General features: G+C 42.5%; 1 protein-coding gene across 3 annotated transcripts; it reads left to right on the forward strand.

Annotated features, from left to right (window-relative positions):
* Nucleotides 1-20,734: 20,734 nt before the first annotated feature.
* LOC311136701 (HMG box transcription factor BBX-like) lies at nt 20,735-58,362 on the forward strand. 3 transcript variants are annotated; one of them, XM_084170939.1, is made up of 17 exons: nt 20,735-20,894; nt 22,914-22,995; nt 39,042-39,213; nt 46,266-46,514; nt 46,973-47,174; nt 47,309-47,376; nt 51,620-51,700; nt 52,100-52,180; nt 52,589-52,669; nt 52,787-52,867; nt 53,039-53,870; nt 54,016-54,148; nt 54,987-55,141; nt 55,327-55,416; nt 55,824-56,030; nt 56,263-56,455; nt 56,890-58,362. In XM_084170939.1, exons 3-17 carry the CDS (start codon nt 39,055-39,057, stop codon nt 56,963-56,965), a joined length of 2,688 nt encoding a protein of 895 aa, XP_084027065.1. In that variant the 5' UTR covers nt 20,735-20,894; nt 22,914-22,995; nt 39,042-39,054; the 3' UTR covers nt 56,966-58,362. The 3 variants fall into 3 exon arrangements, with proteins under 3 accessions (XP_084027065.1, XP_084027067.1, XP_084027066.1); XM_084170941.1 differs by having other exon boundaries at nt 20,739-20,894; nt 52,790-52,867; XM_084170940.1 differs by lacking the exon at nt 20,735-20,894 and adding an exon at nt 21,244-21,515 and having other exon boundaries at nt 52,790-52,867.
* The last annotated feature ends 13,727 nt before the right edge of the window (nt 58,363-72,089 follow it).

Consider the following 72,089-nt stretch of genomic DNA (forward strand, 5'->3'; position numbering starts at 1 on the left):
TTTCATAACTCCAGTTCCATTGACATCCCTTCTGGGTGGGGCTGTGTAGAATTTCTTAAACATCAGTTTAGCTCCATTTCCAGTGTATGTGAATTGGAAATGTAAAGTTACAGAGGCTCCAATTCTAGCTCTGATATGTGCAGATTGATGCACAACAAATTTGTGCACAACATTTTAGAAAAATACGCTTTCTGTGCATTTGGAATATTTCTGGGATCTTTTATTTCATCTCATGAAACATGGGACCAACACTTTACATGTTCCATTTGTATTTTTGTTCAGTATATATTTCTGTTTTATTATTTCCATAGAAAATAGATATGAAAATGACATTAAAACATGCAGTTATCTTTCTTGTTTTTTGTTTGCATGTTGAAAATATTTTTGTCAAGATACAGTTGAAGTCGGAAGTTTACATACACCTTAGCCAAATACATTTAAACTCAGTTTTTCACAATTCCTGACATTTAATCCTAGTAAGAATTTCCTGTTTTAGGTCAGTTAGGATCACCACTTTATTTTAAGAATGTGAAATATCAGAATAATAGTAGAGAGAATGATTTATTTCAGCTTTTATTTCTTTCATCACATTCCCAGTGGGTCAGAAGTTTACACGCACTCAATTAGTATTTGGTAGCATTGCCTTAAAATTGTTTAACTTGGGTCAAACGTTTTGGCTAGCCTTCCACAAGCTTCCCACAATAAGTTGGGTGAATGTTGGCCCATTCCTCCTGACAGAGCTGGTGTAACTGAGTCAGGTTTGTAGGCCTCCTTACTTGAACACGCTTTTTCAGTTCTGCCCACACATTTTCTATAGGATTGAGGTCAGGGCTTTGTGATGGCCACTCCAATACCTTGACTTTGTTGTCCTTAAGCCATTTTGCCACAACTTTGGAAGTATGCTTGGGGTCATTGTCCATTTGGAAGAACCATTTGCTACCAAACTTTAACTTCCTGACTGATGTCTTGAGATGTTGCTTCAATATATCCACATAATTTTCCTTCCTCATGATGCCATCTATTTTGTGAAGTGCACCAGTCCCTTCTGCAGCAAAGCACCCCCACAGCATGATGCTGCCACCCCTGTGCATCACGGTTGGGATGGTGTTCTTCGGCTTGCAAGCATCCCCCTTTTTCCTCCAAACATAACGATGGTCATTATGGCCAAACAGTTCTATTTTTGTTTCATCAGACCAGAGGACATTTCTCCAAAAAGTATGATCTTCGTCCCCATGTGCAGTTGCAAACCATAGCCTGGCTTTTTTATGGCGGTTTTGGAGCAGTGGCTTCTTCCTTGCTGAGCGGACATTCAGGTTATGTCGATATAGGACTCGTTTTACTGTGAATATAGATACTTTTGTACCTGTTTTCTCCAGCATCTTCACAAGGTCCTTTGCTGTTGTTCTGGGATTGATGTGCACTTCTGGAATCTCCCAAGCTTTTTAAAGGCACAGGCAACTTAGTGTAAGTCAACTTCTGACCAACTGGAATTGTGATACAGTGAATTATAAGTGAAATAATCTGTCTGTAAATGATTGTTGGAAAGATTACTTGTGTCATGCACAAAGTAGATGTCCTAACCGACTTGCCAAAACTATAGTTTGTTAACCAGAAATTTGTGGAGTGGTTGAAAAACAAGTTTTAATGACTCCAACCTAAGTGTACGTACATTTCCGACTTCAACTGTAGGCCTAGATGTAAGTGACACTCGTCAGAAAGGATGTGAAGTGATGACACAGCCACAGACCACAGACTTTGCATAAAGAAATTGATGTGGAATGACTGAAATGTATGTGGATGTTAAATGATTCAGTAAACATTCATTGGGCATCATAGGTAAATGAGACTATATAGTTAAGCTATCATGGACAAGGTTTTCCTCACAACACATTTGTAATGTTAATAGGATATAAGACACCAATAATGGGTACATGCCTAATAAATCAGCTCCATGAAAAAGCTATCTTTTCTTCACCACACTGTTTCATTCTGATAAAAAGATACCTCACTTGGCTCACCTATTCTGACTTGAATTGATTCCACCCACACAGAAAACCAGACATTCAAGTCAGGGGGACCAAAGGGGTACACTACAACGCAGGATCAATGAGTTAGCCAGCTAACTTTCCTAAATATTCTGAAATAACTTTTTATTTTTACATTTACATTTTAGTCATTTAGCAGACGCTCTTATCCAGAGCGACTTACAGTTAGTGAATGCATAAATTTTTTCATACTGGTCCCCCGTGGGAATCGAACCCACAACCCTGGCGTTGCAAGCGCCATGCTCTACCAACTGAGCTACACGGGACTACATAACACGTCAGAGCAAAAACCAAGCCATGAGGTTGAAGGAATTGTCCGTAGACCTCCGAGACAGGATTGTGTTGAGGCACAGATCTGGGGAAGGGTACCAAAAAATGTCTGCAGCATTGAAGGTCCCCAAGAACATAGTGGCCTTCATCATTCTTAAATGGAAGAAGTTTGGAACCACCAAGACTCTTCCTAGAGCTGGCCGCCTGGCCAAACTGAGCAAGATCCCGATGGTCACTGACAGAGCTCCAGAGTTCCTATGTGGAGATGGGAGAACCTTCCAGAAGGACAACCATCTCTGCAGCACTCCACCAATCAGGCCTTTATGGTAGTGGCCAGACAGAAGCCACTCCTCAGTAAAAGGCACATGACAGCCCACTTGAAGTTTGCCAAAAGGCACCTAAAGGACTCTCAGACCATGAGAAACAAGATTCTCTGGTCTGATGAAACCAAGATTGAACTCTTTGGCCTGATTGCCAAGCGTCATGTCTGGAGGAAACTTGGCACCATCCCTACGGTGAAGCATGGTGGTGGCAGCATCATGCTGTGGGGATGTTTTTCAGTGGCAGGGACTGGGAGACTAGTCAGGATCGAGGGAAAGATGAACGGAGCAAAGTTCAGACAGATCCTTGATGAAAACCTGCAGCAGAGCGCTTAGGACCTCAGACTGGGGCGAAGGTTCACCTTCCAACAGGACAACGACCCTAAGCACACAGCCAAGACAACGCAGGAGTGGTTTCGGGACAAGTCTCTGTTATGTCCTTGAGTGACCCAGCCAGAGACCGGACTTGAACCCGATCTAACATCTCTGGAGAGACCTGAAAATAGCTGTGCAGCAACGCTCCCCATCCAACCTGACAGAGCTTGAGAGGATCTGCAGAGAAGAATGGGAGAAACTCCCCAAATACAAGTGTGCCAAGCTCGTAGCGTCATACCCAAGAAGACTCAAGGCTGTAATCGCTGCAATCGCTGCCAAAGGTGCTTCATCAAAGTACTGAGTAAAGGGTCTGAATACTTATGTAAATGTAATATAAAAAAATGTTTTATACATTTGTCAAAAAACCTGTTTTTGCTTCGTCACTATAGGGCATTGTGTGTAGATTGATGAGGAAAAAACACAATTTAATCCATTTTAGAACAAGGCTGTAATGCAACAAAATGTGGAAAAAGTCAAGGGGTCTGAATACCTTCCGAAAGCACTATGTGCACAAATAAAAAGGTAAAAGAGTGTCATTGTCACAGCAGTGTCACTACATACTTTGATTGGATTCAAAACTGAATCCTCCTGCTGGGCCTCCGAAGAAGGTCTTGAAGATGTTGTTGGCATTGAAATCTCCCATATTATTGCTGTCGTCCTCCAGGTCGTGGCCGCAGTCGTAGCGAGTCTTCTTCTTGGGGTCAGAGAGCACGGTGAAGGCCTCGCCTACCTCTTTAAACTTCTTCTCCTCCTCCTTCTGTACCTCTGGCATGGCCGCACTGTGACGATCTGGGTGGTGCATGAGGGCCCGTTTCCGATAGGCCTTCTTAATCTCATCTTCTGTGGCATTCTTTCCCACCCCCAAGTTAAGCTTGATATGGGTATGGTTTAATTGACTCAATAACCAAAAACACATACTTAAGTTAAGCTTTCTTAATGATCAAAGTTAGCTGGCTAACTCATTAATCTTCCTCTCTGATCAACTGCTTTATCAACACTCACTGGAGAGATCATTCACCTACAGTATCTCTCTTGCACTAAGTCCACATGTCTCATCCTTCTCTGTTTCACAACATTATTTATTCATGCCGTGATATCTACTATACTTGCCATGCATGTCGATTTTGGATTGGAAGGGGTATAATGTCAGTTATGGTGACATCTTGCAGAACATCTAATTCTGCTAGATGTTCTTGTCTATGTCTTAGCAGGACTGGTGGAGCACTGTTAATGTCCGCCCCGTCATAGGTGTGAAGGACACAGTGCATCCTACTTCAAAGAAAGACCAGGACCAAGACCAAGACCAGGAGTTTCTGCATACAGAAAGGGAAGACTCCCAAACTTCTGGAAGTCATCGTGTGATAACAGACCTAAAAGACCAAAAAGCCTCCATTTGCTATTTAAATCACATTAAATAGCTTGTCACGTTCCTAAATTCCCTATTTGGGGAGTGCAAAAAGTCAGATTGTCTGGCAAAGCCACCTTTTGAGGTGAGGCAAGAGGAAAACTGCAAATACCCTAACGTGGAACATGTCCTACTGACCATATCCAAGTGTCCCTCCAATCTCCAATACCTACTTTAGGTCCAGGAAATTCCTTATTTTTAATGTTTTGACAATAAACAAATGAAACCTTGTGATAATTTATACCTTGGCATTGTTGAATACTTGTTTCTGATTGGCTTGAAGGACATTCTAGAGCGTGCATTATTTAAGTGATAATGCCAGAGAAGCCGGTGCAGGTGTTGTTAGGCCAGAGACAAAGTTGAAGGGCATTATCACTTTTATACAACAGGTTAGCAACATATTCAAATAATGATTGACATATTTTCATTTAAAAAATGTTATTTTGATGAATTTATTCATATTATTTCATCCTTCCACAAGATATAGTCCCGACACAAATCTAGGGTTGCTACCCAAGCTGGCTGGTCGTTCATTCTATCGGTTTGGTTGCCAGAGACATGACCCAGTCCTTCAGTCTTTTTGTTCTGTATCTATGGACGTAACCCAGTTGTTTGTTCGAAATGTTCCATTCCAATACTGGCTGCCAATGTTCTTATCCCTTGCTTGCTAGCTAGCCAACTATGGCTAATTTACAGTCACGTCAAATAGTGCAGCCAGAATAACAGCAGTAGCTGCATTTGCATTTATTTAAGATGTTTTCTAGTGACATTTATTTGGATGCATCCATAACAATGAGCTAATGAGGCGCGATTTCGCCTGACAGAAAATGTGCTCTCTATAATTCCCTTTATACAACGTGTGGGTCTAATCCTGAATGCTGATTGGTTAAAAGCGCATTCCAACCGGTTTCTATTCCACAAATTACTACTGGCTAAATCTATGACTTTAAAATGCATATTTACTCTGTTCCATCTGACTGCGCAATCCACTGTCTCATCAACCCTGCCAGGCAAATTATAAACTTGATCTCCGCTATAAAAAGCATCTAGACATTATCTCACATTTATTTTAGACTAACATTTAGTTTTCAACAGCAGATATTTGTATAAACGTTGCTTTCTGTCTCTCCGACATTTGCAACATTGTTTCAATATTCAAATTCGATCTCCAGCTGTCCCATAGTCATGATCGAGTCGGGACGAGACAGGCAGGCATTGTTTCTCAGCCAGTCGAAATCATGAATCAGCTGGCATCATTTTTATGGATATATTCAAGTGTTAGCTGTGTTGTTGGCTAGCTCCTCTGAACAACAGTGTCCTGACGTCGTGCCAGGTGAAATCGCGCCTCATTAGCTCATTGTTATGGGTGCTTCCAAATAAATGTCACTCAAAAACAGCTTTAACAAATGCAAATGCTACTACTGTTGTTATTCTGGCTGCACTGTTTGACTTTACTGTAAATTTGAGTAGTTGGCTAGCTAGCAAGCAAGGGATAAGAACGTTGCCAGCCAGTATGGCAATGCAACATTTAGAACGAACGACTGGGTCGCATCCATAGATACAGAACAAAAAGACTGAACGACTGGGTCGGGTCTCTGGCAGCCGAACCGATAGAATGAATGACTAGCCGGTTTGGGTAGCAACCCTATATTTGTGTTGGGACTATATATTGTGGAAGGATGAAATAGTATGAATAAATTCATCAAAATAACGTTTTTAATGAAAATATGTCAATCATTATTTGAATATGTTGGTAACCCGTTGTATAAAAGTGATAATGCCCTCGAAGCCGGTGTTTGAAGGATATATTGGCACAGTTTGCCAGCCCGAGAAGATCCTCCAAACGCCAGATTCTCGGGCATTTTCACTTAAATAATGCACAGTATATTTGTATGGTAGAATTCAGTGTCTATAGTTCATTCTTACATGTTCTATGTTTGAGCTGCTTTTGAAAGCAAAAGTCGAATTGAAAACATTATTGGCATTGTTGAATTCGATTTTCATAATGGCAAGCTAGGACTGATAGTTTGGTTAGCTAAACTAGCAAATATGTTTGGTTACCACGGCAACTACTAGCTATCTAGTAAACTTGCTAGCTAATCAGTGGATGTTGAACAGATTTCTACAGGCAAATGAACTCATTTCTAGTGGCAAATGTGTTAAGTTATAGCCATGGTATGAAAGGGATAATCAACACGGGTCTCTATGCGTTCTCTGGAAAATAATGCAACTCTGTGGAAGGTCAGTTCCACCCCACTAGCGCATCATGGAACATACATTCCACGTCGTTCATTATTTTCCATAGAACGCATAGCCCCTCGTTGATTATTCCTTACGTAAGTGTTCTGCTTTGTAGACTTGATGGGGTTTTTAATGTGTGTATAATGCCTGTAAACATACCCATATGCTACACTACAGGGTGAGGCTTCTGTTGTGGGTTTAGAAAAATGTATGTGGATCAAGTAGGACACCTAGTGGCCTTTTAAATAAACTTCACACTTTCCCTTACAAAAAAAGATTGCATTTTTGAAACTGCATTAAAAATGCATGAACTGCAGTCGACTGTTCTATTTTGGACGCTGTTAAAAGGGTTAAGACTTACTTATACAGTATTTATTGAACTACCTATTGTTTTTCAGTCAATATATGTAATTATTTATTGACTGGAAAGCAGAGAATAGAGAATTAAAACACCAGCTGTATAGAAACAAGTCCTATGTTTTACTATGTTTACAGTCAACCGGAACTTACTTTGAAAATGGAGGGGGAGCCTTACAAAAAAATATTGCAGTTTTGAAACTGCAGTAACTGCAGTTGACTGTGGTATTTTGGAAGCTGTGATTGCAGAATAACTGCAGTTATACTGCACTGTAACTGCAGTGTTATTTTGGACGCAGTATTTTCAGCTATACTGCAATCTAACTACAGTTATACTGCACTCTTTTTTCATAAGGGGATATTTTTCCTCACCTAACCGACCACAGCCCCTCATGATTACAATATACAGTACTTAACCCATCACACATCTTTCAGTTATCCACAGCATAACCCTAATGCTGCAAAGGGGACTCACTTTCATACCCTCATGTCCCCATAGCCTGATCACCATTCTGTTGGAAATAGAATGGTGAAGGCAGTGATCAGGCTGGTTAAAACTTCTTCATGTCCCCAACGGTCGAGGCAATGTTATGATGGTACTGGTGTTATTAAGGGCTGTGTTAATGGCATGAGAAGGAGATTAAGGATTGTGGGTGCATATATTTTCATTCGTACTGGTCCCCTGTGGGAATCAAACCCACAGCCCTGGTGTTTCAAGTGCTATTCTCTACCAACTGAGCCACACAGCAGAAGAGTGGGCAAAATTGCCAGTAGAAAAGTGGGGCAAGCTCACTGATGGCTACAAGAAGCGTTTGTCCGCAGTTATCTTGGCTGTGCAACCAAGTACTAGCTCCAGGGTGCCAATAACTTTGTCAATGCCATTAGTTTTTATTTTCTAAATTAAAGGGGGGCTGAACTGGCTGATTTCACCTCAGTTTTCCTCATTAAGAAATGCGAATGAGAAGATGAGATTTGTGTCTTGGAGGTAGGGTTTGATGTGGGTGTTTCTTGGGTGTGTCGTTATCTCATGTCACTCAGAGTTTGATTAAGCTGAACCGGGGTGCACCGGGCCTGTTACCCCGCCTGTTACGTGGTCGGGCAAATGCGGTGAGGAAGGAGCGCCCTTCTCAAATCTAACAGTAATCTGCGCCGCAGGGTCGTATTGTCCACAAGGCAGTAGGGTGCATCGTTAAGAAACACACAACATGTATTTTCCATAAAGTATACACTGAGTGTAAAAAAACATTAGAAACACCTTCCCCTTTTGCCCTCAGAACAGCCTCAATTCGTCAGGGCATGGACTCTACAAGGTGTCGAAAGCTTTCCATAGGGATGCTGGCCCATGTTGACTCCAATGCTTCCCACAGTTATGTCACGTTGGGCGGTAGACCATTCTTGATATACGGGAAACTGTTGAGCATGAAAAACCCAGTAGCTTTGCAGTTCTTGATACAATCAAACCGGTGCACCTGGCACCTACTACCATACCCTGTTCAAAGGAAGGCACTTAAATATTTTGTCTTGTCCATTCATCCTCTGAATGGCACACATACAGAATTCATGTCTCAATTGTCTCAAGGCCTAAAAATCCTTCTTTAACCTGTCTCCTCCTCTTAATCAACACTGATTGAAGAGAATTTAACAAGTGACATCAATAAGGGATCATAGCTTTCACCAGGATTCAGCTGGTCAGTACATGTCATGGTAAGAGCCGGTGTTCCTAATGTTTTGTACACTCAGTGTATGTTTGAATTTTCAAACTAGTTTTCCTTGGAAAGGCACATAAATCACATGCATTTTTATTAGGAGAGTAAACCCTCATGTGAAAACTGGGAATCCTAAATCATTACTCCACGTGGTTGACATACTTCACTATGGTCGCGTTCCCCTGCTCAGACGTTGCCTCCATCAACCAATGGTTGCATGCCATGTCATTGACTGTGCCATCGGTCACTAGATTGCTATAACATATGATGTGGTTAGCTGATATGTAAAATACCTGGGCAGAGGAACGGGCCCCTTTGTTTTTAGCCGACTTTGCCATCGGCATTGAACGGGACACCTGGCTCACACCCGGGAGGCAACCCGGTTTCAAAAGGAATGCAATCACTTTTAACCCGGTGCAAACTCTGCCCTCCCGGTTAACCGGGCCAGCTTAATAAAATCCCCTCACTCAAACATGTCCTAGGCCAGGGGTGTCAAACTCATTCCATGGAGGGCCTATGTTTTGGTTTTCCCTTTCAATTAAGACCCAGACAACCAGGTGAGGGGAATTCTTTACTAATTAGTGACCATAATTCATCAATCAAGTACAAGGGAGGAGCGAAAACCCGCAGACACTCTGTCCTCTGTGGAATGAGTTTGACACATGCTCTAAATCAGTGTTTCCCCATCTCCGGTCCTCGAGTTCCCCCAACAGTACACATTTTTATTGTAGCCCTGGACATGCACACCTGATTCAACTTGTCAACTGATCATCAAGCCCTCGAAGAGTTGAATCAGGTATTTTTGTCCGAGGCTACAACAAAAATGTGTACTGTTGGGGGTACTCGAGGACCAGAGTTGGGAAACACTGCTCTAAATGACTCAATTGGGTAGTAATTGTCTGTAAAGAAATGGGCAGACTCTAGGTTGACCCTGCTGCTACGATTGGATAGAGCGCCGCTGTCTCTTCATTCACCCACTCCTTATTGCATGACAATTTCTCCGGTCAGTTCTCCTCACATGTTTTGCTCCAATCATTTAGGATTGTCGTTGTCAGCTGGTTATGATAAATCAGTTGTAGAGGACAATGTATAATAACTAACAGGTGGAACAAAAGTAAGAAAAAAAGATGGAACGCAGATACGCGTTCTGACTGAGTGACAGCAAACTCACATGCCTGCTTCAAGTTTTGAGAACACCCACACCTCGGCTGCTTCTGATCTGCAGCTTTCATGGTCTATAAATAGGCAAAGCATTTTAGTCATTTTAAAACACTTCTGTGTTTTTCCGATTACGAGTGTCATCCAATCCATCAACTGTCAATTAACGAATATGAGTATGGCCAGATCAAATACTGTGATGATGTTTCCCTTGAAACAAAGTGCCTGATTGCAGGCTACTTGAAGATGTTGGCTGGGGTAGCCGCGAGGTTGGTCAGGTTGGTCAGGGTAGCCGCTGGATTGACTGGGTTTGCATGGGTAACTGCTAGTTTGGCCAGGGTAGCCACTTGGAAGGTCACTTAGTAGGCCACTTGGTAGGCCGGTGTGGCCACTTGGTAGGCCGTTTTGGCGACTTGGTTTGCCATAGGAAAGCCAGTTGGCCGAAGTTCCCCTCCCCACCATTGCATTACCTTCCCAGGTTTCGGCACCATGAAAATAGCTCTAAACTGGGTGTAGGATTGGTGGGAGGTCACGCAATAGGTGTATCTGTAAGAATACAATGAGAGAGGAGGGTGTCCTTTGACCATTTAATAATTAAGGTTAGCTCTTTGGTCTTCCAGCCTTCAGTGATGGTTTTCAGGTGAAGATGGTTTTACGGAAGAAAAATAGAAACAATGTTAATAACAAGTATTTGGCACACGGGCAATAAACTAAATATACTTGAACATCAAACAAAGGTTCTACATGCTACACAATTTGCAATCCACACTATACATATGGGGCGTTCACGTGCTGTCAGAGTAATCGGATGTTCGGAGTTCCTACTGGGAAGTTTCACTTGAACGATTCTCCAAGTCATATTTACAAGTGGGAAACTTGGAGAAAATGTTGTTACCAGAGTTGCGACGTCTCACCACTGACCTTTCACATTTTCATCCAAATAATGACAACAAATCCGTTTTTGACAATTGTAAACTTATCAATGTGAATAATCTAGCTAGTTTGACCATATTATCAATGTTAAGCAAGCTAGCTAACTTTTATTAGCAACGTTAGCGAGTTTATCTTGGTTGAATAATTGTTCAGACTTCAAAGCAATTGAACACATACATGTCGGACTTACAACTTCCATATTGGGAAGTTTCCCACTACCGACGAGCACGTGAATAACACTGAGGTAGTAGCAGTATCAGCATACATTTCAAGCTGGTCCATGCTGGTCTGATGGTAGTTAAGCTGGTCTAGCTGGTTATGCTGGTTGACCAGCATGGTCTAGCTGGTCTGACCAGCATGGTCTTGTTAACCTGTATGGTCTAGCTGGTTTTGCTGGTGACCAGCCTTCGCTGTGTTTTGGACACTGGTGACCAGCCTTCGCTGTGTTTTGACCACATACCAATTTATGCTAGTATGCTGGTGACCAAGCTGGTTCCTGCTGTTCCAGCATGGCCTAGCTGGTCTGACCAGCATGGTCAAGCTGTTTTTTCCAGCATTCTCTGTTGTAGTTGATTTTTATAATTGTTTGTTCAATATATTTTTTGTTTGTTGTGTTTCTGATTGATTCATTAATCTTATGCTACACAAAGATAAATAACATAAACCTGTTAGTTGGACTTATTGCACCCATTACTGAAATTGTTGTTCCCGTTTAGATAGTCTAATTTATTCATCTTTCTAACCCTGGCAGACAAATTGTTGCATATCCCCACTCTGTCTGGATTCCAATTGGAATTAAACATCGCTTTGCAAGCCAGCATGATGTGACTTGATGCTGATTTTGCTGGTGACCAGTTTATGCTGGTCACCAGTGTCCAAAACACAGCGAAGGCTGGTCAACAGCAAAAACACAGCGAAGGCTGGTCACCAGGGTCCAAAACACAGCGAAGGCTGGTCACCAGCAAAAACACAGCGAATGCACGAGCAAAAACACAGCGAAGGCACCATGAAAACACAACGAAGGCACCAGCAAAAACACAGCGAAGGCTGGTCACCACGCAAACACAGCGAAGGCACCATAAAAACAAAGGGAAGGCACCAGCAAAAACACAGCGAAGGCTGGTCACCGGCAAAACCAGTACCTATGCAGGATACACACAGGAAAAGGTTGAAAGGTTATCCATTATCCAATTCTATTAAACACTCTTAGATACAGTACATACAAACTATATATCTACAGTGGCTTGCGAAAGTATTCACCCCCATTGGCATTTTTCCTATTTTGTTGCCTTACAACCTGGTTTTGGGGGTTTGTATCATTTGATTTACACAACATGCCTACCACTTTGAAGATGCAAAATATTTTTTATTGTGAAACAAACAAGAAATAAGACAAAAAAACTGAAAACTTGAGCGTGCATAACTATTCACCTCCCCAAAGTCAATACTTTGCAGAGCCACCTTTTGCAGCAATTACAGCTGCAAGTCTCTTGGGGTATGTCTCTATAAGCTTGGCACATCTAGCCACTGGGATTTCTGCCCATTCTTCAAGGCAAAACTGCTCCAGCTCCTTCAAGTTGGATGGGTTCCGCTGGTGTACAGCAATCTTTAAGTCATACAACAGATTCTCAATTGGATTGAGGTCTGGGCTTTGACTAGGCCATTCCAAGACATTGAAATGTTTCCCCTTAAACCACTCAAGTGTTGCTTTAGCAGTATGCTTAGGGTCATTGTCCTGCTGGAAGGTGAACCTCCGTCCCAGTCTCAAATCTCTGGAAGACTGAAACAGGTTTCCCTCAAGAATTTCCCTGTATTTAGCACCATCCATCATTCCTTCCATTCTGACCAGTTTCCAGTCCCTGTCGATGAAAAACATCCCCACAGCATGATGCTGCCACCACCATGCTTCACTCAAAATAAAAATCCATTTAAATTACAGGTTGTAATGCAACAAAATAGGAAACACGCCAAGGGGGATGAATACTTTTGCAAGGCACTGTATATACAATTACCACACAACAGGAATATACACTGAGTGTACAAAACATTGAGTTGCACCAACTTTTTACCCTAAGAACAGCCTCAATTCATCAGGGCATGGACCCTACAAGGTGTTGAAAATGTTTCACAGGGATGCTGGCCCATGTTGACTCCAATGCTTCCCACAGTTGAGTCAAGTTGGCTGGATGTCCTTTGGGTGATGGACCATTCTTGATACACACGGGAAACTGCGAGTGAAAAACCCAGCAGTGTTGCAGTTCTTGACACACACAAACCGGTGCGACTGGCACCTACTACCATACCCTGTACAAAGGCACTTAAATATTTTGTCTTACCCATTCACCCTCTGAATGGCATACATACACAATCCCTGTCTCAACTGTCTTGAGGCTTAAAAATCCTTCTTTAACCTGTCTCCTCCCCTTCATCTACACTGATTGAAGTGGATTTAACAAGTGACATCAATAAGGGATCATAGCTTTCACCTGGATTCACCTGGTCAGTCCATGTCATGGAAAGAGCAGGCGTTCCTAATGTTTTATACACTCACTGTAATTTGGCCGCCACACACCACATTCTTTCAATACTCACAGTCAATAAACACATCTGTTGGATTATGTTTCTGATTTGGGTTGGTGAGAAGAGAGCTAATGGGTGCAGGTGGGGGCATTTAACGGGAATAGACCCTTTTTTCAGTTGGTTGTGATTTAGTTGATTGAGTTAACTGAGGTGTGTGGCAACCAATGAGTGGCAGGCTGGTCCATGGTGGGGAGGAAGTGTGGATTTTCAACAGGCTGTTATAATTTTACAATCATTCAACTTGGCCGGCCTAGCTAGATTGCTAGCAGTAGCATAGCAGAGCAGTCCTAGTGGGAAAATAAAGATCACAGTGTGCATGAGAAATTGTTAGCTACAAAGTTATTTATAATAAACACAAAAAAATATGCCTATTTTAATGGCTGTCATATCCTCATTCCTGAGTGTGAAGGTCCATTGCACAGGCTTACAGTATACAGGTATGGCAGACTGACACAATGAACAGACTTAAATGTCCTATTTCTCAAATCCGTTTTACCACCAGAGAACCAATGGCCCCACGGACACAGACCCACCTTAATGTAAGAAAACATTTAGATCTAGACCAGGTACCAGACTGATGTTTTTGGCAATGAGAAAGAGCTCATCTGCTGTCTGTGAGTGTAGACTCATCTTGATTGTTCAGACAAGTCTCTTTCTCTCATTGTTGGACAACATGCTTCAGACGCTTCAGACACTTCAGATGCTTTTGGTTCGTAGTGCTGCACCTCTTTCAGCCAGGGTCCCTTTCAAACTGGTCACCTGTCGCTGCTTAGTCATTCACTCTCGCTCTGGTCATGCGTAACGCTGTCCCCTGGTTCATTGATTTTTGGATTAGCGATCATTCATCAAGGGCCCCGTGTAGCTCAGCTGGTAGAGCACGGCGCTTGTAATGCCAAGGTAGTGGGTTCGATCCCCGGGACCACCCATACGCAAAAATGTATGCACGCATGACTGTAAGTCGCTTTGGATAAAAGCGTCTGCTAAATGGCATATTATTATTATTATTGTGGGTTCGATTCCCACGGGGGGCCAGTATGAATAAATAAATAAATACATGTATGCACTAACTGTAAGTCGCTCTAGATAAGAGCGTCTGCTAAATGACTAAAATGTAAATTGCGCCAATCCCGGGCGAGCCCCCCAAAATCTGTTACAGGTCCCAGGCGTGGGACTCTGTAGACAGATAATAATTGTACCTGAAAACAGGATAAATGAAGACAATTTTGAATTAGCTGCTTTTAAACGGAAGAGGTCATGACCCTGTGGTAGTAACACTCCAATTGTCTTCTGCTTACACAAACCCTTCAGGATTTTGTGGCATGTTTTTCTGATAGTTGCGGGCCAAAATGCTTGATTTTACTGCAGCAATTCTGACATTTTGCATGGCAATTTGCGATTATTTTGTCCAATTTGTCACACAAAAATACGCTGAAGGGGGAAAAAGTTTGTTGACTTGTTGCTTGATTGAACCATTTTATGCAGTTAAGGTGCAGTGATTGGTTACAATTGCAAAAGCCCTCTTTTCATAGTGCGGTGATCGGACAGTTATTTGCAGTAATATTGCAATGATTTGACTGTTTTATGCGATTATAGTGCAGTGATTGGTCAAATTTGCATGACCATCAATATCATTTTAACTAAACAAATAGTTTTTCTAAATATTAGCTAGCTAACATTGATGAGGCCATGCAAACACTTTCCTCACGCTAGGACGTATGTCTTCAAACTTATGGAAAGGTGCCTCTCGCTCCCAAAACACAGGTTTTCTGGACACTTGTAGGCGGAATGGTGATGAGGTCACCCACTGTATATGCTTTCAATAGTAGCCACAAAATAGGCTATGTCATTTAAAAGCCAACTCTGTGCTCAGATGACTCAGCTCGTGTAACTGTCAAGTGTAGACAGGGTCTATGAATCTCAGTGGCAGTGTGGTTCAGTGGAGGCTGGTGGGAGGAGCAATAGGAGTACAGGCTCATTGTAGAGGCTAGAATGGAATCAATGGAACAGAGTCAAAAGTGGTTTTCATATGTTTGATCTGTTCGACACTGTTCCAATCATTCCTTTCCAGCCATTACAATGAGCATGTCCTCCTATTTCTCAACCTACCAGCCTCCACTGGTGTGGTTAGTGTCTGCCCTGAGATTAGAAGGTTGGGGGTTCAATCCCCGGTTGTGGATACCAAAGACTCTAAAAATGGGACCCAATGCCTCTCTGTTTGGCACTCAGCATTATATACTGAACAAATATATAAATGTAAAGTGTTGGTCCCATGTTTCATGAGCTGAAATAAAAGATCCCCAAAATTTTACATACGCACAAAAAGCGTATTTATCTCAAATGTTTTGCACAAATTTGTTTACATCTCTGTTAGTGAGCATGTCTCCTTTGCCAAGATAATCCATCCACCTGACAGGTGTGGCATACCAAGAAGTTGATTAAATAGCATGATCATTACACAGGTGCACCTTGTGCTGGGGACAATAAAAACCCACTATAAAATGTGCAGTTTTGTCACACAACACAATGCCACAGATGTCTCAAGTTTAGAGGGAGCGTGCAATTGGCATGCTGACTGCAGGAATGTCCACCAGAGCTGTTGCCAGAGATTTGAATGTCAATTTATTTACCATAAGCCGCCTCCAACATTGTTTTAGAGAATGTGGCAGTACGTCCAACCAGCCTCACAACCACAGACCACGTGTAACCACTCCAGCCCAGGACCTCCACATCCGGCTTCTTCACCTACGGGATCATCTGAGACCAGCCACCCGGACAGCTGACGAAATTGTGGGTTTGCACAACCGAAGAAACCGTGTCAGGGATGCTCATCTGCATGCTTGTCGTCCTCACCAGGGTCTTGACCTGACTGCAGTTCGGCGTCGTAACCGACTTCAGTGGGCAAATTGCTCACCTTCGTTGGCCACTGGCACGCTGGAAAAGTGTACTTTTCACGGATTAATCCCGGTTTCAACTGTACTGGGCAGATGGCAGACAGTGTGTATGGCATCGTGTGGGCGAGCGGTTTGCTGACGACCACATTGTGAACTGAGTGCCCCATGGTGGGGTTATGGTATGGGCAGGCATAAGCTACGGACAACGAACACAATTGCATTTTATCGATGGCAATTTTTATGCACAGAGATACCATGACAAGATCCTGAGGCCCATTGTCGTGCCATCCATCTGCCGCCATCACCTCATGTTTCAGGATGATAATGCAAGGCCCCATGTTGCAAAGATCTGTACACAATTCCAGGAAGCTGAAAATGTCCCAGTTCTTCCATGGCCTGCATACTCACCAGACATGTCACCCATTGATCATGTTTGGGATGCTCTGGATCAACATGTACGACAGCATGTTCCAGTTCCCGCCAATATCCAGCAACTTTGCACAGCCATTGAAGAGGAGTGTTACAACATTCCACAGGCCACAATCAAAATCCTGATCAACTCTATGCGAAGGAGATGTCGCACTGCATGAGGCAAATCATGGTCACACCAGATACTGACTGGTTTTCTGATCCATACCCCTACCTTTTTTTAAAGGTATGTGTGACCAACAGATGCGTATCTGTATTCCCAGTCATGTGAAATCCATAGATTAGAGCCTAATTTATTTATTTCAATTGATTGATTTCCTTATATGAACTGTAACTCAGTAAAATCTTTGAAATTGTTGCACGTTGCGTTTATATTTTTGTCCAGTGTAGATTGGGAGTAAGGCTATGGCCAAACAGAGATTTTGTGTCCGAAAATTATGGATTGAGCCAATGGGTTTTCAATTTGAGTAATCCGTTAACAGATTATGGAGAACGGAGATGATTGTCCATCAAAAAATGCACAATATGTTGGCCTACGTGTGTATGCAATGTTTAACGTTTAACAGACAATGCTGAATGCGTATCCGTTTTCATGCATCTCTGTGCGATGAACTAGCGTCCTGTCCAGGGGGTATACTTGTACATAAAGCTGCCTCATACTCAGTGGCGATTTTAGCATGTAAATCTTGGTGGGGCAAACTCCCCCCAAAATTGTTTTTATGCATGCCAGCAAAGCCACTACACAACACAACACTAAACAATTGCACTATAACGGTGACAAACTGTGCCCACAAACTGTTAGGGCCTACATAAAGCTGTCCCAACAGCAGAGTCCCAACAGCAGTCCCAACATCTTACCACTGCTACAGCTGGCTATCAGCGGAGCCTTGTCTGGCAGCGAAACAGTTTATTCAGCCTCATTTACTGCCTTTTAAGAAAACAAAACTGATATGGCTGACTTGCTTAAACAAATGTGGTTTCTACTGACAATTGAGATGTACAAACTATGGCATAAGGGAACATCGAGCGGGTAAGAGGCACTCCATAATTTGGATTAAGACATTAATGAGCGAGCTAGGACGGGAGAAGTCAATATAACTATTTGTTCAGCACTTTTGAAATGTACAGCGACAGAATTTAGAACATGGGCCGTTCTTACAGTATTCTCCCTGTACACCAAGTCAGAACCATATGATAAATAAAGGGGGCATATGAGCAGACAATAAAAGCTCTTACGATATTTGATGATTATATTTCTCTAAAACAGGCTATAGGCTACATGTGCACCACCAAGTCAGAACAGTAGGCTAACTTATGAGGGGAAAAGGGACCAAATTATTAGGGTGAGGCACATGGGCTACTAACAGCTTACTACACAACATACACTTAGTATTACTTTCTTAGCTACTGTGTACATATCTCCCTGGCATATTACATAAATTATGCAGCAGCATACAATACATTTTTGGACTCTGTGCTGTGTGCTGTGCTCACTTGAACAGGAAGGTGGCACAGCGGTCCTTCGTGGGCAAATTTTGTCATCAAACTTTGTCATCAAAGTCTGGCATTCTCTGGATTTATGGTGCTTTCAAGACAACTGGGAACTCTGAAAAAAATAAGGTAGAATCATGATGACGTCAGTGATCTTCAGGTCGGAGCTCTAGAAATAGGCCCGAGTTCCCGACTTGCAATTCCGAGTTGGATGACCTTTCAAAACATATTTTCCCAGTCGGAGCTCATTTTTTCAGAGTTCCCAGTTTTCTTGAACTCACTGAAGTCTGAGATTTCCCTGTTCCGAGTTTCCAGTTGTTTTGAGCGCAGCAGAAGTCATGCTGGATTGACAGCATGGCCAATGTTAGATGTTTATCCTTTTAAACTTGGAAAAGAGACCCTTAAGCCCAGACTTGGACCACACACCCACTCCAGTGAATAGCAGGCTAGTGATTGCTTTGCAATGCTTGCAGTTAGCCACTGATTCCTTCCAAACCACTCATTGTTGAATTTGCGATTTTGAACTTCTTGTGTAATGTTTATGTCCAATGGCTGATGAGCACTGATACGTTGTATCTATAATTTCTCTTCATTATTTATCTTCATATGACAAGGATTGAAAAGGATTTGCCAATAGATTGTCGACGTGATTCATGATGATGACTGCTAGCTTGCTAGCTAAGATTTTGAAAGTATGATGTCGACATGATCAGTCCGATCAAAGCTACTGTAGATATAACGTGATTTGACGTGATTTAATCTGTGGCCAAGGACCTTGAGCCTTCTTGGATGGGCACTTCTAATGTAACTCTATGGCAGCACCCAAGGGGCTTGAATTTTCGACCTCTACCCGTAGATTTTGCAGCGAGGTAGTGTCCCCATGAGTGACAGAACATTGAGCCAATCACGGCGCAGAAAGCACTGAGCTAGGCTGAAACACCTGCATTTTGGAGCTGCCTTACTCAAGAAAGCAAAAAAGAGACCAAGTTTGTATGTGGCTTTATTAACTCAATTATTATTATTATTTATTTTTTTACATTGTTTGCAAACTGATATGTGACACATAAATTCCAAAATAACATGCAAAACAGGCAACATGCGGTCGCCACCGCTCATACTACAGAAACAGGAGATCCTGTGTTCTGGCTCGGACAAGGCTAAATTAGGCCATGCCAATTTTATGATTTTTTTTAAGCCCCAGTGCAGTCAACAACGTGATGTTTCTGTGTTTTATACATATTTCCACACTATGAGGTTGGTATAGTACGGTGAAATTAAGAACATGATTATAATGCCATTTTAGTGTTTGAAAAGACCGCCTGAAATTCAGCTTGTTTTGGTGGGGTGGAGTGTTGGCGGTAAATCACCAGGCAGTAAATTAGTTAATAGACCAATAAGAGTTCCAAACCTCTCTGCCGATAACAGATGATTTTCCGTTTTCACCTCCCCACGCAGATCTCTCCCAGACAGTCCTAGCGAAGTGGTACATTTTCTATAGCTCAATTGGTTGGTATGTCGTCAATCACGTGTGTTTGCGAACGTAGTACAGAGGACAACTGGTTCGTGCCGGGTGTGGGGACAGTTAGCAGCACACTTACGTGGGTTTCACTGGGGTCGCTCGTTGTGTAGCTAGTTTTGAAGGGGTGAGTGTAACAGAGTTAAGAAAGTGCCATAAGCTCACTCCACAGCTAGCTAGAAATGTTGCCAATGGAGCTAGTAAATAGGATCATTTTCTATAGCTCAATAAGGTTGGTATGTTGTCAAGGACGGTCACGTGTGTTTGCAAAAAGAGGATCACTGGTTTGAGCCCGGTATGGGGACAGGGACAGTGGAGAAACCTATAGCCTACTGTTAGCTGCACACTGACGTCGGTTTCTCTGCCCCTGTTTCGCTAAAAAGCTAAGGGATGGGGGCTGAAAAAATTTAACCACTCTCAAATTTATAGACAAACCTATGGATGCAAGGACTGATCATCCATGATATCAAATAGTTTTAACCATGTTTTGAGGCTATACTGTGTTTGTTTACATTTACGTTGTTTACAAACATTGGAGTAAAACAAGAGTATATTTGGGGTTCTGATGGGGTACAATAGATGAACTATGCTTATGAGGCATTTATAAGTTATATTCTTCAATAATCAATTAGTAGGCCTATATATCATTCATTTATAAATCCAAAAATTGATGTAGCAACTAAGGATTCTAGCTTTAAACATGTGACTTCATTTGAACAGCTTATTCTGTGAAACATTATAGCTGCCAATTTGTAGGCTATGTGCCATCATGGTTAGATCTATACTGTGTACATTTAATTTACAATGAGATTCCATCTGCGAGTATGGCTTCTGATTAATTGTTGTGCATTTTCTTCGTTCTACCCTACCTGGTTGTACAGTGTAACCGTACATGTCCTGAACATTATGAAGACATGATATGTTGTGCTGTCTCAGAACAATACACAACTGTAATGTTCTCTCTGTTTGGTTGATTCCGGCTGTCGTTCAAGCCATCATCCAATCACGATCAGCCTTACATGATAAGGCTATTTTCACTCTGCATGTACAGTACTCTCTGTATGTTGTAAAAACTGTTATATTCAAAGAACACTAAGCGAGGGTGAATGAGGTTGACAACGGCTCAGTTGGAGCACCACGCCTTAATTACCTTTACATTCTGGGTGGCCTGTTGCAGGTGAGTGCTGGAATACTTTTACTGTTACACTTTATTTTCCAAACACTCCGATCCCTCACAGTAACGCAACACCCAGGAAGCTATATTAAGTAGTCACACACGACTGAGACACAGGCAGTGACTTTCTGCTTAAAAACAGTCCGTTTTTCTCGCTAGTCACATCTTTTCAGTGACGTTTTTCAAACACGTTGCAAAGAGAAAGTTTGTTAAAAATATGTGTGCTGTAAGGCCAGAATCTGAATGGGTGATGACACGGCTAGGCCAGTCAGTGCTTGGCTATGGACATCATACTGCACAAGGCTTTACAAGACCATAGCCCTATAACACTTCGAACGGGGGAGGGTAGATTAGAGAAGATGCAAAATTTGTTCGAGGAAAACGAAAGTACGTTACTGCGACCTAATGTAACTGATCGTTTATCTGATTTCGATAGAATTCGTGAATTTTCATATTTAGTTTGGTGATTTCAGATCGTTGTGTTGCGCTGTAGCGTTCATCCGGTGAATAGAGTTCATATTTGTGTTATTGTACAGCCAGTGCGGAACTGTTATGTGTCAATAAGTTTTAAGGTGGACGCAGATGGGGATGAGAGGGCCCTGGCATTCGAGCTGGGTATCAGAGGTATGTTTTAATATGTAGCCTAGGCTATATGCCGTCATGACAGAGAACTTGTTGGTATTTTATCCCTTATCAAAATTACAGTGTCGTTTTCACCAAAACCACTCAGTCATCCAGTGTGAGATTTGTATCAGTGTATCGCCGCTCTGGAAGTGGTCAGCGTGGTGCTTTTTTATTTGTGCTGTATTATTTTATGTCTACAATAGCTTTCATTTATAAACGTGTTGTTATAATCGTAAATTACATCGCTCAAAGCCGTTTGGTGTACATTTTAAGTCACTGTTCGGTAAAAACCGACCATGCAAAAGACTGAGACAACATGTACGACATGGTAAAGAGAGAGTATTTGCTTTCCGCTGAGAAACGGGAGCACTACCCCCATGAAATGCACGGCTACATTGTTACTAAACGAATGACGGCAGCGTTCGATTGCGTGCAAACAATAAAATGAGTGAAGTTTGATTACAATTCCATGGATGTTTGTCACTTATAGTGGCTCGTGGCCTTTTGGAACCATTGCATGTTTTGCATACGACACGTTCAGCAGGCGGGCTGGAGCAATTCGCGTCTGAGAGCTAGCAAGCTAACAAGCTACTTTTATTCCTAGTAACTGGTAGAAAATGGTGACCATGATGCCCATTAAACGTATTGCCGCAAATATCTGGACGGAAAATCGCTAGTTTAAGTAATGAAAGGTGCCGATTTGTCCATGTGGAATACCTTTGTCAATGAATGCATACGAGTTTGACAGGAGTGAGATTTATACTTCATTTTCTCTAAAGCAAGATGGACTCTCATTCGCTTGTCTATCTTTTCAGACCCTAGATCGACATTTTGCATAGATGCAAATGTGAGCTTAATACTAAGGACTTTGGGCTAGATCAACAAAATATTAGTTTATACTAATTTATTAACAATGTTGCTCATGTAATGTTTACCGTGGGTTCACTTTATTGATTCCGTGACAGCCTAATCGGGTTTGCAGGCACCACCGGTCTTACCTGAAAACAACCGCTACAATACTGTAGGATAGCCAATCCTATCGACTGAACTGTATCTATTTGATATTGCTTATTTTATTATGTACTGAGTTTACTGCTCTATTGTCTACGTTCCTGGGTTTCTGCAAGCGCCTATATCCGATGGACTGCACGAATTTGGAATCGACACCTTGCTTCATCAACAACAAATAATGTCCCACAATAGTTCGAAGCCTTATCACATATCGAAGACTAGACTACACACCCGTTTTAAGTTATTGTCACAGTGATGATTAATAAACATGTTTACTATGGCTGCTGAAGAATACAACTAGAATCCTAGCCTCTATGCTTGTTTGGTGCGTTAACCAAGCATTGCAAATGTATCGCTTGACTGAGAGCAGTGTCTTGTATTTTATAGGTCATCATCATCGCATGACAAAGCCTGACTGACAGATTCATCTTCATCTTTCAGATACAGCTTTTCCATAGTCTGTGCCTAAGTAAGTATTCCTGCAATCCATCCCATATCCTCTAAATCAAGGTTTCTTCTCTTTTGTTTACCTATTTGTCAATTGCCCATGGTATCCACTCATTGATATGCCATAATGCCTCATGTTATTATATCCTCATATTAACAATATAGCCTGTGTCTCATCATATTAATATTACATAATTTATTGTCATTGAGATATAGCCTTCTAATTAAGATTATTATGTTTCCAAATTACATAATTACTTTATTTAAGAGTAATTCCTACAATCCTGTGGTTGCATAACCCGCACACTAACGAGCTGATTCAACAATGGTGAAACGGTGTGACTGTCAGGTGTGTATGCACACTATGCATGCCTCCCCCATAGCACAACCCTCATAGGGCTCTGAGTTTTTCTTGACCAACCTGACCAGGAAAAACTCAGGGCCCTTGTTAGGTCACATGGTAAGGAAAAACTCAGTGCTCGATCCTAGTACAACATGATAGTTGACGCTTTAATAGTATGAAAGATGCAGAAGTTCACTGCGTAAAAGAGACTGCAAACCAGTTTCAACAAAGTTAAAGGTTATGCAATGCCTTCAAAAAGTATTCACACCCCTTTTTCCACATTTTGTTGTTACAAAGTGGGCAATGTTTTTGGGTCAACAATCTACACAAAATACTCTAATGCTTTGCACACCTTGATTGTACAATATTTTCCCATTATTACAAAAATTAAATAAATGTCAAGCTCTGTCAAGTTGTCATTGCTAGACAGCCATTTTCAAGTCTTGCCATAGATTTCCAAGCCAATTTAAGTCAAAACTGTAACTAGGCCACTCAGGAACATTCAATTTTGTCTTGTTAAGCAACTCCAGTGTATATTTGGCCTTGTGTTCTAGGTTATTGTCCTGCTCAAAGGTGAATTTGTCTCCCAGTGTCTGTTAGAAAGCAGACTGAACCAGGTTTTTCTCTAGGGTTTTGCCTGTGCTTAGCTCTGTTTCTTTTTATCCAAAAAAAAAACCCTAGTCCTTGCCGATGACAAGCATACCCATAACATGATGCAGCCACCATCATGCTTGAAAATATGAAGTGGTACTCAGCGATGTGTTGTTGGATTTGCCCCAAACTCTTTGTATTCAGCACAAAACATTAATTTCTTTGCAGTATTACTTTAGTGCCTTATTGCAATCAGGAAGGACGCCTGTATCTTTGTAGTGACTGGGTGAATTGATACATCATCCAAAGTGTAATTAATAACATTTAGCAGATGCTCTTATCCAGATCGACTTACATGAGCAATTAGGGTTAAGTGCCTTGCTTAAGGGCACATCAACAGATTTTTCACCTAGTCAGCTCGGGGATTAGAACCAGCGACCTTTCGGTTACTGGCACAACGCTCATACCCACTAAGCTACCTGCCGCCCACAATAACTTCACCATGCTCAAAGGGATATTCAATGTCTGCTTTCTTATTTTATTTTTACCCGTCTACCAGTAGGGTGTGAGGCATTGGAAAACCTCCCTGGTCTTTGGTTGAATCTGTGCTTGAAATTCACTGCTCGGCTGAGGGACCTTACAAATAATAGTATGTGTGGGGTACAGAGATGGGGTAGCCATTTGAAAAATCATGTTAAACACTATTATTGAACACAGAGTGAGTCCATGCAACTTATGTGACTTGTGAAGCACATTTTTCCTCCTGAACTTACACTGAACAAAAATATAAACGCAACATGTAAAGTGTTGGTCCCATGTTTTATGAGCTGAAATAAAAGATCCTGGAAATTTTCCAAATGCACAAATTTGTTTACATCCCTGTTGGAGAGCATTTGTCCTTTCCAAGATAATCCATCCACCTGACAGGTGTGGCATATTAAGAAGCTGGTTAAACAGCATGATCATTACCCAGGTGCACCTTGTGCTGGTGACAATAAAAGGCCACTAAAATGTGCAGTTTTGTCACACAACACAATGCCACAGATGTCTCAAGTTTTGAGGGAGCGTGCAATTGGCATGGTGACTGCAGGAATGTCCACCAGAGCTGTTGCCAGACAATTTAATGTTCATTTATTTACCATAAGCCTCCAACGTTGTTTTAGAGGATTTGGCAGTGTGTCCAACCGGCCTCACAACTGCAGACCACGTGTTTGGCGTCTTATGGGTGAGCGGTTTGCGGATGTCAGCGTTGTGAACAGAATGCCCCATGGTGGGGTTATGGTATGGGCAGGCATAAGCAACGGACAACAAACACAATTGCATTTTATCGATGGCAATTTTAATGCACAGAGATACCGTGACACGATCCTGAGGCCCATTGTCGTGCCATTCATCCACCGCCATCACCATGTTTCAGCATGATAATGCATGGCCCCATTTCACAAGGATCTGTACACAATTCCTTGATACTGACTGGTTTTCTGATCCACGCCCCTACAGATGCATATCTGTTTTCCCAGTCATGTGAAATCCATAGATTAGGGTCTAATTTATTTATTTAAATTGACTGATTTCCTTATATGAACTGTAACTCAATAAAATCTTTGAAAATGTTGCATGTTGCAGTTTATAATTTGGTTCAGTATATTTGGGTTTGCCATAACAAAGGGGTTGGATAATTATTGACTCAAGGTATTTCAGCCTTTCATTTTTAATGAAATTGTCAAACAAATACTAAAAACATATTTCCACTTGTAACACAAAACACAACAAAAAGGCTGTAACAACAAAAACGTTTAATGTGGAAAAAGTTAAGGGGTGTCAATACTTTTTGAAGGGACTGTACATGTCACATTTCCACATGCAAATAGCGCGAAATGTCAATTACAGTAGTAATGAGGGATAACATTGCACATGAAGACAATTTTACCTGTCTGACTTACTAGCACTTTAATCAGTGTTGTTAAAGGCAAATGTATTTTTGTTTATTTTATCACTTTGTTACACCACTCACATGATATCTGAGAAATTAATCAAGGTGTTACAGTGGGGGGAAAAAGCATTTAGTCAGCCACCAATTGTGCAAGTTCTCCCACTTAAAAAGATGAGAGAGGCCTGTAATTTTCATCATAGGTACACGTCAACTATGACAGACAAACTGAGAAAAAAAAGTCCAGAAAATCACATTGTAGGATTTTTAATGAATTTATTTGCAAATTATGGTGGAAAATAAGTATTTGGTCAATAACAAAAGTTTCTCAATACTTTGTTATATACCCTTTGTTGGCAATGACACAGATCAAACATTTTCTGTAAGTCTTCACAAGGTTTTCACACACTGTTGCTGGTATTTTTGGCCCATTCCTCCATGCAGATCTCCTCTAGAGAAGTGATGTTTTGGGGCTGTCGCTGGGCAACACGGACTTTCAACTCCCTCCAAAGATTTTCTATGGGGTTGAGATCTGGATACTGGCTAGGCCACTCCAGGACCTTGAAATGCTTCTTACGAAGCTACTCCTTCGTTGCCCGGGCGGTGTGTTTGGGATCATTGTCATGCTGAAAGACCCAGCCACGTTTCATCTTCAATGCCCTTGCTGATGGAAGGAGGTTTTCACTCAAAATCTCACGATACATGGCCCCATTCATTCTTTCCTTTACACGGATCAGTCGTCCTGGTCCCTTTGCAGAAAAACAGCCCCAAAGCATGATGTTTCCACCCCCATGCTTCACAGTAGGTATGGTGTTCTTTGGATGCAACTCAGCATTCTTTGTCCTCCAAACACGACGAGTTGAGTTTTTACCAAAAAGTTCTATTTTGGTTTCATCTGACCATATGACATTCTCCCATTCCTCTTCTGGATCATCCAAATGCACTCTAGCAAACATCAGACGGGCCTGGACATGTACTGGCTTAAGCAGGGGGACACGTCTGGCACTGCAGGATTTGAGTCCCTGGCGGCGTAGTGTGTTACTGATGGTAGGCTTTGTTACTTTGGTCCCAGCTCTCTGCAGGTCATTCACTAGGTCCCCCCGTGTGGTTCTGGGATTTTTGCTCACCGTTCTTGTGATCATTTTGACCCCACGGGGTGAGATCTTGCGTGGAGCCCCAGATCGAGGGAGATTATCAGTGGTCTTGTATGTCTTCCATTTCCTAATAATTGCTCCCACAGTTGATTTCTTCAAACCAAGCTGCTTACCTATTGCAGATTCAGTCTTCCCAGCCTGGTGCAGGTCTACAATTTTGTTTCTGGTGTCCTTTGACAGCTCTTTGGTCTTGGCCATAGTGGAGTTTGGAGTGTGACTGTTTGAGGTTGTAGACAGGTGTCTTTTATACTGATAACAAGTTCAAACAGGTGCCATTAATACAGGTAACGAGTGGAGGACAGAGGAGCCTCTTAAAGAAGAAGTTACAGGTCTGTGAGAGCCAGAAATCTTGCTTGTTTGTAGGTGACCAAATACTTATTTTCCACCATAATTTGTCTGTCATAGTTGACGTGTACCTATGATGAAAATTACAGGCCTCTCTCATCTTTTTAAGTGGGAGAACTTGCACAATTGGTGGCTGACTAAATACTTTTTTCCCCCACTGTATATGGTGGATTAAAGGGGCAATCTGCAGCTGCTACATCCATTTTGGGACTTTTAATTAATGATATGTACCCATTGATTCTTGAAGAATATAACTTTTATAAATGCCTCATGAGCTTAGTTCAACTGTCGTCCCCAATCAGAACCCAAAATATAAGCTTGTTTTACTCCAATGTTTGTAAACAAAGCAAATGTAAACAAACACTGTATAGCCTCAAAAAAAATTTATATAATGGGTGGTCGGTCCTTGCATCCGTAGCTCTATCCATGAATTTGAGTGGTTACATTTATCCAGCCCCATCCCTCAGCTTTTTACTGAAAGAGTGGTGGGGAGTCTGCTCTGTTATTGTTTCAACCGTGGATTGCTCCTTTTAAGGAACTTAGAGGCAAGTGTCTATCAAAGTCATGAGGTGTATACTACGATGCTAGCTAGATCTATTCAGGATTTTTTTAGCTTCGGTTAGATTCACATTCCAACTCGGGCTTCATCCATTTTAGGAAGGTGGATATTGATGTTGTACCTGCCGCTAACTCAAGTTAGGCATGTAACCGCGCGTGCATAGCCCAGCGAGTCGAACACCAAACTCTTCATTGAGACAATGCTGAAACAGCAATCCAAGAGCTACTCAGTGCCACATTTAAACATGTCTTAATCAATATGAAAGAAAAGTTATCCTGCAAATAAGCTATTAGAAGTGCTGTCCTTTTATTTACGCGTATCATTCTTGGCGTCTTTGGTGTGCTTATCAAAGAGCTCCCTTTTTTCCTATCGATAAAATAATTTGTCATACAAACGTTTTTACTGCACATGATGTTTGAAATGCAACCTGTAATTATTAAATGTATAGTGTGATGGGTATTTGAATATTACTATTTTTAAAGGGCAATTACACCACTTTTCAACCTCATTTCATTATCTCCAGCACTATACCAGTGTCTACATATGTGAAAACGGTGCATTTCTAAGTTTTGTAGAAAGAAAATATGACATTCAAAAGTTCTACCCGATGACATCACAAAAGTTAATAAAAAGCATGAGCTGGCGCACACCCAGAGATAATTATTTAGTGTAGAGGTGCTGACTAACGGTGCATAAAATGTAAGCTATAAGGAGAGTCTCTCCTCTCTCTCTGGTACTATATATATATATATATAGTCAAAAGTTTGGACACACCTACTCATTAAAAGGTTTATTTTTATTTTTACTATTGTCGAAAATAGTAAAAATAAAGAAAAACCCTTGAATGAGTAGGCGTGTCCAAACTTTTGACTGGTACTGTGTGTATATATATATATATATATATATATATTATATTAGTACCATTCAAGGGTTTTTCTTTATTTTTACTATTTTCTACATTGTAGAATAATAGTGAAGACATCAAAACTATGAAATAACACATATGGAATCACGTAGTAACCAAAAGTGTTCAACAAATAAAAATATATTTTATATTTGAGATTGTTCAAATAGCCACCCTTTGCCTTGATGACAGCTTTGCATTAGAAGTGCTGTCCTTTTATTTACGCGTATCATTCTTGGCGTCTTTGGTGTGCTTATCAAAGAGCTCCCTTTTTTCCTATCGATAAAATAATTTGTCATACAAACGTTTTTACTGCACATGATGTTTGAAATGCAACCTGTAATTATTAAATGTATAGTGTGATGGGTATTTGAATATTACTATTTTTAAAGGGCAATTACACCACTTTTCAACCTCATTTCATTATCTCCAGCACTATACCAGTGTCTACATATGTGAAAACGGTGCATTTCTAAGTTTTGTAGAAAGAAAATATGACATTCAAAAGTTCTACCCGATGACATCACAAAAGTTAATAAAAAGCATGAGCTGGCGCACACCCAGAGATAATTATTTAGTGTAGAGGTGCTGACTAACGGTGCATAAAATGTAAGCTATAAGGAGAGTCTCTCCTCTCTCTCTGGTACTATATATATATATATATATAGTCAAAAGTTTGGACACACCTACTCATTAAAAGGTTTATTTTTATTTTTACTATTGTCGAAAATAGTAAAAATAAAGAAAAACCCTTGAATGAGTAGGCGTGTCCAAACTTTTGACTGGTACTGTGTGTATATATATATATATATATATATATATTATATTAGTACCATTCAAGGGTTTTTCTTTATTTTTACTATTTTCTACATTGTAGAATAATAGTGAAGACATCAAAACTATGAAATAACACATATGGAATCACGTAGTAACCAAAAGTGTTCAACAAATAAAAATATATTTTATATTTGAGATTGTTCAAATAGCCACCCTTTGCCTTGATGACAGCTTTGCACACTCTTGGCATTCTCTCAACCAGCTTCATGAGGTAGTCACCTGGAATGCATTTCAATTAACAGGTGTGCCTTCTTAAAAGTTAATTTGTGGAATTTCTTTCCTTCTTAATGCCTTTGAGCCAATCAGTTGTGTTGTGACAAGGTAGAAGATAGCCCTATTTGGTAAAATACCAAGTCCATATTATGGCAAGAACAGCTCAAATAAGTAAAAAGAAACAACAGTCCATCATTACTTTTAAGACATGAAGGTCAATCAATACGGAACATTTCATGAACTTTGAAAGTGCAGTCGCAAAAACCATCAAGTGCTATGATGAAACTGGCTCTCATGAGGACCGCCACAGGAATGGAAGACCCAGAGTTACCTCTGCTGCAGAGGATAAGTTCATTACAGTTACCAGCCTCAGAAATTGCAGCCCAAATAAATGCTTCACAGAGTTCAAGTCACAGACACATCTCAACATCAACTGTTCAGAGGGGACTGTGTGAATCAGGCCTTCATGGTCGAATTGCTGCAAAGAAACCACTACTAAAGGACACCAATAATAAGAAGAGACTTGCTTGGGCCAAGAAACACGAGCAATAGACATTAGACCGGTGGAAATTTGTCCATTGGTCTGGAGTCAAGTTTGAGATTTTTGGTTCCAACCGCCAAGTTTTTGTGAGACGCGGTGTGGGTGAACGGATGATCTCTGCATGTGTGGTTCCCACCGTAAAGCATGGAGGAGGAGGTGTTATGGTGTGGGGGTGCTTTGCTGGTGACACTGTCTGTGATTTATTTAGAATTCAAGTCACACTTAACCAGCATGGCTACCACAGCATTCTGCAGCGATATGCCATCCCATCTAGTTTGGGCTTTGTGGGACTATCATTTATTTTTCAACAGGACAATGACCCAAAACACCTCCAGGCTGTGTAAGGGGTATTTTACCAATAAGGAGAGTGATGGAGTGCTGCATCAGATGACCTGGCCTCCACAATCCCCCGACCTCAACCCAATTGAGATGGTTTGGGATGAGTCGGACAGCAGAGTGAAGGAAAAGCAGCCAACAAGTTCTCAGCATATGTGAGAACTCCTTCAAGACTGTTGGAAAATAATTCCAGGTGAAGCTGGTTGAGAGAATGCCAAGAGTGTGCAAAGCTGTCATCAAGGCAAAGGGTGGCTATTTGAAGAATCTCAAATATAAAATATATTTTTATTTGTTGAACACTTTTGGTTACTACATGATTCCATATGTGTTATTTCATAGTTTTGATGTCTTCATTATTATTCTACAATGTAGAAAATAGTAAGTGTGTCCAAACCTTTGACTGGTTCTATATATATATATATATAACTCCCAGTAATTTATTGGGTAAATCACCAACGTTTCGGCATCACTGTGCCTTCTTCAGGTTCAAAAGTTAAGACATTTACAAAAGTGATTTTTAAACACTGAGATTCTTGGTGATGTGGGATGAAGAAAATACACTCCCCATTTACTTTAAAGGTGTGTTCGTAAATTCCCTCTGAAGTGCCAGAGTGCGTTGAGTGCGCTCTGGTCATTCTTAAATTCAGAGCATTGACATATTGTCCATTTGTAAATTCAGAGCGCTTCGCTCTGAGCTTTCATTTGCTCTCGGAGCGTTCAGGGTGCACACTGGGCGCTCTGGCCGAGGAGGAGGGTTGATCCAAGAGTTCTGACCTCACAACGGCAGTCAAGAATCCATGCTAACTGGCTAAATGTGGCTTGCTTGCTAGATACTTCCATACACAGATGAGAGAACACCTCACATTTTACTCACCCAGAGCTGGTTAGGCTGTTTTCATGTTATCTAGAGCGTTGGTGACTCTAACTGTGCTGCTGGCAACAATTTAATAACGATTTTTTGCTGACTTTTACTGACACCTGTAATATTCAATGGGTGTTGCACATAGGGCTGTGGCGGTCATGAAATTAGCATACTCTGCGTTGTCCTTAAACGTAAATGTTAGGCCCTGATCTGGCTATGCCAAATGGCTGTGGGCTAAACTAGTTAATTTATCAGACAAGATTTGCTTAGAATGCCGTAGCATTATTTTATAGTATGAAGAATACAATTGAACATAGCTGAATAAAATTGAAAGGATATTTTCTCTAAACGATTTGAGGGAGTGCGCACATGCGGCTATTCTGTGTTGCGGCTATTCAGGTACTCCTATATGCTTAATGCAGAGTTATTTACAGTGGGGAGAACAAGTATTTGATACACTGCTGATTTTGCAGGTTTTCCTACTTACAAAGCATGTAGAGGTCTGTAATTTTTATCATAGGTACACTTCAACTGAGAGAGACGGAATCTAAAACAAAAATCCAGAAAATCACATTGTATGATTTTTAAGTAATTAATTTGCATTTTATTGCATGACATAAGTATTTGATACATCAGAAAAGCAGAACTTAATATTTGGTACAGAAACCTTTGTTTGCAATTACAGAGATCAAACGTTTCCTGTAGGTCTTGACCAGGTTTGCACACACTGCAGCAGGGATTTTGGCCCACTCCTCCATACAGACCTTCTCCAGATCCTTCAGGTTTCGGGGCTGTCGCTGGGCAATACGGACTTTCAGCTCCCTCCAAAGATTTTCTATTGGGTTCAGGTCTGGAGACTGGCTAGGCCACTCCAGGACCTTGAGATGCTTCTTACGGAGCCACTCCTTAGTTGCCCTGGCTGTGTGTTTCGGGTCATTGTCATGCTGGAAGGCCCAGCCACGACCCATCTTCAATGCTCTTACTGAGGGAAGGAGGTTGTTGGCCAAGATCTTGCGATACATGGCCCCATCCATCCTCCCCTGAATACGGTGCAGTCATCCTGTCCCCTTTGCAGATAAGCATCCACAAAGAATGATGTTTCCACCTCCATGCTTCACGGTTGGGATGGTGTTCTTGGGGTTGTACTCATCCTTCTTCTTCCTCCAAACACGGCGAGTGGAGTTTAGACCAAAAAACTATATTTTTGTCTCATCAGACCACATGACCTTCTCCCATTCCTCCTCTGGATTATCCAGATGGTCATTGGCAAACTTCAGACGGGCCTGGACATGCGCTGGCTTGAGCAGGGGGACCTTGCGTGCGCTGCAGGATTTTAATCCATGACGTTGTAGTGTGTTACTAATGGTTTTCTTTGAGACTGTGGTCCCAGCTCTCTTCAGGTCATTGACCAGGTCCTGCCGTGTAGTTCTGGGCTGATCCCTCACCTTCCTCATGATCATTGATGCCCCACGAGGTGAGATCTTGCATGGAGCCCCAGACCGAGGGTGATTGACCGTCATCTTTAACTTCTTCCATTTTCTAATAATTGCGCCAACAGTTGTTGCCTTCTCACCAAGCTGCTTGCCTATTGTCCTGTAGCCCATCCCAGCCTTGTGCAGGTCTACAATTTTATCCCTGATGTCCTTACACAGCTCTCTGGTCTTGGCCATTGTGGAGAGGTTGGAGTCTGTTTGATTGAGTGTGTGGACAGGTGTCTTTTATACAGGTAATGAGTTCAAACAGGTGCAGTTAATACAGGTAATGAGTGGAGAACAGGAGGGCTTCTTAAAGAAAAACTAACAGGTCTGTGAGAGCCGGAATTCTTACTGGTTGGTAGGTGATCAAATACTTATGTCATGCAATAAAATGCAAATTAATTACTTAAAAATCATACAATGTGATTTTCTGGATTTTTGTTTTAGATGCCGTCTCTCACAGTTGAAGTGTACCTATGATAAAAATTACAGACCTCTACATGCTTTGTAAGTAGGAAAACCTGCAAAATCGGCAGTGTATCAAATACTTCTTCTCCCCACTGTATGTAACTGGTAGAGCACGGCGCTTGTAACGCCAAGGTAGTGGGTTCGATCCCCGGGAACACACATGCACAAAAAAAAAAAAATTATGCACGCATGACTGTAAGTCGCTTTGGATAAAAGCGTCTGCTAAATGGCACATTATATTATATTATATTATTATACAAATGTTGAGCTATACAGTGCCTTCGGAAAGTATTCAGACCCCTTGACTTTTTCCACATTTTGTTACGTTACAGCCTTATTCTAAAATTGATTCAATTAAAAAAATATCCTCAGCAATCTACACACAATACCCCATAATGACAGAGCGAAAAAAGGTTTTTAGACATTTTTGCAAATTTAAATAAAATAAAAATAAGAAAAGGTATTCAGACCCTTTGCTATGAGATTTGAAATTGAGCTCAGGTGCATCCTGTTTCCATTGATCATCCTTGAGATGTTTCTACAACTTGATTGGAGTCCACCTGTGGTAAATTCAATTGATTGGAAATGATATGGAAAGGCACACACCTGTCTATATAATGTCCCACAGTTGACAGTGCATGTCAGAGCAAAAACCAAGCCATGAGGTGGAAGGAATTGTCCGTAGAGCTCCGAGACAGGATTGTGTCGAGGCACAGATCTGGGGAAGGGTACCAAAACATTTCTGCAGCATTGAAGGTCCCCAAGAACACACTGGCCTCCATCATTCTTAAATGGAAGAAGTTTGGAAACACCAAGACTCTTCCTAGAGCTGGCCTCCCGGCCAAACTGAGCAATCGAGGGAGAAGGGTCTTGGTCAGGGAGGTGACCAAGAACATGATGGTCACTCTGACAGAGCTCTAGAGTTTCTCTGTGGAGATGGGAGAACCTTCCAGAAGGACAACCATATCTGCAGTACTCCAACAATCAGGCCTTTATGATAGACGGAAGTCACTCTTCAGTAAAAGGCACATGACAGCCCGCTTGGAGTTTGCCAAAAGGCACCTAAAGACCCTCAGACCACGAGAAACAAGATTCTCTGGTCTGATGAAACCAAGATTGAACTCTTTAGCCAGACTGCCAAGTGTCACGTCTGGAGGAAACTAGGCACCATCCCTACGGTGAAGCATGGTGGTGGCAGCATCATGCTGTGGGGATGTTTTTCAGCGGCAGGGACTGGAAGACTAGTCAGGATAAAGGCAAAGATGAACGGAGCAAAGTACAGAAAGGTCATTGATGAAAACCTGCTCCAGAGCGCTCCCGTGTTGTGGGATGTGATAGATCCCAAATTAATACAACCACTAACATCAAAAAATATGTTTTAATCAATGAGCCTGACACAACAGATGAGAACATTTAGCTTAAAATGTTGATAAACTATTAGGCTATTTCTTCCGTTATAAGCGCAGCAATGCGCACACGGCAGTAAGCTATAAGCGCGAATGTTCCATTAGCAGGAAAACACCATTCTCAAACCACAAATGTGATTATGCATGTAATGCTTTTATTATTAAGGTGCATATTTATGGTGAAAATTATCTTCCCCAAACTTGAAACTCACGCGCTGCGTATGTATGCCAGTTAGGCTCTACACCCATTGTAAAATGAATTAATGTGCTTCATTTTAAGAAGTTATTTGACCACTTTAGTTGTGATACAAACTTTATCAAACATATAGGGCTATGGGCTAGGCTACATGAAGTGTGCGACTATGATTTGAAAAAGTCGCAAAAAAAAGCATGCGCTGTTTGCCTTAAGCTGTGCATCATTCACAAGTGATCAATTATGATTCACAAGTGATAGGCTAATATTGTCACCCATCAGACTATTGTTGATTTAATCTCGTCTTTACAAATACTAAATAATATATGTGTGAAATTTGTTTTGATTTAGAATGGACCATTATCATGCACCTGTCTCGAAACAGGGGCAGCGGAAAAAAATACATGTGATCTATGCACTTAAATAGCTAATGGAGGACGCTTTTCCCATGGTTCATTTTCGTGCCAGCCAGGTAGGCTATACTCCTGTTTTAAAGACAAGCAATATGCTTAATATTAGGAAGGTTGAGAAATAAATATAGTAGGCCTAGCCTATAGAAAGCTGATGGAGGCCCATCACTCTGTTTTCTCACGCAATTGCATAGCCAATAGAAATGCTGTGCAACATGAGCTCATGGGCTCTCATGAAGTGTTTGATTAGTTTTTCGATCACATTTGCATTGATGTCAGAGTGATTAGAGGGACAATAGAGTGCTGAGTACCAGGTAGTTAGCAAGTTTGGTAGGCTACTAATGACCATGAGCAGCATTGGAGCTTGGAGAAGCCTAATTACCTTGACTAAACGGTCACATGGAATTTGACTGCCATCATGACTCGTGACCACCGTTCTGGCAGTAATACGGTCACCGTAACAGCCCTAGTTGCACGTTCGTAAATTCATCAGTTATTCTGCACACTCAGACGAGAGTGCTCTTATATCGGAGTAGATAGCCAGAGTAAATTTACGAACGCACCCTTAATCCTACCCTGTGATGTCACAGAAGCATTTTCTAGGACCTTCCTATCTTTTTAACAACAGATCATAGAAACGCGCCGTTTTCACATACAGTAAGGTCCAAAAGTATTTGGACAGTGACACATGTTTTGTTGTTTTGTCTCTGTAGTCCAGCAGTTTGGATTTGAAACAAATACTTTTGGTTCCCTAAAATGGGGGTGGGGGGAGAACTACAGTATGTACAAAAAGTGCTGTAATTTCTAAACGGTTCACCGGTGTGGATGAAAATACCCTCAAATTAAAGCTGACAGTCTGCAGTGGTGTAAAGTGCTTAAGTAAAAATACTTTAAAGTACTTCTTATGTAATTTTTTGGGGTATCTGTACTTTACTTTACTATTTATATTTTTGACAACTTTTACTTCACTACATTCTTAAAGAATTGAATAAAGTAGGTAATTTACAGAAATTGAAGGATAGATACTGCATACCTTTACCATAGAGTAAATACAGTGAGGGAAAAAAGTATTTGATCCCCTGCTGATTTTGTACGTTTGCCCACTGACAAAGAAATGATGTCTATAATTTTAATGGTAGGTTTATTTGAACAGTGAGAGACAGAATAACAACAAAAAAATCCTGAAAACGCATGTCAAAAATGTTATAAACTGATTCGCATTTTAATGAGGGAAATAAGTATTTGACCCCCTCTCAATCAGAAAGATTTCTGGCTCCCAGGTGTCTTTTATACAGGTAACGAGCTGAGATTAGGAGCACACTCTTAAAGGGAGTGCTCCTAATCTCAGCTTGTTGCCTGTATAAAAGACACCTGTCCACAGAAGCAATCAATCAATCAGATTCCAAACTCTCCACCATGGCCAAGACCAAAGAGCTCTCCAAGGATGTCAGGGACAAGATTGTATACCTACACAAGGCTGGAATGGGCTACAAGACCATCGCCAAGCAGCTTGGTGAGAAGGTGACAACAGTTGGTGCGATTATTCGCAAATGGAAGAAACAAAAGAACTGTCAATCTCCCTCGGCCTGGGGCTCCATGCAAGATCTCACCTCATGGAGTTGCAATGATCATGAGAACGGTGAGGAATCAGCCCAGAACTACACGGGAGGATCTTGTCAATGATCTCAAGGCAGCTGGGACCATAGTCACCAAGAAAACAATTGGTAACACACTACGCCGTGAAGGACTGAAATCCTGCAGCGCCCGCAAGGTCCCCCTGCTCAAGAAAGCACATATACAGGGCCGTCTGAAGTTTGCCAATGAACATCTGAATGATTCAGAGGAGAACTGGGTGAAAGTGTTGTGGTCAAATGAGACCAAAATCGAGCTCTTTGGCATCAACTCAACTCGCCGTGTTTGGAGGAGGAGGAATGCTGCCTATGACCCAAAGAACACCATCCCCACCGTCAAACATGGAGGGGGAAACATTATGCTTTGGGGGTGTTTTTCTGCTAAGGGGACAGGACAACTTCACCGCATCAAAGGGATGATGGATGGGGCCATGTACCGTCAAATCTTGGGTGAGAACCTCCTTCCCTCAGCCAGGGCATTGAAAATGGGTCGTGGATGGGTATTCCAGCATGACAATGACCCAAAACACATGCCCAAGGCAACAAAGGAGTGGTCAAGAAGAAGCACATTAAGGTCCTGGAGTGGCCTAGCCAGTCTCCAGACCTTAATCCCATAGAAAATCTGTGGAGGGAGCTGAAGGTTCGAGTTGCCAAACGTCAGCCTCGAAACCTTTTAGATTTTTTTGTTGTTATTCTGTCGCTCACTGTTCAAATAAACCTACCATTAAAATTATAGACTGATCATGTCTTTGTCAGTGGGCAAACCTACAAAATCAGCAGGAGATCAAATACTTTTTTCCCTCACTGTACACACAGATGTCAGTTAATCTGATCAAATGCTGTGGTATCACAACTTGCCCTAAAACACAGGTTCTCGCTATACCCAAGTATAGAAGTGTAGAATCTAATGGTTATGGGTTCAGGGCCACCCATATGTAAAATGTATGCACGCATGACTAAGTTGCTTTGGATAAAAGCGTCTGCTAAATGGCATTGCACCACACACACAAGAAATCTAAACTTTTCTGCAAGCATATCTACACTTAGAATTGTGCACTCCATTGACCACACCCTGGCTGTGGCCTGTGGAAAATTGTTATGATGCCATCAGCCAATTAGAGACATGGGCAGTCTGGAGTTCAGTCTCAAAGTACTTTTGAAATGGCAGCCTCACTTTACTGGATGAATAAATGACTGCTGCTAATTCTGTATCTTAGTGCAACACCTAGTGACTTTACCAAGAGATTTTAGCGTTTTGGTATAATATAATGGTTTTGGAATGACAGTCACAGGGGCCACTGTTTGAGTCCTGGTCAGGGTGCCTAATTTAAGGGAACACTCTTTCATGACCTTTAACCTTTAGTCTCTGTTACCACTATGGCCACCACCAGCAGTTGCTCAAGAGACTAAAGAATTCAGTCAATAATCAATCCAATGTATTTGTACAGTGCTACTTACAAAGTCATTGATCAGTGCGCTCAACAAAACCCAACCCCAAATGCTCCGGCATGAATTTCACCTACGTAAAGATCTGGCATCAGCTTCCCCTCCCCAATCCTAACCTTAAAGCGTCAATCCTTAATGGTGAAACTTCGTGTCCATTTGTGATATTACAACAACAAAGAAGTAACTGCAAACAACAAACACTGTTTTTTCCCCCTCGGACATCTTTTTTTTTACCATGTTGCACTACGCTCATCTCGGCAACAAAAACAATAACTCTGGTGGGGTGGCCAGTGGCGCTGTTTCGCAGATCTCAGCTTTAAGCATTAGTGGGGATAACTGACCCAAGATCAGCGTCTAAACGGAACTTGATCCTATGCCACCCTAAGTTATGAGTGAACTCTGACTATCTTTCTCCCCCCTCCAGGCTTGGCAGCGCCATGAAAGGTGGCGGAAGGGGTAAGGAGCCTCCGGTGGAGGTGGAGGTGAGCGGCAAGCGGCCCAAGCGCAAGTGTCTACAATGGCACCCGCTACTCTCCAAGAAGGCCCTGGACTTCTCGGAGGAGGAAGAGGAGGAGGACGAAGAAGAACTGGAGAAGGTGAGCATCTTTTTTTGCAGATCGGGGATGCATTCAGTAGGCACGTTTTGAAATGAAAGAGCATTTCTTATTGGTCAAGGACAGATAGTTTCGGACCTACTGAACATGACCCTGTACTTGCTCTATGATACATGTACAACAGTCTATTGTTAGTTCACTGTATATGATGCAGTGACCTCTGACTCCAGTATAGAACCACCAGCCTCAGCACTTTACACCCTCTATGAAGTATCTCTCCCTGGCTGGCTGTGGGGCCAGACAGACAGTGCTGGTCTGAAAGGATGTGCGAGGCTGATGCATCCATAAGATTTGAAGTCCCTCATTGTTTCTGATCATGTTAAAACAATTTGTATCTGGGTTAGGCGTCAATTCTGAATTGAATTGGGAATCGCTGATTTAATTCCCATTCAATTTGATAAACACTGAGTATACAAAACATTAAGGACTCCTGCTCTGTCCATGACATGGACTGACCAGGTGAATCCAGGTGAAAGCTATGATCCCTCATTGATGTCACTTGTTAAATCTACTTCAATCAGTGTAGATGAAGGGGAGGAGACCGGTTAAAGAAGGATTTTTAAGACTTGAGACAGCTGAGACATGGATTGTGTATGTGTGCCATTCAGAGGGTGAATGGGCAAGACAAAATATTTAAGTGCCTTTGAACGGGGTATGGTAGTAGGTGCCAGGCACACAGGTTTGAGTGTGTCAAGAACTGCAACGCTGCTGGGTTTTTCCACGCTCAACAGCTTCCCGTGTGTATCAAGAACGGTCCACCACCCAAAGGACATCCAGCCAACTTGACACAACTGTGGGAAGCATTGGAGTCAACATGGGCCAGCATCCCTGTGGAACGCTTGACACCTTGTAGAGTCCATGCCCTGACGAATTGAACATGTTCTTAGGGCAAAAGGGGGTGCAATGCAATATCAGGAAGGTGTTCCTAATGTTTTGTACACTGTGTATAGTAAATGGGTCGTTCCACCAATTTAGGTGCCTTTTGAGTAGTGTAACCTGATTATAACATTCTGTCATAAAGAGTACATGTTCAACTTAATAAAAAACATGTTTTCCCATCTCAAGAGGTTAAATAAAAACATGAGTATAGTAAGTGCCAATTAAGTGTCAAATAAAGTAACAGGGTTGACGACTTCATCTTAAATCATCCATAAAACCCCTTGTGACTGGGGGGAATGGAAGCTTGTTGTTTGCAACAGGGAGTGGCAAGAATGCAAGCTTCACAAAAAAAATTGAATTGTTAAAACATTTCAAGCCTGTCTATGGATAACAGGGTTGATGTGGTCAACCCGCTCAGTTTTCCACCACAAAACACCAGAAAATCACCAAAAAGAGTAGAACTAGCTTAACTGCTTTTACACCATGATTTGACTATAAGATGTTAAATGTTTCTTTAGAATTTTTTTTTTTTAAGGAATAGTTTCAACCATATTAAAACGAGAGTTCAGTTCACATAACAGGGTTGACCTTAAAATGAGAGACATGTTTTTCTTATTAAATATTTGTGCACAATTTCTACTTAAAATATCTAATGGGGACACAAGGCACTCATTTTGTGGAATGACCCACATACCTTGTGTAAAATATGATTGAAACATTAAAGTAACTGTCCAGTGTTTCCAGATTTCTATGAAAAATTACCTAAATATTGATGCAAGTATACCGCTGATTGGCAAGCTCAACCAATGAGCCAACACGTCATCATGTTCTATGAGGAAATGGCAAGCATTTCTTAAAGGCCCAGTGCTGTCTAAAACGTGATTTTCCTGTGTTTTGTGTATCAATTTATTTCATTTTTACATTTTAGTCATTTAGCAGATGCTCTTATCCAGAGCGACTTACAGTTAGTGAGTGCATACATTTCCATACTGGCCCCCCGTGGGAAACGAACCCACAACCCTGGCGTTGCAAACGCCATGCTCTACCAACTGAGCTACAAGGAGGCTTTTCCACACTATGAGGTTTGGAATAGTACTGTGGAATTGTGAAAATGATGATGCCCTTCTAGTGTAAGAGCTGTTTGAAAAGTCCGCCTGAAATTTCAGCCGGTTTTGCTGGGATGGAGTTTTCAAAACTCTCTGCCAATAACAGAACGTTTTCAGTTTTCCCCTCCCCACTCACACCACTCCTAGACAGTCCTAGCTAAATTCTTGCTTGAGAACTTGCTCTTTGCTAAGAAGCTATTTTTGTTTATTTTTGACCATTTAAATTAAAAAACAAGGTACTTAAATGTTACCCAGAAATGATATTGAGATAAAAATGGCTGCATTGGACCTTTTAAATGGTCTATTTAAGATACAAGTTTGAGGTAGGGTTTTGTAAGTGTTTTGATTTTCTCCAACTTATGCTTTGGCGACATAGGAGTATAGGATGTGTCAACAACCATTACAGAATATGAACTTTTTAAGTGAGATATTCACTATTTTTGATAACTAGGTTTTTATGTAGTCTAGAAGTATTCACTTTCATTTTCTGTCATAAAAAAAGGGTAAATCCATTTGAATTCAATCACTTTTTGACAGCACCCCATTTGATTTGAACGAAACCATATATATACAGTGGCTTGCGAAAGTATTCACCCCCCCCCCCCCCCCTTGGCATTTTTCCTACTTTGTTGCCTTACAACCTGGAATTAAAATGGATTTTTTGGGGGTATGTATCATTTGATTTACACAACATGCCTACCACTTTGAAGATGCAATTTTTTGCAAAAAGAGCCACCTTTTGCAGCAATTACAGCTGCAAATCTCTTGGGGTTTGTGTCTAAAAGCTTGGCACATCTAGCCACTGGGATTTTTGCCCATTCTTCAAGGCAAAACTGCTCCAGCTCCTTCAAGTTGGATGGGTTCCGCTGGTGTACAGCAATCTTTAAGTCATACCACAGATTCTCAATTGGATTGAGGTCTGAGCTTTGACTAGGCCATTCCAAGACATTTAAATGTTTCCCCTTAAACCACTCGAGTGTTGCTTTAGCAGTATGCTTAGGGTCATTGTCCTGCTGGAAGGTGAACCTCCGTCCCAGTCTCAAATCTCTGGAAGAATGAAACAGGTTTCCCTCAAGAATTTCCCTGTATTTAGCGCCATCCATCATTCCTTCAATTCTGACCAGTTTCCCAGTCCCTGCCGATGAAAAACATCCCCACAGCATGATGCTGCCACCACCATGCTTCACTGTGGGGATGGTGTTCTCGGGGTGATGAGAGGTGTTGGGTTTGCTCCAGACATAGCGTTTTCCTTGATGGCCAAAAAGCTCAATTTTAGTCTCATCTAACCAGAGTACCTTCTTCCATATGTTTGGGGAGTCTCCCACATGCCTTTTGGCGAACACCAAACGTGTTTGCTTATTTTTTTCTTTAAGCAATGGCTTTTTTCTGGCCACTCTTCCGTAAAGCCCAGCTCTGTGGAGTGTACGGCTTAAAGTGGTCCTATGGACAGATACTCCAATCTCCGCTGTGGAGCTTTGCAGCTGCTTCAGGGTTATCTTTGGTGTCTTTGTTGCCTCTCTGATTAATGCCCTCATTGCCTGGTCCGTGAGTTTTGGTGGGCGGCCCTCTCTTGGCAGGTTTGTTTTGGTGCCATATTCTTTCAATTTTTTAATAATGGATTTAATGGTGCTCCGTGGGATGTTCAAAGTTTCGAATATTTTTTTATAACCCAACCCTGATCTGTACTTCTCCACAACTTTGTCCCTGACCTGTTTGGAGAGCTCCTTGGTCTTCATGGTGCAGCTTGCTTGGTGGTGCCCCTTGCTTAGTGGTGTTGCAGACTCTGGGGCCTTTCAGAACAGTTGTGTATATATACTGAGATCATGTGACAGATCATGTGACACTTAGATTGCACACAGGTGGACTTTATTTAACTAATTATGTGACTTTTGAAGGTAATTGGTTGCACCAGATCTTATTTAGGGGCTTCATAGCAAAGGTGGTGAATACATACAGTGAGGGAAAAAAGTATTTGATCCCCTGCTGATTTTGTACGTTTGCCCACTGACAAAGAAATGATCAGTCTATAATTGTAATGGTAGGTTTATTTGAACAGTGAGAGACAGAATAACAACAAAAAAATCCAGAAAAATGCATGTCAAAAATGTTATAAATTGATTAGCATTTTAATGAGGGAAATAAGTATTTGACCCCCTCTCAATCAGAAAGATTTCTGGCTCCCAGGTGTCTTTTATACAGGTAACGAGCTGAGATTAGGAGCACACTCTTAAAGGGAGTGCTCCTAATCTCAGCTTGTTACCTGTATAAAAGACACCTGTCCACAGAAGCAATCAATCAGATTCCAAACTCCACCATGGCCAAGACCAAAGAGCTCTCCAAGGATGTCAGGGACAAGATTGTAGACCTACACAAGGCTGGAATGGGCTACAAGACCATCGCCAAGCAGCTTGGTGAGAAGGTGACAACAGTTGGTGCGATTATTCGCAAATGGAAGAAACACAAAAGAACTGTCAATCTCCCTCGGCCTGGGGCTCCATTTAAGATCTCACCTCGTGGAGTTGCAATGATCATGAGAACGGTGAGGAATCAGACCAGAACTACACGGGAGGATCTTGTCAATGATCTCAAGGCAGCTGGGACCATAGTCACCAAGAAAACAATTGGTAACACACTACGCCGTGAATGACTGAAATCCTGCAGCGCCCGCAAGGTCCCCCTGCTCAAGAAAGCACATATACAGGGCCGTCTGAAGTTTGCCAATGAACATCTGAATGATTCAGAGGAGAACTGGGTGAAAGTGTTGTGGTCAGATGAGACCAAAATCGAGCTCTTTGGCATCAACTCAACTCGCCGTGTTTGGAGGAGGAGGAATGCTGCCTATGACCCCAAGAACACCATCCCCACCATCAAACATGGAGGTGGAAACATTATGCTTTGGGGGTGTTTTTCTGCTAAGGGGACAGGACAACTTCACCGCATCAAAGGGACGATGGACGGGGCCATGTACCGTCAAATCGTGGGTGAGAACCTCCTTCCCTCAGCCAGGGCATTGAAAATGGGTCGTGGATTGGTTATTCCAGCATGACAATGACCCAAAACACATGGCCAAGGCAACAAAGGAGTGGCTCAAGAAGAAGCACATTAAGGTCCTGGAGTGGCCTACCCAGTCTCCAGACCTTAATCCCATAGAATATCTGTGGAGGGAGCTGAAGGTTCGAGTTGCCAAACGTCAGCCTCGAAACCTTAATGACTTGGAGAAGATCTGCAAAGAGGAGTGGGACAAAATCCCTCCTGAGATGTGTGCAAACCTGGTGGCCAACTACAAGAAATGTCTGACCTCTGTGATTGCCAACAAGGGTTTTGCCACCAAGTACTAAGTTATGTTTTGCAGAGGGGTCAAATACTTATTTCCCTCATTAAAATGCAAATCAATTTATAACATTTTTGACATGCGTTTTTCTGGATTTTGTTGTTGTTATTCTGTCTCTCATTGTTCAAATAAACCTACCATTAAAATTATAGACTGATGATTTCTTTGTCAGTGGGCAAACGTACAAAATCAGCAGGGGATCAAATACTTTTTTCCCTCACTGTATGCACAGACCACTTTTCCGTTATTCATTTTCTAGAATTTTTTTAAACAAGTTTTTTTTTTCATTCCACTTCACCAATTTGGACTATTTTGTGTATGTCCATTACAAATCCAAATAAAATCAATTTAAATTACAGGTTGTAATGCAACAAAATAGGGAAAAATTGCGAAGGGGGATGAATACTTTTACAAGGCACTGTATTTGCCCACTGTAGAAGTGCTCAGAAAGTGACTTTTTGGACCTGAATGGCAAAACATTCAAGAGATAAAGGTGCTCAAAGTTGACTTATTTTACATACTCAACCAACATACAATGAGACATCCATGTCTTCACCACTGGAAAAGATAAACGGTTGAGATTTATATTATTTAAAAGCTTACAAACAGCATTGTCAAACTATTTTATAATTTCTTTAAAACGTTTTTTAACAAATTGTCATTTTTTTTACCTTACGAGTAAAATAAATAAATAATTATGCATATTTGCATATGTTGTAGCTTAGACCGTATTTTAGATCATCTGAGGTTGTGTTGTGCCCGCCTTAGGTTGAGACACAACATGCTCTTGAATACAGGGTGGGTGTTATGTTTTGGCTAATACATTTACTAAAATGGGAATAAAATGTACATTTCAACTCTCAAATGGTACCACAAAGATGGATGGAGGTCCACACCAGAGAATGTTGACTTGAATGGGAATATATGTTTAAAATTATACTGTCAATCCTAGAAATATAGATAATACAATAGACATTACCATTTTAAGTTGACATCCGACAGTGGTTGGACCAGTTGCCATCTTTGTGGTAGTAATTAAAAGTAAAAATGTCAATTCAATTTACATTTCAATGGTGTACTAGCTAAATTGCAGTGGTCTGAAGGCATAGGTCCATTCTATGAATTATATTTCTATGATTTTAAATTACACCCACCCTGTATTCAAGAGCATGTTGTGTCTCAACCGATGGCGGGCGCAACAAAAACCTCAGATGATGTAAAGTAGGGTCTAAGCTACAACGTATGCGAATATGAAACAAATCTGAGTTGACAAGTTTTTTTGATAATTGACATTTAAGAAATTAAATAGTTTGAGAACCCTGTTTGAAAGCTTTTAAATATCAAAGTCAACCGTTTAACTTGTCAAATGATGAAGACATGGATGTCTCATGGTATGAGTATGGTGGGGTATGCAAAATGGGTCAACTTTGAGCATTTCTATCTCCTGAATGTTTTGCTATTCAGGTCCAAAAAGTCACTTTCTGACCACTTCTTCCATGGGTAAATATGCATGGAAAGTTTGGTTTAAATCAAAAGGGATGGTGTCAAAAACGGATTGAATTCAAATGGATATACCCAAAAAGGAAATTTGAATTATTCCAAAAGAAATATCAACTGAATCAATAGAGCCTTACCATTGTTATGATGATGATGATGATAGTGATGGGGGTAGTGATGATAAAGATTGAAATATCTATCACTGATGCATCTGTCCACAGGAGCCATTGCTGGTCAGGGAGAGCCGGGGGCCGGAGGTGGCATGCGGGGGGCCCATGGAGGTGGACTCTTCAGAGCAGCGGGCCCGCCGGCCCATGAACGCCTTCCTGCTTTTCTGCAAGCGCCACCGCTCGCTGGTGAGGCAGGAGCACCCTCGGCTGGACAACCGCGGTGCCACGAAGATCCTGGCTGACTGGTGGGCCGTGCTGGAGCCCAAAGAGAAACAGAAGTACACAGACATGGCCAAGGAGGTTAGCACCACCAAAACCCTGTTCTGGAACTGTAAAACGTTTCTTATTCTCTTAGGGGCGAATCCTAACTTCCATTTAAGTAACATTTTCACAGCAATGCATGACTAAGTGAACATTTCACTGAAGTTAGGATTCACCCCTTTCTGTTTCTCTAAACAGACCATTCCATTTTATTTAGTCATTTGAGGAGATTCAGATTATTTTTCCTCATGGACTGGCAGAGTTCAGAGAGAATGAACCCTGATTTGTGCAGTGTGACAAGCAAATGAGCTGATCAAGAGTTCCAACACAGGATCACAAGCAAACTAATTTGAAAGACACAAATTATCACACAATACTGGAGTGTCTTAGCCATACTAAGACAACCTCTTCAGTATATGATGCATTTTGCTATAGTAGGTATTAGTTGTTGTTTCTTTTTATTTTGCTGTTAACCTTTCTACCTTGTCATCTTCCAGTACAAGGATGCCTTCATGAAGGCTAACCCGGGCTATAAGTGGTGCCCCACCACCAACAAGCCAGTCAAGAGCCCCTGCCACACTGTCAGCAACGCAAGCAAAAAAGTGTGGTCCTTCCCTTCCAACTCCCCTAAGGGCTGTGCCACTGCCAAGAAAGTGCCGAAGACTGACAGCACACCACAGCTTAATTTCGCCATGGCAGGTGCGTCAAGTGACATATTGATGGGAAAAACAGCTTATAAAATATGAATGTCATGTCTCAGCATAGCTGCCACTGAATGAATGTCAAATTAGTAAAGATTCATCCCAACTTGCCTTCATTTTGTGCCTTCCCAGATCCCACGAAGATGGGTGGCCTAAGCATGCTACTGTTGGCTGGGGAGCATGCCCTTACTGCCAGAGAGGTATGTCACATCATACTGCACTGAACAAAAATATAAACACAACATGTAAAGTGTTGGCCCCATGTTTCATGAATTGAAATAAAAGATCCCAAAAATATTCCATGTGCACAAAAGCTTATTTCTCTAAAATGTTGTGCACAAATTTGCTTACATCCCTGTTAGTGAGCATTTCTCATTTGCCAAGATAATCCATCCACCTGACTGGTGTGGCATATCAAAGTTGATTAAACCACATGATCATTACACAGGTGCACCTTGTACTGGGGACAATAAAAGGCCACTCTAAAATGTGCAGTTTTGTCACACAACACAATGCCACAGATGTCTCAAGTTTTGAGGGAGCGTGCAATTGACATGTTAACTCCAGGAATGTCCACCAGAGCTGTTGCCAGAGAATTGAATGTTCATTTCTCTACCATAAGCCGCCTCCAACGTCATTTTAGAGAATTTGGCAGTACGTCCAACCGGTCTCACAACTGCAGACCACATGTATTGCATCGTGTGGGCGAGCGGTTCGCTGATGTCAACATTGTGAACAGAGTGCCCCATGGTGGCGTGGGGTTATGGTATGGACAGGCATAAGCTACGGACAATGAACACAACTGCATTTTATCAATGGCAATTTGAATGCACAAAAATACAGCGACAAGATCCTGAGGCCCATTGTGAGGCCCATTTCTTTTTAAGGTATCTGTGACCAACAGATGCATATCTGTATTCCCAGTCATGTGAAATCCATAGATTAAGGCCTAATTTATTTATTTCATTGACTGACTGATTTCCTCAAATGAACTGTAACTCTGTAAAATCAATGAAATTGTTGCATGTTGCGTTTATAGCTTTGTTTAGTATAAGTCCTGGGCTGTAGTGCAACAATTCAGGGGGGACCTCAGAGTTATAAGGGTTTATGAAATAACGTAAAGTCCCAGTCCAGTGGTTTTTCAACTCGTAACTCGTCAAACTAAGCTATTCCATGTTGTACCACAACTTTAATCTAGAAATCATCGTTGCAGTGGAAATATACACTACCGTTCAAAAGTTTGGGGTCACTTAGAAATGTCCTTGTTTTCGAAAGAAAAGCAATTTTTTTGTCCATTAAAATAACATCATATTGATCAGAAATACAGTGTAGGCATTGTTAATGTTGTAAAGGCTATTGTAGCTGGAAATGGCTAATTTTTTATGGAATATCTACATAGGCGTACAGAAGCCCATTATCAGCAACCATCAGTCCTCTGTTCCAATGGCACGTTGTGTTTGCTAATCCAAGTTTATCATTTTAAAAGGCTAATTGATCATTAGAAAACCCTTTTGCAATTATGTTAGCACAACTGAAAACTGTTGTGCTGATTAAAGAAGCAATAAAACTGGCCTTCTTGAGACTAGTTGAGTATCTGGAGAATCAGCAATTGTGGGTTCGATTACAGGCTCAAAATGGCCACAAACAAATAACTTTCTTCTGTAACTCGTCAATCTATTCTTGTTCTGAGAAATGAAGGCTATTCCATGCGAGAAATTGCCAAGAAACTGAAGATCTCGTACAACTCTGTGTACTACTCCCTTCACAGAACAGCGCAAACTGGCTCTAACCAGAATAGAAAGAGGAGTGGTAGGCCCCGGTATGCAACAGAGCAAGAGGACAAATACTTTAGAGTGTCTAGTTTGAGAAACAGGCGCCTCACAGGTCCTCAACTGGCAGCTTCATTAAATAGTACCCGCAAAACACCAGTCTCAACGTCAACAGTGAAGAGGCGACTCCGGGATGCTGACCTTCTAGGCAGAGTTGCAAAGAAAAAGCCATATCTCAGACTGGCCAATAAAAATAAAAGATTAAGATGGGCAGTCTGAGATATGGCTTTTTCTTTGCAACTCTGCCTAGAAGGTCAGCATCCATGAGTCGCCTCTTCACTGTTGACGTTGAGACTGGTGTTTTGCGGGTACTATTGAGACTGGTGTTTTGTGGGGACTATTTCATGAAACTGCCAGTTGAGGACCTGTGAGGCGCCTGTTTCTCAAACTAGAAACGTCCCTTTTTCAGGACCCTGTCTTTCAAAGATAATTCGTAAAAATCCAAATAACTTCACAGATCTTCATTGTAAAGGGTTGTGTTTCCCATGCTTGTTCAATTAACCATAAACAATTAATGAACATGCACCTGTGGAACGGTCGTTAAGACACTAACAGCTTACAGATGGTAGGCAATTAAGGTCACAGTTATGAAAACTTAGGACACTAAAGAGGCCTTTCTACTGACTCTGAAAAACACCAAAAGAAAGATGCCAGGGTCCCTGCTCATCTGCGTGAACGTGCCTTAGGCATGCTGCAAGGAGGCATGAGGACTGCAGATGTGGCCAGGGCAATAAATTGCAATGTCTGTACTGTGAGATGCCTAAGACAGCGCTACAGGGAGACAGGACGGACAGCTGATCATCCTCGCAGTGGCAGACCATGTGTAGCAACACATGCACAGGATCGGTACATCCGAACGTCACACCTGTGGGACAGGTACAGGATGGCAACAACAACTGCCTGAGTTACACCAGGAACGCACAATCCCTCTATCAGTGCTCAGACTGTCCGCAATAGGCTGAGAGAGGCTGGACTGAGGGCTTGTAGGCCTGTTGTAAGGCAGGTCCTCACCAGACATCACCAGCAACAACGTCGCCAATGGGCACAAACCCACCGTCGCTGGACCAGACAGGACTGGCAAAAAGTGCTCTTCACTGACGAGTCGCGGTTTTGTCCCACCAGGGGTGATGGTCGGATTCGCATTTATCGTCGAAGGAATGAGTGTTACACCGAGGCCTGTACTCTGGAGCGGGATCGATTTGGAGGTGGAGGGTCCGTCATGGTCTGGGGCGGTGTGTCACAGCATCATCGGACTGAACTTGTTGTCATTGCAGGCAATCTCAACGCTGTGCGTTACAGGGAACACATCCTCCTCCCGCATGTGGTACCCTTCCTGCAGGCTCATCCTGACATGACCCTCCAGCATGACAATGCCACCAGCTATACTGCTCATTCTGTGCTTGATTTCCTGCAAGACAGGAATGTCAGTGTTCTGCCATGGCCAGCGAAGAGCCTGGATCTCAATCCCATTGAGCACCTCTGGGACCTGTTGGATCGGAGGGTGAGGGCTAGGGCCATTCCCCCCAGAAATGTCTGGGAACTTGCAGGTGCCTTGGTGGAAGAGTGGGGTAACATCTCACAGCAAGAACTGGCAAATCTGGTGCAGTCCATGAGGAGGAGATGCACTGCAGTACTTAATGCAGCTGGTGGCCACACCAGATACTGACTGTTACTTTTGATTTTGACCCCCCCTTTGTTCAGGGACACATTATTCAATTTCTGTTAGTCACATGTCTGTGGAACTTGTTCAGTTTATGTCTCAGTTGTTGAATCTTTTTATGTTCATACAAATATTTACACATGTTAAGTTTGCTGAAAATAAACGCAGTTGACAGTGAGAGGACGTTAATTTTTTTTGCTGAGTTTATTTGTCCTCTTGCTCAGTTGTGCACCGGGGCCTCACACTCCTCTTTCTATTCTGGTTAGAGCTAGGTTGCGCTGTTCTGTGAAGGGAGTAGTACACAGTCTTGTACGAGATCTTCAGTTTCTTGGCAATTTCTCGCATAGAATAGCCTTCATTTCTCAGAACAAGAATAGACTGACGAGTTTCAGAAGAAAGATCTTTATTTCTGGCCATTTTGAGCCTGTAATCGAACCCACAATTGCTGATGCTCCAGATACTCAACTAGTCTCAAGAAGGCCAGTTTTATTGCTTCTTTAATCAGCACAACAGTTTTCAGCTGTGCTAACATAATTGCAAAAGGGTTTTCTAATTATCAATTAGCCTTTTAAAATGATAAACTTGGATTAGCAAACACAACGTGCCATTGGAACACAGGACTGATGGTTGCTGATAATGAGCCTCTGTACGCCTATGTAGATATTCCATAAAAAATCAGCCATTTCCAGCTACAATAGCCATTTACAACATTAACAATGTCTACACTGTATTTCTGATCAATTTGATGTTATTTTAATGGACAAAAAAATGCTTTTCTTTCGAAAACAAGGACATTTCTAAGTGACCCCACACTTTTGAACGGTAGTGTATCTGCAGCACTTAAGTCAATCTCTCATTTGTTGGAAAAGCACTGTGAGATGCAGATTCAAAGATCACATTATTCAAATGTTTGTGGTGAATGTGTGAATTGAAGTGTGAATTGAACCTCCACAGATTTCCTCCAGCTCCTCAAAGTCTGGAGCCACGGATGTCACTAAGCACCCTGGGAAATCCTCCTTATTCCAACTTGCTGAGGTAAGACCACCTGGAATGGGATGGTTCTCTTTAACGTCTTGTAACACTATTTCGTAGGGCTGTCACGGCAACCGCAGTCTGACACAAATTTGTTGATTTTATGCCAATATGCATAGATGTATAGAAAATTGCCTACATTACATTTATTATCTATTTGCATAGAAATGGTTCAGTTTTCTCTTAGAGTAACCCAACTATACCCAACACACCACATACACCACATAAAATCATACCATTCCCTAAAATGATGGCACTACTATGCCTTTTCTGTGACCGATCCTGCACTGACTGACTGACTGACTGACTGCCTAATACATCAAGCTGCAATAGGGAAAAGGAAGTGAGGCTCATTCCTGTTGAAATGGGTCAGCCAACCCTCAATTGTGTGTTCCTTTCCAGATCTCCTCCAGCACGCTTCGGCCCAATTTAACGGACATAGCTGGCGAGGGAAAGCCCTTGAGTCGCGGGGACCAGGCAGAAGTGGGTATTCTCAGGAAAAGGCTATTTGTGACCACAATGTTATTGATCTGTAACATTCATAGGCGAGGTGCCAACTGCTCAGCATGCTTACATACTGCATGAGTATGTACTTTTATCATTCTACATGCTATTTTAATGTGCTATTAAGTAGTTGGTTTTTAAACCAAGTGGGGTACCTTCCTGCTTACTGAAATCCACATCAACAAAATTAGAATCTGCCAATACTACCACTATTGGCTCTTCCCAATGTGTGGGCATGCCTTAAGGGAGGGCACAATGAAAGCATTCAGTGTATATACCTACCATACTATTTAGTACAAATATACACAGGTCACAAATATGAACATACCGGTACATAATCCCAGGATCCTTATCCATTCTCTCTTTCTTGTTCCCATTTTTCCTCAGACGTGGTCTGGCACCTCACAGCAGGGAAAGTCTGACGTATCCAAGATCAACGTCAAGTCCCCTCTTTTTCAACTGGCAGAGGTACAGTCATTACACTGTCTCAAGTCTGCCACTCTGCACAACTACATGCGCTTTATAGTATTGTCTTTATGATGCAAAGTGATATTTTGTCTAATTCTCCTCTGTTGTCTATTAAAGCAGATCTCCTCTGATTCAAGCCAGTCGACTGCACTGGAGGCAAAGCAGTGTAGCCAGTCGGCTCTCTTCCAGCTCGCTGAGGTACTGCAGTCCCTACATCACAAAACCTTTAAGGATCCATTTAAGTCCATTTGATATTACTGAAATCTTCAAAACCCCTACAGTGGAAATGACTAATAGTTAGCTCCAGCGCTTTCACGTTGATGTGACTTCTGAAATGTTAATGTATGTTCACTGTTGTGTTTTGTGTAGATGTGCTTGGCCTCCGAGGCAGGGAAGATGGAGACACAGGACGATACCTGCGCCCCACACATCAAAACTGAGACGGTGGTCAAGGAGGAGACTGGGGGCAGCATCCCCGATTTTCCTCTCTCCTCTCCCCCGTCTTCCTCAGCTTCTTCCTCCTCCACGCCCACCAACGCCAGTCCCCCGCTGCTCAGCGGCCAAGTGGCTAGCGTCAAAAAGAAAAAGAAGAAGAAAGACGCTAGTGCCAGAGAGCCACCCAAAGCGGTGGACAAAGACAAGAGCCCTCGTCCCGGCTCACCCAAAAAGACCCTCAAAAAGCGACCATCGTCTGAGTCGGAGTTGGAGAGCCTCCTCTACACTATCGAGGCCGTGGCTAAAGGGGCCTGGGGCGACACCGAGGAGGAAATATCCAAGAAGAAGGATAGCACCGCCGCCGTTATCATTCCGGGAGAGCCCAGCTCACCCAAAAAGAAGTTCAGAGCCAAGAGGCCCCTGAAGGCTAAGGAAGAAGATGAGATGGAGGAGGACAAAGAGGATGGAAGGCGCACAGAGCTGCCATCGACAGTGGAGATGGCAGTGAATATAGCAAGCCCCAAGACAGAGGCTGATGAGGCCAGCATCGGCAGCACCCCGGATCCCCTGGGCAGCACGGAGGAGCCCACCGCCCCTCCCAGCCCCCCGCACATCAAGCACAAAGTCGAGGAGAAGCAGAGGGAAGTGGAGGCCAACGCCGAAGGGTGTGGCTCCAGGAAGTCGGAGAGAAGCTGCAAGGGGGCGCTGTACAAAACCCTGGTGTCGGAAGGGATGCTGACCTCACTGAGGGCCAACGTGGACAGAGGTATGCATTAGTAACCCCCCTGCCCTGTCGCCATGATGACTATCAATATGCTGTTGTTTTACACCCATTCTGAGCAAGTCCCTGTGTTTATTTTTATTTTACTGGTGGCTCCTCTAAACTTTGTTTTTGTGTGTGTGTTAATCAGGCAAAAGAGGCTCTTTTCGAAGTGGATCTGATGAAGGGAGCTGGACTGACGAGACCTGGGCTTTCTCACAGATGGGACCCACTAATCCCAAGAAGCTAAAGAAGTCAAAATCCAAAGACGAAACTGCGCCAGGGTGAGTCCCCTGTCCAAGAACATTTTACTCCAATAAGTTTTATCACTGAAAACTGAATGAAAGATCACTAGTGGGAGCAGAATATAGTGAACGGACAATAAGCCCGTTTGACAAGGGGCACGTCCGTCATGCAAGGATTCACGTTTGTACTAATGGAAGTGGATGGCAGTGAAGATTGGCTAAGTGCGCTTGTGGCTCGATGCTCGTTGCATTTATGCCACAAGTCTGTTTTATTTATAGACTATTAGTGAATTGTTGAATGTGGAAAATACATTATTCTTTCAGTGACTATTTAACTAGTTCCGCTTTCTTTGTGGTGTAATGGGGTCCTCTGTGTGCAAGTTAATATCCGCCTTTGAGGAATCCCTGAAGAGAGCAAATAGGCCAGGTTAGGTTATGGGCAACCCATAAGTGTTTAAAACATTAACATGGGCACCCCCACAAGTGTTTGAAATATTCATGTAGGCACCTCCATAAGCGTTAAGAATATTAAGGTTGGTTCATCCTATTCATATTTTTAGGGGTTCCCTAGAGTCAATGTTTAATTCAAACCCTGCTTGAATGACATGGATAATTAGCCACTTCGTAAAGGGGTTTATAGCCACTCAGTAATCGAGGAACATAGCAACTGTGGGGCTTACTTATCCGATCAAGGCACTCTTAAAACACGCAAGAGGGAGCTTGAAAAAGCTATTATTGTGTTGGCATTTCTATCTAAATATTAAAAACAACAATGACAAACAAATGGCAAAGTGTTTCCGCAAGATGAAAGCCTTCATGAAGAAAGTGGAGTTGAGCATGTTCCACCTTGTATCTTATCAACAACATACCTTTGCAGTTTGGGGAAACTGGAGGAGGAGTTTGAGAAAAAGTTCAACAGCCTGCCGCAGTACAGCCCTCTGACGTTCGACAAGAAAAGCACCACCGTCACCAAGAAGAAAAAAACTGACGTTAGCACCACACCGGAGGAACAACCCCCGAAACCTGCCAAGGGTAAGCAGAGAATGTTACCGGAATGTTCACCAAACATTTCAATATATTTTGACAGAAGCCATCCCTCCACATCCCATACCGCTCCTGTTGCGCCTCGCTTTCAGGAACTTTACCACATTGTTACCATTTAACATGGCATGCAATGCTTTTGTTTCTTTTTTTGTTTGTCTTTTTTGTTATATCAGGTCCATCTCCATCTCAGAAAAAGACTTTATTCCACAAGATTGTTAGCAAGTACAAGCAGAAAAAGGAGAAGCCCAATACTGTGGACAAAGGTGAATTAGAGGATCATGTAACATGTGTGTGCATTATGTAATCCAGTTGTGAATGTTCTTGGCATGGTATTTACACATAGTTGGAGGCAATGGACACATTACGCAATGTAAAAAAAATGACCATGTAAGTACCATACGTTTGTATTGCACATTGAATTTAGACACATGTAAAATATTCTCTCTTTAGTTGTTGAACAAGTTTTAAACTGCAAAGTGAGGTGTAAATAAAAAATTAACCATCTAGCAGAACAGGGTCTCGGCCAAATCTATTTTTGCAGTCAATTCATGATTTACGCATGAATTACATTGGAGTTAGGTGCCCAGATCTCAAGTTAGAATTTGGGTTCAATAATTCTAAAATCCTTATTGAAAGTGAATGGCTCTTTTCAAATGTTATCCCCTCTCAGACATAGCGACGCGTAGTGACTCCCCCATGTCAGACTCAGCTGCCAAGGCCAAGCTGAGCCCCGCCCCATGTGCCACCGCCACGCTTTCCCCAGAGGCCATGGGAACTAGCGCTAGTATGCCGGTGGGCAGCCAGAAGAGGAAGGCTAGGAAGAGCAAAATCACCCACCTGGTGCGCTCGGCCGACGGCAGGGTGTCCCCAGCAGAGGGTGAGTCTTTCCTAACAGGCAATAGTTTATTCTGCACATTATCAAATACATAGGATTTAAGTAAATATACTGTATGTGAGCTGGAAAACGGCAGTAAAAAAAAACTAAAAAACATTTACAATGACAGCAATGAGGTAGCAATGAGGGTTGTTCTGTCCATGCCATTTTGAGAGGCCATTTTGAATGACAGGCAATAGCCTCATGGCATCTGCTTTGGTCCGTTTTATCACAGAGGACAAAGCCAGGGACCTGACCCCAGAGCAGGACGAAAAGCCATTACCCCGAGAGACTTTATGCAATGAAACAGGGTGCTACAACGCACCCAAGCAAGAGGAAGCGGATAGGAGCAGTGCACCCGAAGTCCTGCCCGCCTTCTTTAGCCTGTCTGCCCTTGCCGAGGTGGCAGCCATGGAGAACATTCACAGGTAGGCAGCCATGGAGAACATTCACAGGTAGGCAGCCAGAAATATATGAAGAGGGACACACCTTTGCTTCAAGGAAGCTGATCCTTTTCAACTTATTTTTTCTTTTAACACTGTTACATTTTTCTCCGTACGCTTTGAACGTGAATGCAGCATGTTTTATTTCCTATACATTTGTGTCTAATTAAGACTTAGATAACCAGGTGCAAGGAGTTTCATAACTAATCAATGACCTTCATTGATCAATCAAGTACAAGGGAGGAGCCAAAACCGTGAGGAGCATACACACGGCCCTCCAGGAATTGAGTTGACACTACTTCACTAGCCAGACAAAAAAACGTCCGAACACAAATGCCACACCACAAATCTTTGCCAAGAACAAAAAGTACATACCTTGATTGGTTGACCTTTACCTTCTTCTCTTCCTCCTGTATCAGAGGCCAGCGTGTGATTGGCGACAGCCAGAAGGACATGGCCCAGACCCCTGTCCTCATCTCCTGCGCTGACCAATGAAGTGGATCAGCCGCCCTCCTGCCTCCAGCAAAACGAAATGGACGCTTGCGTGTTGTGTGCGTTTTAACTTTTAACCTCTGACTCCTCATCCTGTTCTGGAAGGAAGGAGATGGAACGTGACTTGTGGATGGACCCCTCCTCTGTGGTGAATTAGCTAGAGCTCTGGTCTGAGGGGGAAAGCGGGGTAAGAGCCCCCTCCCCTCCCTCCTCCCATCCACTCACCTTCTCAGTATTCTCCTGAACCCTTCCCTTGGCAGTAGGATGTCACCTCCCTCCTCTTCCCATACGGCCCTACCTACTTAGAGTACCCTGAGGAAGGCAGGTTGTGTTCACGTTAATGTGTAATCTTTGTCCGATATTACGCCATTTTAAGGTCAAGTTTTGCAAACAAAAATTGCATTTCAAAAAAAGAAAGGAAACCTACACATGGTCAGCTTGACCACTTGCAAGAGAACATCTTCCCCCTTTCACACACTGTTGCAAAGTCCCCTCCACCTAGCATACCTAAATGTAGGGATGAGTCGAATCTTGTGGCTTCCTGCACGCCTTCCTGCTTGAACAAACTGACACAGCTTGGTAGATAGTCCTTGTGACGTATTTGATGTGGTACCCTCATTTTTATTAGCCTGTTTAGTGTGGTCTAGAGATAAAGCAGACCTCTTAACCTTCCACAGTGTGGTCAAGTATTCAATATTACTCTATCCCTTGCCTTCCAACCAGCTTAGCAACTGCTACTACGGTGATCTGTTTAACCTTCATTGTCAGTTTGAACTCAACGCATTGAGGCTCTTGCATTTGAACTTAAGCTTGCGTTTAAGCTTAGATGGGAGGCCTTTGGTTAGCATATTGTAAGTCTTAACCTGCCTGTTTTACCTGGCGCTTGGTCCACTACAGTGGGGCTCAATGTGATGAGAAGCAAAGTTACTGACAGTATGGACGGTTCTCCATGGCCTTAACTCTCTCATTACGACGTTAGCCGTACCTCAACCAGAACCTCTGCTCTTAATTCCTGACATCCACCGCGCAACCATTCACATGAATCTTACATCCGATGATGAAAATGAATCTTACTTGAATGATGAAAATGCATTTTGTGTCAATACTTGATCTTATCGCAGTCTGCGTAGCATCTACAAGGCTAATCCAAATGTGTGCTACTAGTTTCCTAAGATAGTTTTTTAACAAAGAACACTGCACTAACGTAGGAGACGCTTTTAAGATGTTACTTTTTCTTAGTAGGGCAATGTGTTTTCCCTGGTCTCTTTGTCTTTCCTATTAGCCTTTGAGATTTTCTTATGCCAAGTAACGGTCCACTGTAAGGCAATGAGAATAATTAAGGTTTTGCTTTTGAAGGTATTTGTATTTCAATAACGAGACAATTGCTTTTAATGATTTGTAAAAAAAATATATAAAAAAAATTCATTTTATTTTTTTGCATGTTCTAACTGAGGTTGAACAGGCTAGCATCCATTCCATATCCAAATAGCTGATCCTTGTGTCCATTCTTCTGTTTACAGTGTGTGAGCTGTAGTAGGGTTGGGGGACTCTTGACGTCTGCTCTGGGTGTAAGCTAATCAGATGGAAGAAGCTGTTTGGGGCTTATACAAGTAGTGCAAGCCAGTTCCTAGGTTGAAGAGTCCCCACCGATATGTCCTCCATGAAATTACCATTATGCTATATTATTATGTTTTGAAGTTGACCAATGCTATTTTTCTTAGGTCTTGCAGTCAGTCACGCTTCTCTCGTTATTGCTTTATCTTTGAGTTTATTGCTCTTTTTATATTTGATTCTTCTCCTTCACTTAAGTGTATTATGATGTTGTTGAACTAGATTTATTTTTTTTCCTGAGGCCTAGTTTACTCGATTAAGACTGTTGTCAAAAAGCTCATACACAAAATAATGCATCAATGCTTACAGTACCTGTTAAGCAAATGAGCACTGAGATGAGATGCACTGCTTCTAGAAGGGTAGTTTCCACCTCTCGTTTCTGGAGTTTGTATTCTTTAAGCAACTGCATTGCCATTTCTGGGCTATGTCTATTTTATGTGTGCTGTCGGGGCACAACATTCACTTTTAAAAAAGGCTATTAGCTCAACCCTTATTGTCCAATGGTGGTATTTAGTTTTAGCCAAGGGATTATAATGTCACAAAGTAGAATATATTGAAACTATATTAAATATATCCTTACAAGTCAGGATTGGACTGACTTGTAGGGATACGAGCAATGCTGTATTAGTTTATTGATCCCTAAAAGCTGACAAACGGACTGTAAACAAGCAGACCTAAATCATGACGTTCGAACTCCAAGCTTGAAGGAAAGCTTTAAAACAAACATTTAAGACAGATATACTGTATATATTTTACAGTTTTGAGAGAAAATAAATTGAAGGGTGACTAAAGTCGTCCAAGCTGTAAACTACACATAGTTCTTCCACTGATGGACATCAGTGTTGTTCTTTCACAGAAATTTAGCAATTGTCTTCCCCAAAAAGAGTGGCGATATACATGCTTGTAACTAGTGGTTTTTAGACATTTGCCAAAGAAAAGGGAAAGTTGTCTTTTAAATGAAAATTCTGTTGAAAACGAAGGTTAGCATAGCGGTTGCACTGCATTTTCTTGGTGTATAGATCTTCAGGTAACAAATGTATTATATCAGCACAACTAATCCTATATATCTGATGGGTTTCCTATGACTTAAACCCCAAGTGGGAATGGTGTACATTGTACTGGCACCTTTTCAATGCCTCCTTTAATAGACAATATTTGCACCTTATGATCCAAACCAAAATGATATCATGATGATCTTAAAAATGTAATATCATTAAGTGAAATTAAAAGATTACACAGGTATTTATGTCCATCTTATGACATTATGCATTGAAGTATTTTGAACTAATTTGAGCATTTTAGAATCAAGTCGGTAACCAACCCCACACATCTTCAAAAACAGCCATAATATATCACTCTCAACCTTTTCTATCTAGAAGATGCCTCTATAAAATTCCTATATTATTAGTTATCGAAATGACTATAGACTATATCCTTTTGTGCTAGTACTGTCTCTTGAATGTAATCAATTTTGTACATGTATTTTTCTAATTCCAATTCAAGTCTTGACTCTGTGTATGAATGCGATGGTGGACTGTTTCCACAGGTGAATAGTTTGTTACAACCTATGGTCCTCATGACGATTCAGCTGCTGTGCTGGGAACTCTGTGGAGGTGTGTGTAGTTGTAAGTCATTATGACTTACCTGCCAACGTCTGTTAAAGAGATATATGAGAGAGATTTGTTGTTGTTGTTGTAAAGGACAGTCACCCTGGAAGGTTTTATTCGTTTCTTCTCTGCAGTTCAATGAGGCTCTCACTTCAGGAAAGGGTGAAACCAGGGACACTCATGCAATTACAAATAACAATAGCCAAACCCTCTGTATTCAAGCTTATTTATTACATTTTCTTTTTTATAGCTGTTCATTTAGTTAGAAAAATAGAAAAACTGAATATGCACCCAGATAAAAAAAATACTATATAAACCTTCTCCCTTTACAGGAATGTAGATCACGGCTTCCCTTTTGTTCTTCTGAAGAGGTGATGCCAGATCTTAAGTATGTTTCCTCTGATAGCTTGTATAATGTGTGCTCAATCTTATTTATGTCAATAGTACTGTATCATGACATGTATGGACTTGATTGTTACAGCCCAGTTGTTCAATGCAGCCTTGCCTTACTGGAGCCCCTGCGTAGTGAGGGATCCCTTAGCCATCGCCCACAGCCCCTTTCACTGAGTCGTATGTCATAACACTGTCTGCTGACGCAACTATTATTCCTTGAACACTTATTAAAGTAACCTATATTAAACCTTTTCATCTCACCACAGTCTCTTCTTCAACATCAAAATGTGATTTCTGGATTCTGTTAAACAATTACCAGTGTAACGCAAATGTTAACAACTTCTGCATTCTGTTGCAGCACGGCGGTCCATCAACTGTTCGATCTGGCCAAATTGGGGAACTCTATAGCATAATGGGCACTTTAAAGCAGTTTAGAATAAATGTATGTCACAATTCTCTTCGTCTTCTACTCGTTCTGGGATGTGAATAGTGGAAATTGACTGTCTATGTCCTAACCACTTGCTGAACCCTTATCACAAACCCCTGATAAATCTTTGGATCCCTCTGATCACTGTGACGCCACTTAAAGGCACTGCATGGTCATTCCAACGTCTGCATTGGCCGTGCAGCATTTACGGTGAATTGGGCTCTGCAGAAGTCAGGGCATTCATACTTCTTGCGCTTCGACGAGCAGCTCAGAGCCAAAGATTTGTATAATTAAATCAAGATGGACCACAGCCTGTCGTTTCAAATGGGAAGAAATTAGTCATAGTGGGCAGAACAAGCAAGGAGGTGGGCAGAGCCAAGCACGAGCTAGTGAGATCCTATTGGCACGTTCTAGCTAGCATTTGCATAGTTCTGTTTGGGAACGCCTACTCTGAAGTGCGCGTGTGCAATAAGTCAATTTGCCTTTGCAATCCTACTAAACAACTAAAAAAAATTAACTTTGGCAAAGTGTAAAGTCTACAAAACTTTGCCCACTCTGTTCATAACAGATTATAGTTTTGGGAACAGAAAACTGTATTGAGATCAAATGCTACATCGATGAGAAAATTTGCAGAATGTTGGCCAAAATCCATCTCGTTCCATCTTCTCCCACTGCTGGCCACTGGGCTTCTTCTCACTATTTGGTAGTGAATGGAAACGCCAAGCAGATGCTTCACATTTATACATCTGGTGAAGTATCTGTCTCATTGTTCTATCTGTGGCAGAGCTGTTGTCAAGGAAGTTGTCAAGGAAGTGAGTTTGTGTTTATACAGGACCTCCTGCGTTCACCTACCATCAACCAATCATGTCAATGTGGAGCTATACGGAGCCCTCCCCATTGTAACAACATTTGAGAAGCGTATGGTGATGCGGTACGGAGCTCAATTTGGCCTCTGTGTACCTCCGGAGGCTTCGCAATTGCGTCACACCATCCAGACCGCGCCTCCGACCACATTTTCGGATCAAGCATAAATTGGCTCTTAGGCTGGCCCGATGGTGGAGTACCCAAAGTCCTCCAGGGGCTCAGCTCGTGTTCTGTTTGGAAGGAAGTCCGTGTAGACGTATGGCAATGGGTTCACCTCCTCTTGTTCAAGCTGCTCCTAGAGGTGACACACACACAAGAATGCACTGAGCTAAGGCATTAACAATGTCCCACACTGCTTCATTGAGTGACAAAGTCATTGTATTTTTTTACCTGTCACATCTCAGCATACACATGATTCTCTGTCACGGTGGTGTCTCTCTTCTTCCTAAAAACAATTTATCGGTTTTAATCGAACATTAGGTCCTTCATTAATGCTGCATTTTACATTTCAGAGACTCTTTAGATGCTTTCTTTAAGTTATGCTCTGTTGGTACCTCTCCTGTTTCTGACAGGCTGCTAAATCCTGTCAAAATCAACAGGAAAATGAAGTAATAGAAAGGATTGACTTTTAAGTACAAAAACAAGGGATAACACTTTACAGGTATAATGCATAATAAACAGCCATTTGGAGTCAGTGGATACATAGAGACATCACATTTATAGGCCTATTTGTAAGACATAGTGGCTCAAATTATCCACTGTATGAAAAATTTATGCACTCACTAACTGTAAGTCGCTCTGGATAAGAGCGTCTGCTAAATGACTAAAATGTAAATGTAAAATATTACACAACACATTATAAAGCATTATAACAGCAGGTTTAGTAAATTGTTACCAAATGATCTTGAGAAAGTGGCTAAAACCATACCTGCTAGATGCTGCTGTATTTATACCTTGCGAAAAAACATAAATATAATATTTTTCCTTTCAGGACACCACCATAATAGCCATTACTCAACAGACTTTTAATTAATGCGGTAAATGACACCGTTTACCCTGGCGATATCTCCTGATACAGGCAATGATGATGCCCAACTTTACCATGATGAAAAGTTCTCTCTGGCCTATCAGCAGTGTGGCTGGGGCAGTTTTATCCCTACACACAGAGGATAGGGCGTCTGCTCAGAAAGACAAATGGGACAGATCATGTTAGAACAAACTGGCATTTGGATACTGATAATCCACAATTAGCAATGGCAATATGAACTTATTATGTGAGTATGTTCCTATGCTGGACAGAGGCTTGGTTTCCGTTTAGGGTTAGTTTTAGGTTGTGTTCCAGACTGACTATATTGCAGTTGCGCTACACATATCAACCAATGGCTGCATGCACCGTATCAACTTGGCAGTCGGGCGTCAGATTGCTATATCATATGATGTGGTTGGCTGATATGTGTAACACCTATCCGGGCATTGTGAGATCTGGCAGGCGACTGCAATGTGGTCAGCCTGGAACATGGACAGAATGTTCCTATGCTGGACAGAGGCATAGGTTAAGTTTAGGGGTTAGTTTTAGGTTGTTCTCACCTGTGAGTTGGAGGTGTCCCTCTGTCTGGCATCCCTGGTTGGCCACCAAGCAGGTGTATTTCCCACAGTCTGCCTTGGTCAGGTTGTTTGCCTGTAAGGTTTGGTTACGCTCACCCAATAACCATCTGGCATCTGGGAGGAAGGACTAGTCATCCTTCAGCAACCAATAGGAGAGGTTTGAACCCTTGACCTCACAGGTCATTGTCAGCAGCATGTGGGAGGAGTTTACACTGATGTGGAGGGAGGAGCTAAAGAGACCAAAACGTTAATCAGTTGTGAATCTCTGCATTTGAATCCAATAAGTCATGTGTCTGGTGACTTTTTTACTCTACAACTTTTGTAACTTCCATTGTATGGACATGTGCTCCCAATGAAAAAAAATCTGGATTTATCGGTTAGCGATGTCAAGATATCTATGGAAATGGGTCACAACTGAATCTGAAGCAAAGCAGGCAATGCTGGGTATAAAGACGGGGACAGACAAAAATGGATTAGAAGGGTAATATGATGTACTTACAAATGACTGACAGGACCATAGTGTTATTTATATAAATCACTGTTTCTTCATAAACACCTTCATCCTCTGCCCTCACGGAGTCCAGAACTAAGGTTTTATTGTGGGGATGGAAGTGTGCAGTGCCATTGCATCCAAATAATATGGTGGTGCGGTTGAAAGGCATTTCATGATGAAGACAGAGTGTCTGTGAGTCTCCACTTTTTTTCCACTGTTTCTATTAGTTCCAAAGGTATACTGGATCCAGAAAGATCTATGGGTTTGTTCAGTGTAGCCCAGACTCTTTCTCCTGGGACTTTGGTCCTGCCTCTAAGAAAGAGGAAGAGTGAGAGGCCTATGTTTTTACAGAAATTAACCAAAAGGTAATCACATATTATATACTGAACAAAAATATAAACACAACATGTAAAGTGTTGGTCCCATGTTTCATGAGCTGAAATAAAAGATCCCAGAAATGTTGTGCACAAATTTGTTTACTCCTTTGCCATCCACCTTTTGGCATATCAAAAAGCTGATTAAACAGCATGATCAATACACAGGTGCACCTTGTGCTGGGGACAATAAAAGGCCACTCTAAAATGTGCAGTTTTGTCACACAACACAATGCCACAGATGTTTCAAGTTCGGAAGGAGCGTGCAATTGGCATGCTGACTGCAGGAATGTCCACCAGAGCTGTTGCCAGAGAATTTAATGTTAATTTCTCTACCATAAGCCATCACAAGCTAGTTAGTACACGGTGTCGCACCAGCCTCCTGCCTGCTATGCTGGTGGGGACGACCGGTAGACAGTGTCCTTCGCCCCCGCCTTACGGGAACGGTTTTCTCCGGTAAACAGGTGGGGGGCTAGTTAGCTAGCACATGTCGCCCCAGCCTCCCGCCTGCTGTTCTAGCGTGAGGCGGGGGTGACCGGTAGACTAGTGTCCATCGATCCCATCTGTCGGGCACTGTTTTCCCGCAGTTCTGTAAATGACTGTGAGGGCAGGCGGGAGCGAAGGACACCCAGATAATATTTTATTTCCCTTTTGACCCACATTCAAGTGTCACGCAAGCATGAAGATGTCATGCTTGGGGGGGGGGGGGGGGGTGTATTCATGAAGGAACCAATGGGATGCTCGAAGGGGAATACCCACATGCAGGAACATCCCAAATTGCTTTATGAAGCCTTTATAAGCTGCACGTTATTTAAAGCAGGACCCAAAATTCTACTCTAGGCTTCAGTGAAAATGTTATTTGAATAAAGGCGAAAAAGCCCTGTGATTTAAATGTTTAATTCCATTTGGATAAATAAAGCCCTTTTGTGGGAAAAAACGATAGTTACCGGAGTGTAACTCCAGTTCTATGAGTGGAGCGGAGCCCCATAGGGGAGCTCTGCTCCTATTGGTTTACCCCGCTGCCGAGGCAGCGAACAGCCTGAGACAAAATTATGCACACACTTGCAGCCAATAGGCACTTGCAGCCAATAGGAGTACAGGTGTCCCTATAAGAGGGGACGTTCCCCTCAATCAGCCTCCCGAACATTATCTTCAGCGAGACTAGAGAGGGTCGGCAGGGCCTTAAGTCCTATGGGGCTCCGCTCCACTCATAGAACGGTAGTTACACTCCAGTAACGATCGTTCTATATCGTGGAGCTCTGCCCCATAGGGGAGCTCTGCTCCTATTGGTTTAAGGTGGAGTACAACGCTCCAAAATGTACTCCCTGCCGAGCCCAACACTTCCCATCGAAATGAAAAGGTCGGGCCTAGCAATGACTGCGACCAAGTCCCGCAGTACTGTAACACACTGTGTCACAATATACTGCGTCATCGGTTCAAATCCGCCCACCTAGTCCAATGGCATCACCAATGTCTGGTGGGCAGATCACCAGAATACGGGCCATACTAATCTGTACTAGCAGATAGATGGTACCTCAATATCCTGTTACAACAATACCGACCACAAATGGAATGACACAAAGTGTCACTCTACATTGTGAACATAGTAGCCCCCCCGCCCCACTCAATCAATGGCACCCCAAAGATTAGTGGGCAGATCCCAGAACATGATTCATACTAATCTGAACAAGCAGATAGATGACGTCACATTCCATCAAAATTGTCATGACCGGTCTAATAGTACCGTAACCAAGGTTACTACTATTATCCCTCATCATTCCGCCTCAACCCAATTATTCACTGGTGGGCAGATCAATACATGCCTTCTACTGTACTGAAAACAGTGTCTCTACCAAACCTCTCGTGACAAGCTGAAATCGCAGCTGCAAACACCTTAATAGTGGCGGGCGATCGCTGCTTATCAAACATCAACTGCAGGAACGAGAGTACACTCTCAACCCAACAGTTCATGGGGTCTACATTCTCTGTGACACACCACTGTGAAAACGCGTTCCATTTACTGGCATACACCCTGGAAGTGGAACCGGCACGTGAACCCTGTATGGTCCTGATTACTGAATCAGATAACCCATGTCGCTCTAGCCTGTCCCTCTCAGGAGCCAAGCCTTCAGTGGTTGGCCGATTATGGGCAATCGCCCTATCAAGCCTCCCGCCTGAGACAACACGTCCCGTCGATGTGGAATTGGCCAAGGTGGCGCAATCAACATCTGACTCATCTCCGCGAACCATGGAGCCCCCGGGAGATCGGGGGCCACCAATATTATTGACAGCCCACCTGATGAAATTGGATGGCATAACCCTTCTCCAACAGCTTCGCCGCCACTCCCAGCAATGCAGAGAAAGAGGAAGAGCGCGAAGCTGTGGTACGTTCAGTAGGAAGGACCTGTATTCCTCTATGGCCCTTGCCGCCGCTGTTCCCCTCCCAAGAAAGGGAGAGGAACTATCAGCGCGTTCTGAGAGAAACGGGGGCGCCAATACGTTGGTTAAACTCGTAACCGTAGTATTCCGGCCCTCCGTGAACGCAGCACGGGTCTGAACTGCACTGACTGAGGCGTTAGCCTGAGACAGAGCGCCGTCCCCTAAGAGCGATTGCATCATCATTCCATTACCTGGCTGTGACTGCAGTCTGCTATGTGAGACCTTCACTGCAGTACTCCTAGGAGTCTGTAAAGTGAGGTCTTCAGGAGGTAAAGCAAGGCAGCGCCTTTTTACCTTAATTACACTCACCTCATGTGTGTGCTCAGCTACGCACCCTTGGTGGGCTGAGCTACACTCAGACTGGTGAACATCAGAGCGTTCTGAGAGAAACGGGGGCGCCGATGCGTTGGTTACACTCGTAACTGTAGTATTCCGGCCCTCCGTGAACGCAGCATGGGTCTGAACTGCACTGACTGAGGCGTTAGCCTGAGACAGAGCGCCGTCCCCGCATAGCGATTGCGTCATCATTCCATTACTTGGTTGTGGCTGCATTCTGCTATGAGAGACCTTCACTACAGCACTCCTAGGAGTCTGTAGTGTGAGGTCTTTATGAGGTAAACTGAGGCGGCGCCTTGTTACCTTTATCACACTCGCCTCGTGTGTGCTCAGCTACGCACCCTTGGTGGGCTGAGCTACACTCAGAGTGGTGAGAGAGAGAGAGAGAGTGAAGGAGTCTGAACGTTCTCGGATGTATCATGGAAAAGGGGCTCTCTTGTGACAAAGTCAATTGGAGCCAACTCTTTATTCAAAACATCAACAACAACAGTTCCCTCCATACCCTCAACAGAAGGGTGGGGGGGAATAGTGGGCACAGTCGGACCAGCCACTGCAGCGTCTCCCATTCTCGCCCCCTCGCCACGTCATTGGCACCGTCTCTTCTGGCCACCCTTCGGGTGCTTCCAAGAAGACGCTCTGATGACCTCTCTTGTCAACGGCACGGTTGGGACCTCTGGCTCTGCAGGAGGGGCGGGGCCTGCTTCTCTGCTGCTGGAAGTCGCTGCATGGCGCCGGGCACAACGCCTCGCTGTAGACCCCTGTCTACTTGAGGCGGTGGAGCTTGACGGTCGTTTCGGTGCAGGGCCGAGTCTTCCTGCCAGTGGCAGGTGTCTGGCCAGCTGTGCTGTGAGTCTGTCCTTCTGTGTGGGTAGAACAGCTTTCTTGGACGAGGGCCAGGGACTCGAACCCGACACGAGATACGCAGCCAGGGTGCTCTCGAGCCTGGGGATTCCCCTTGAAAGGCCCTGCTGTCTGCCTTCCACTCTGGTGAATGGGAGGTACGCCTTAGCCGGCGAACGCGCCGCTAAAGGTGCCTCCCATGAGCCCTCCACATACTTACCAAGCGAGGGCATGGTCTGTGCCAGAGGCTCCGCCGCCCTCCTGGGCCTGGAAGAAGGACCGCCCTCCATCATATCCACTTCCGGGTTGGAGGGAATGGGGGGCAGCTTAATCTGCAGGCGCTCGGCAGCCCTCTCGATGAGCCCTGGAAAGTCCGAGCGCAGAGAGGCTGTGGCGTATGATGTGGTTGCTGAATTCACAGAGCCCGCATCATCATCGCCCAGGGATGAAAAAGACCTTGCCCTTTCCAATGGAAATGGGGTCTTAAAATCATGGTTCAGAGGGATGGATTGTTCCGCTGGAATATCCATCTCTTCTCCAATATCCCTGTCATCTCCTGAGTCAGCGCCCTCAGATGATGCCTCAGAAGCTGAGGCTAACACTGACAGTGGTCCTCTGTAGCTCAATTGGTAGAGCATGGCGCTTGTAACGCCAGGGTAGTGGGTTCGATCCCCGGGACCACCCATACGTAAAAATTTATGCACACATGACTGTAAGTCGCTTTGGATAAAAGCGTCTGCTAAATGGCATATTATTATTATTATAGCACATCCTCAAGAGGAATATCCTCCCTAAAAAATGCCCAACGCTGCTTCCTCTCTTTCAATGAAAGGAGGGCGCAGCTAGCGCATAGTGGGGGATCTATGAGGCCGTCCCTGGCGTGCTGTGACCCTAGACACACGAAACATAAGTCGTGGGGGTCAGCAGCCGCCATAGAGGAACAGCGACATTGAGCTCTGAAAATAGCTTTTGGGGGTGGAAAATCTCCTGGTGTGCTCATTTTAGGACGACGTCGATGATCTGGAAAATCTACGGTGTTTCTTCATCCTGAGTCTTTCTCTCTTCTTGGCTTCTTCAGTCTAGATAATGGGAGGCTGATTGAGGGGAAGCGTCCCCTCTTATAGGGACACCTGTACTCCTATTGGCTGCAGGTGTGTGCATAATTTTGTCTCAGGCTGTTCGCTGCCTAGGCAGCGGGGTAAACCAATAGGAGCAGAGCTCCCCTATGGGGCAGAGCTCCACGATATAGAACTAATTCTGATTGTCTGGGCCTGGCTCCCCAGTGGGTGGGCCTGGCTCCCAAGTGAGTGGGTCTATGCCCTCCCAGGTACACCCATGGCAGCGCCCCTGCCCAGTCATGTGAAATCCATAGATTAGGGCCTAATGAATTTATTTCAATTGAGTGATTTCCTAATATGAACTGTAACTTAGTAAAATCGTTGAAATTGTTGCATGTTACGTTTATATTTTTGTTCGGTATATAACGTTAGCTACCTCACAGAGCAAGGAGCGAACAACCATATAATAATAATAAAATAATATTCCATTTAGCAGACGCTTTCATCCAAAGCGACTTACAGTCATGCGTGCATACATTTTTGTGTATGGGTGGTCCCGGGGTTCGAACCCACTACCTTGGCGTTACAAGCGCCGTGCTCTACCAGCTGAGCTACAGCTGGTAGAGCTGGTAATAACATCACTGTAGACACAGATCTGTTATTTAACAGTAGTTATTACAGACCGATTTGGCATTTCTCCATTTGGAAATTAATACTTACAACACAACTGCAATTTTTGTATTTTATTTTTTGTCCAAGATAGCTAGCTACAAAGCTAGCTAGCGAGCTAACTTTAGCTGCCTCTCTAGATCCAGTTTGCCAGCAGAGCAGCACTCGCCAAAAAAGACTGGCAAGTCACTTTTGCATTTGGAACTTTCTAATCATCTCTAAAGATGTTTGGCATGCAATCACACTAGCTACATATATTTAGCTAAAAAGATGATTGTTTATTTTGTAGCTAGCTACAGTTGAAGTCAGAAGTTTACATACACCTTAGCCAAATACATTTAAACTCAGTTTTTCACAATTCCTGACATTTAATCCTAGTAGACATTCCATTTTAGGTCAGTTAGGATCACCACTTTATTTTAAGAATGTGAAATGTCAGAATAATAGTAGAGAGAATAATTTATTTCAGCTTTTATTTCTTTCATCACATTCCCAGTGGGTCAGAAGTTTACATACACTCAATTAGTATTTGGTAGCATTGCCTTTAAATTGTTTAACTTGGGTCAAACATTTTGGGTAGCCTTCCACAAACTTCCCACAATAAGTTGGGTGAATTTTGGCCCATTCCTCCTGACAGAGCTGTTGTAACTGAGTCAGGTTTGTAGGCCTCCTTGCTTGAACACACTTTTTCAGTTCTACCCACACATTTCTATAGGATTGAGTTCAGGGCTTTGTGATGGCCACTCCAATACCTTGACTTTGTTGTCCTTAAGCCATTTTGCCACAACTTTGGAAGTATGCTTGGGGTCATTGTCCATTTGGAAGACCCATTTGCGACCAAGCTTTAACTTCCTGACTGATGTCTTGAGATGTTGCTTCAATATATCCACATAATTGTCCTTCCTCATGATGCCATCTATTTTGTGAAGTGCACCAGTCCCTCCTGCAGCAAAGCACCCCCACAGCATGATGCTGCCACCCCCGTGCTTCACGGTTGGGATGGTGTTCTTTGGCTTGCAAGCAACCCCCTTTTTCCTCCAAACATAACAATGGTCATTATGGCCAAACAGTTCTATTTTTGTTTCATCAGACCAGAGGACATTTCTCCAAAAAGTACGATCTTTGTCCACATGTCTAGTGGCAAACCGTAGTCTGGCTTTTTTATGGCGGTTTTGGAGCAGTGGCTTCTTCCTTGCTGAGCTGCCTTTCAGGTTATGTTGATATAGGATTCGTTTTACTGTGGATAGAGATACTTTTGTACCTGTTTCCTCCAGCATCTTCACAAGGTCCTTTGCTGTTGTTCTGGGATTGATTTGCACTTTTCGCACCAAAGGACGTTCATCTCTAGGAGACAGAACGCGTCTCCTTCCTGAGCGGTATGACGGCTGCGTGGTCCCATGGTGTTTATACTTGCGTACTATTGTTTGTACAGATGAACGTGGTACCCTCAGGCGTTTGGAAATTGCTCCCAAGGATGAATCAGACTTGTGGAGGTCAACAATTTTTTTTCGGAGGTCTTGGCTGATTTCTTTAGATTTTCCCATGATGTCAAGCAAAGAGGCACTGAGTTTGAAGGTAGGCCTTGAAATACATCCACAGGTACACCTCCAATTGACTCAAATGATGTCACTTAGCCTATCAGAAGCTTCTAAAGCCATGACAGCATTTTCTGGAATCTCCCAAGCTGTTTAAAGGCACAGGCAACTTAGTGTATGTAAACTTCTGACCCACTGGAATTGTGATACAGTGAATTATAAGTGAAATAATCTGTCTGTAAACAATTGTTGGAAAAATTACTTGTGTCATGCACAAAGTAGATGTTCTAACAGACTTGCCAAAACGATAGTTTGTTAACAAGAAATGTGTGGAGTGGCTGAAAAACGATTTTTAATGACTCCAACCTAAGTGTATGTAAACTTCCGACTTCAGCTGTATCTAGCTTGGTTGTAGGCTACAGTAGGCTAGTACCGTAACGTTACAGTAGCTAGCTCGCGACACCTTCACTGAATGACAACAATGTAGCCTGAACACTGTTCTGTCTAGCTAGTTGGGCTTAGAAATTGATAAATTAACAAATGGAGAGATCACAAATTAATCCAGCTGTGGTGGTGTCGCTTGTTTAGCAATTTACCTGCTTTAAAGAGTGAAAATATTCAAGCCTTTATCTATACCAGCAGGTCTCCCATGAAAAAGTGATGTTGACTTCAATGGGACAACCAGGTAATTAAAGCTAAAATGTTCTGTGCACTCTCACTAGGTAGAAATGTGTGGTTCAGTGGCAGATTTTCTAAAGAAAGTAGACAAATATAGTATCATCAATTCTCAATCAGATGAAACACACCTGGTCTCATTAATTTATAGATGTTACTTAGATTGAGAATTATTTCCATATCTGTTATGGCTCATGGTGT

The sequence above is a fragment of the Coregonus lavaretus genome (genome assembly GCF_964263955.1).
Source record: "Coregonus lavaretus genome assembly, chromosome: 10".
Lineage (NCBI taxonomy): Eukaryota > Metazoa > Chordata > Actinopteri > Salmoniformes > Salmonidae > Coregonus > Coregonus lavaretus.

What these genes read in the sequence shown, in the direction of transcription:
- LOC311136701 (XM_084170939.1), top strand. Translation starts at nt 39,055, where the DNA reads ATGAAAGGTGGCGGAAGGGGTAAGGAGCCTCCGGTGGAGGTGGAGGTG. An exon ending in ATGCCCTTACTGCCAGAGAG is followed by an intron (nt 47,377 to 51,619) that starts GTATGTCACATC and finishes GAACCTCCACAG; the next exon opens with ATTTCCTCCAGCTCCTCAAA. An exon ending in ACCCCCGAAACCTGCCAAGG is followed by an intron (nt 55,142 to 55,326) that starts GTAAGCAGAGAA and finishes TTGTTATATCAG; the next exon opens with GTCCATCTCCATCTCAGAAA.